This window comes from Electrophorus electricus, chromosome 13 (genome assembly GCF_013358815.1).
Source record: "Electrophorus electricus isolate fEleEle1 chromosome 13, fEleEle1.pri, whole genome shotgun sequence".
Taxonomy (NCBI): Eukaryota; Metazoa; Chordata; class Actinopteri; order Gymnotiformes; family Gymnotidae; genus Electrophorus; species Electrophorus electricus.
In genome coordinates, this window is record NC_049547.1 from 9,970,393 (window position 1) to 10,038,685 (window position 68,293).

General features: G+C 42.3%; 8 protein-coding genes across 13 annotated transcripts; 2 read left to right on the forward strand and 6 right to left on the reverse strand.

Moving 5' to 3' along the window:
- Positions 1-523: 523 nt before the first annotated feature.
- eapp (e2f-associated phosphoprotein) lies at positions 524-2,617 on the reverse strand. The gene is made up of 6 exons (XM_027013199.2): positions 2,437-2,617; positions 1,814-1,998; positions 1,602-1,718; positions 1,380-1,494; positions 1,115-1,246; positions 524-977 (listed from the first exon to the last, which is right to left on the reverse strand). The coding sequence occupies exons 1-6, from the start codon at positions 2,505-2,507 to the stop codon at positions 683-685; spliced, it is 915 nt and encodes a 304-aa protein (XP_026869000.2). The 5' UTR covers positions 2,508-2,617; the 3' UTR covers positions 524-682.
- Positions 2,618-2,894: 277 nt separating this feature from the next.
- On the reverse strand, positions 2,895-9,388 carry snx6 (sorting nexin 6). Of its 2 annotated transcripts, none has more exons than XM_027013195.2 (14): positions 9,335-9,388; positions 9,111-9,161; positions 8,192-8,296; positions 7,788-7,898; positions 6,811-6,932; positions 6,566-6,689; positions 6,348-6,443; positions 6,001-6,106; positions 5,111-5,186; positions 4,918-4,957; positions 4,530-4,616; positions 4,183-4,342; positions 3,909-3,994; positions 2,895-3,754 (listed from the first exon to the last, which is right to left on the reverse strand). In XM_027013195.2, exons 1-14 carry the CDS (start codon positions 9,338-9,340, stop codon positions 3,701-3,703), a joined length of 1,224 nt encoding a protein of 407 aa, XP_026868996.1. In that variant the 5' UTR covers positions 9,341-9,388; the 3' UTR covers positions 2,895-3,700. The 2 variants fall into 2 exon arrangements, with proteins under 2 accessions (XP_026868996.1, XP_026868995.1); XM_027013194.2 differs by having other exon boundaries at positions 8,192-8,317; positions 9,335-9,381.
- Positions 9,389-14,701: 5,313 nt separating this feature from the next.
- cfl2 (cofilin 2 (muscle)) lies at positions 14,702-17,810 on the reverse strand. Its single transcript, XM_027013205.2, has 4 exons — positions 17,699-17,810; positions 16,039-16,346; positions 15,809-15,885; positions 14,702-15,655 (listed from the first exon to the last, which is right to left on the reverse strand). Exons 1-4 carry the CDS (start codon positions 17,699-17,701, stop codon positions 15,543-15,545), a joined length of 501 nt encoding a protein of 166 aa, XP_026869006.1. The 5' UTR covers positions 17,702-17,810; the 3' UTR covers positions 14,702-15,542.
- Positions 17,811-18,202: 392 nt separating this feature from the next.
- baz1a (bromodomain adjacent to zinc finger domain, 1A) lies at positions 18,203-34,362 on the reverse strand. 4 transcript variants are annotated; one of them, XM_027013177.2, is made up of 28 exons: positions 34,266-34,362; positions 33,780-33,930; positions 32,421-32,699; positions 30,545-30,703; positions 30,349-30,447; positions 30,101-30,188; positions 29,862-29,996; positions 28,930-29,017; positions 28,622-28,788; positions 28,384-28,479; positions 28,158-28,296; positions 27,842-27,988; positions 27,100-27,195; positions 26,674-26,898; positions 25,926-26,091; positions 25,505-25,618; positions 25,305-25,402; positions 24,225-24,764; positions 22,630-22,793; positions 22,225-22,367; positions 21,483-21,631; positions 21,265-21,345; positions 20,765-21,012; positions 20,487-20,683; positions 20,048-20,376; positions 19,663-19,838; positions 19,278-19,365; positions 18,203-19,151 (listed from the first exon to the last, which is right to left on the reverse strand). In XM_027013177.2, exons 2-28 carry the CDS (start codon positions 33,890-33,892, stop codon positions 18,979-18,981), a joined length of 4,497 nt encoding a protein of 1,498 aa, XP_026868978.2. In that variant the 5' UTR covers positions 33,893-33,930; positions 34,266-34,362; the 3' UTR covers positions 18,203-18,978. The 4 variants fall into 4 exon arrangements, with proteins under 4 accessions (XP_026868978.2, XP_026868979.2, XP_026868980.2 ...); XM_027013178.2 differs by having other exon boundaries at positions 34,151-34,362; XM_027013179.2 differs by having other exon boundaries at positions 19,663-19,835; positions 33,780-34,362.
- A 624-nt stretch (positions 34,363-34,986) lies between these two features.
- zgc:109986 (uncharacterized protein LOC553566 homolog) lies at positions 34,987-37,242 on the reverse strand. The gene is made up of 8 exons (XM_035532614.1): positions 37,090-37,242; positions 36,676-36,797; positions 36,454-36,592; positions 36,234-36,355; positions 35,930-36,040; positions 35,706-35,812; positions 35,441-35,540; positions 34,987-35,238 (listed from the first exon to the last, which is right to left on the reverse strand). Exons 1-8 carry the CDS (start codon positions 37,184-37,186, stop codon positions 35,122-35,124), a joined length of 915 nt encoding a protein of 304 aa, XP_035388507.1. The 5' UTR covers positions 37,187-37,242; the 3' UTR covers positions 34,987-35,121.
- A 438-nt stretch (positions 37,243-37,680) lies between these two features.
- Positions 37,681-43,196, forward strand: srp54 (signal recognition particle 54). Its single transcript, XM_027013190.2, has 17 exons — positions 37,681-37,852; positions 38,311-38,419; positions 38,531-38,632; positions 38,744-38,835; positions 38,942-39,026; positions 39,355-39,459; positions 39,668-39,734; positions 39,811-39,868; positions 39,974-40,124; positions 40,228-40,376; positions 40,463-40,563; positions 40,651-40,737; positions 40,968-41,041; positions 41,192-41,300; positions 41,447-41,617; positions 41,759-41,854; positions 42,057-43,196. The coding sequence occupies exons 3-17, from the start codon at positions 38,555-38,557 to the stop codon at positions 42,146-42,148; spliced, it is 1,515 nt and encodes a 504-aa protein (XP_026868991.1). The 5' UTR covers positions 37,681-37,852; positions 38,311-38,419; positions 38,531-38,554; the 3' UTR covers positions 42,149-43,196.
- A 276-nt stretch (positions 43,197-43,472) lies between these two features.
- On the forward strand, positions 43,473-58,244 carry sec23a (Sec23 homolog A, coat complex II component). 2 transcript variants are annotated; one of them, XM_027013184.2, is made up of 20 exons: positions 43,473-43,600; positions 44,504-44,739; positions 44,946-45,003; positions 45,130-45,216; positions 45,402-45,638; positions 46,100-46,185; positions 47,111-47,255; positions 47,450-47,608; positions 48,631-48,746; positions 48,913-49,036; positions 49,128-49,208; positions 49,346-49,435; positions 53,129-53,235; positions 53,725-53,878; positions 54,039-54,116; positions 54,245-54,406; positions 56,441-56,527; positions 56,760-56,915; positions 57,225-57,290; positions 57,446-58,244. In XM_027013184.2, the coding sequence occupies exons 2-20, from the start codon at positions 44,519-44,521 to the stop codon at positions 57,533-57,535; spliced, it is 2,304 nt and encodes a 767-aa protein (XP_026868985.1). In that variant the 5' UTR covers positions 43,473-43,600; positions 44,504-44,518; the 3' UTR covers positions 57,536-58,244. The 2 variants fall into 2 exon arrangements, with proteins under 2 accessions (XP_026868985.1, XP_026868983.1); XM_027013182.2 differs by having other exon boundaries at positions 43,473-43,596.
- On the reverse strand, positions 49,446-53,120 carry LOC113579347 (adenosine receptor A3). The gene has a single exon (XM_027013202.2). The coding sequence runs from the start codon at positions 52,291-52,293 to the stop codon at positions 51,490-51,492; it is 804 nt and encodes a 267-aa protein (XP_026869003.2). The 5' UTR covers positions 52,294-53,120; the 3' UTR covers positions 49,446-51,489.
- Positions 58,245-68,293: the final 10,049 nt, after the last annotated feature.

Here is a 68,293-nt window from a genome sequence, read left to right on the forward strand (position 1 = left end):
ATTCACTGCTAGAGCCATCATTTGGTGTCCTGTCATAGAAGCACACTATATAAGTGGATATACTATTTCCACAAACACCAACTTATACCAGCAAGCATTTTGAGTTTAGCAATTAATTTAACTATAGCTGGAACCGTGGCCATGGTTAGAAGATTCAGCTGTCATATATGGACATAAAGCAACTTTTCTGCTGTAAGGGAGTGCAGAGACAAGGTATGGTTTGTATGGGCCAGGTTACAGAAGTGACTGTTTAGTAGCTTGCCAGATAGGCAATGAGACAGAAAACATAAGCATGAGAAGATAGTAGTATTTTTCTTTATAGAACATGGCCATCCTGGATGTTATTAGCAACTATGTAAATCACTCTGGAGAGTTTGAGTTTAAAAAACAGCAGTCAAAAAGGTTATTCAAGAAATTTTCTGTTTTCCATTTTTAATGTAAAGGTGTAATCCTATTTTTCCATTCAAGATTAGATATCAAATGTCTGTTCTGCATATCAGTAAAAATAAAAAGGACACATTTATTAAAACATGAAACGTTTATACACATTTTTACATTTTGTGTACATGAGTAAAAATGTAAGAAACAAAGTAAATCCTTTTCCAGCACACCTCCCTACACCCCTCTCTCATGTCTTATTATCAAGCTCTATACATTGATTTCAGCCTCAACAGCTATGTGCTTAGCTATAGCTTGCTAGGATGTTGAAGAAATGGTAGACCTCATCTTTATCAAACACAGCCACTTCAGTAGAACACTCTGTGCATTTGACTGGGTGATATATCTCTTCCTCATCCATTCCAGCCAACCTGGAGTCAGTTGTGCCGGCCTCTGTGGACGTGTCTGTGGAGTCGTGACGACCTTTCTTACCACGCCGGTTCTTCTTTTTACCTGCTTTATACTTCAGCACTTCATCCTTACTGACTGTACAGTTCATCACAAACATGGCTCGGTACTGCGTCCTATACTTCTCATGTCTGTGTGTGCAAAAAAGAACTCTTTAAGTAAAGTCTACACTCAGGGTAAGAAGACAGAAAAGTCAACACACAAACAGAAACAGAATACGACAAAGCAAAGTGAAGGTATCGGCAGGCTGATGTGATCATGACCTCACCTTTGGCAGTCCAGACAAAGTGTGGTCATGCAAGCAGGACAGTTTAGAACAGCATCACTGCTTGGGAGAGGCTTGGATTTTTTTCTGTTCTGCACAGATGATGTTGGTCTTCTCTGGCACCTGTACCTATACCTAACCAAAGTTATATGCCAAAAGAGAAAGAGAGAGAGATTTGCACTGTTATCGGTTCAGTTCTGGATTGCCTATCTGATTAGCTGTGGCTTGCTGGGATGTTGAGGAAATTGTAGACAAGTACAAGACTCACTCTTTTCTCTTGGCATCTACCCAAGCCTGATCTCGATCATCTTCATCTGGGTCATATAATAACTCATCATTTGTAGGTATAATGCGCTGCTTTCTTCTCTGATTCTTGGAGATACCTGAAAACAGAAAAGAACCACCACAAACCAATAATCAATACCAGCATGTGTACGTAAACAGCTAATATGTAGACCTGTTGCATTTGTTATATTCCTGGATGCATTACCAGCTGAGCTGTCTTCATCTGAATCTGAGTCAAAGTATATACTGTCATATTGCTGAGAATTTTGTGTTCTTTCTGTGTTCTGCGTTGAAGTGTCTGCGCCAATCCCAGAGGTTTCACCTACAACCAAAAGTGACGCTCTCCAATTACAGTATATACAGACGAACACAAATACGATCAAGTTCCCACACAGGTATGTCTGTTGTAATGGTAACCTTGAGTTGATGGAATGGACCAGCCACACTCCATAGATTTAAGAGTGCTACTCAGTTCTGCCTCCATCTCTTTCTCAAACTCATCCCCGCTCGATGACTCGCTTTCCCCTGTCAAGTATTCTCGGATGAGCTTCTTCTTCTGTTCTGGTGTTCCATTGAGAAGAACGTCGAGCTCATCTTCGGAACTAAAGGCCAGCGTACCACAATTAAAGCAATTAATTAAATTAATAGACAAGCCAGCGCAAGTTCGACTACAGCTATGGGCTAAAGAGAGTATATATTGAAACAAGGCATGAATTTGATTAAGAAACGATTATCGTTATTAATCTAACGCTAACCTTCCAACCTCAGACTAGTTTAACTATCCTAGTTAGCTAGCGAACAAACAAAAGCTGGCTAGGGGACAGAATTGGTTTTACAAGTTCGTTTTACAAAAGTATTTAGATTTCATTTCGGGCTGCTGGTCTATATTTAATTGTTTGAATAGTGTGTAGACCACAACATCTGCAAAACAACTTAAATTCACATCAAATGTACAGCGGTTCTGTTTTAACCAGATCAGAAACATCTAACTACCTAGCACGTTGATATGTTTGGCTCAGGTTTTTTCAGCTAGACGTTACCTGCTGTTTGCTCTTTCTTCATCACTTGGTTCTTCAATCTCATAGGAATCATAATCTTCTTTTCGGTTCATTGCGTCTTTAGTCCAGAGGGGGGGGAAAAATAATATATATATATTATTGCAACCTCAACCTTTTCCTTCACACCGAATACCAAAATAATACAAGAAAAGCAAGAAAATGAAATACTTCCGGGTGAGATGTTCCCTTCAAATGCCAAAATAAAAGTTGGTTGATGATTCGGCAGAGTATTTACAGGTACAGCTTCACCCACTCCAACTCTAAATATTACACTGCTATTTCCTTGTTCATATGCCTCATTCACATGGGCAGTTGCAGTATCAAAAATGTTTTTACAGAACTAGTTGTGCATTTCAGAAAACTATTTAGAAACTGAAGGAACTTTTAACCTTTGATTTCTTCATGCTGAACATTTTTAACTCACATGAAAAACTCTAACATATGGTAAACAGTATTATTTATTTGCGTTATGTCCATTGTCATTTTATCATCATGATTACTGTTTATGTCAGCATTCCTCCATCTGAATAAATGGACACTTTGGTCACATACTTAAGTCACATATTGAAAACACACACTCATATGCAGTGCACTTAAGAAGCCTGGAGAAAAACAAAAAAGTATTCATTTATGATTTACAATATCAGATTAGTCTATATATTAAGGCAAACAATGATGCATTACTTGTCAGGAATGAAAAACTGATGTAACTAATGTAATAAATTTCCTAAAGAGTAATACAAAACCTATTAGTTTGATTAAGATAATATAGCAATACAATGAAAACTAATACAACTTGTACAAGGCTTTGAGTGACCATACACTTCAATCATGGAAACAAACAAACAATCAGCTCAATTTCAACAAGACTTCTGAGCAGCATCCATACAAAAGGATCACCCAAAGCATCACAATAAGCCAAAATAAACACACAAAAAAAGAAGACAATTAGAAAGAAATCACAAGAGATGTAAGTGTGTCGATGGAGCAACTCCCATGAAAAAGGACAATTAACAATCAAAAGTTACACGATGTGATTAAATGAAGTTGCAGGTTGTTGTGCTGTGTGCACTTGTGAAATCTTCCAGTGAGCCACATCACTTTCAGGGGGTACTGGAGGAAAAGTGGTGTCTCTGCTAGTGATACATACAGATGTTTGTTGACAAACAGACCCCGTACTCCATACTCCAGATAAAGACGATACCCAAGCAGGAAAAGCCCTAGACAGTGAACCTGGAGTTTGGCTCTAAGTGTCCCCTTTTAGAACCGCCAGACAGCTTTGCAACAGTTGTAAATTACCCTTAAAAGAGATGAATAAACAGTGAAAACCATGGCAATTCATTCTGAGACTTTCCCCCTTCTCACATGAAAGACATTAAATATGGTTAACTACACGAACCATTAAAACATCTCTAATGTTTTTACATCACACACATGAACAAGTGAACAAGTACCTTAGCATGTTTGAGCTCAAGCTCAGCTAGTTCCACCAAGTTCTTTCTGAATGCTGCTACTCTTCTTGTTTTGAAATCTATCAGTTCTGTGCCGGTAAAAAGGGGGGGGATAAAACGTCTACACATGCAGTAGTATCATCATAAGTAAAGCACACACTGCTACTCTTCTACAACCTCTGGAAAGCACAACAGAAATGTTTTGTTGACTCAAATCATTTTGAAATCAAATGAAAATGTACAATGGAAGAGAAAACAGCAAAACTGGAAGAAGTACCTTGTTTCGCTGATTCTGAGATTTTTTCAAACTTCTGACAGCACACCTGCTGTGTGGTTTCTGCTTGAAGGACATCTTTGTTTTTAGCTCTGGCTTTGTCCAGAGCTTTGTTGGCATTTTCGTAATCAACTAACGCCCTTCCTCGTCTGTACAGGAGGTCCTGAAGGGCAGATAACACATTTCCCTGAACTCAGTTGGTGAGCTGCAACTCAAAACTAACACCTTTGACCACTAATATTACTGTACACACTGCAGTGGAGGAGCAGATTTGAAGTAAGCACTCCCATAAATAAGGTATATACGGCCCACGGGTGTGATGAGCAGAGAGCACAAGGCTGGCAGCACACCTTGGCAGCTTGTGACTCTCTGAGGTAATACTTCAACAAGTCAGCAAGCTTTAGGTCCTCATCAGCAGCAACTCGGGCCTCAATTTTCTACACAGGAAACACACAGATGGTATGAGCTGGACACTCAGGAAGAGACGGGCCACCTTGTGATCCCTGACGTCCCATGCTGCTCTATAACAGCCATGTGTTAGGGTAAAACTACTTAGCATGACTGTGCTACAACTCACTTCAGAGAAAGCTCCAAGACTCCCATTAAAAAAACTACCTTCTAATCTCCTAAAATATCAGAAGGCTTAATTTAATCAAATACAATTCCCATGGAGAAAGTGTCACTGTAAAATATCAATTCTGAAAAGATGATTTTATAAATATTGAAAAAGTTACATACCCGTGTTTTTTCGAAAAGTTCTGAGACCTTCAAGAAAAATCTTTTTAAAAAAATGAGATGCAAAAAGAAAAAGATTTAAAATTTACTATAACAAGAGGCTTACTGAAATCAAACCCACACATGTTTTCAAGAGACAGACATATAGAGCATAGGATCAAAAAAAAAAGAAAAAGAAAAAAAGAAAGAGCCATACTTGCACACGTCTGTTGAGTCCTGGGTCCCTAAAGTATAGAGCGTTGAAGCAATTCTGTTGATGTCGTCTGCAGCACCTGAAAAAGAGCTTCTGTTACACCACCAGACAAAGCCCACAGCTATGGCTGTAGTGCCAAATCCAATGTCAGTGTACTGTTCTTTTACACAATGACTGTCTTCCACTCCCCCAGTTGTATAAAACTCAACACTCGGTTTTCAGTTCTCCACATCGTTATGTGCTGTATAACTTCAGATCCATATAGCAAAAAGGAGAAATCATTTACAAATGAAACTGCACTGAGAAAATTATACACAGTACAGTACATATGTATGCAGTACCCATAATGAACAGCATGTCAACAGGTAGATGATTCCATGAGGAGAACCAATTCAATCAGGATATGATTCACTCTCCTGACATTGTGTCCCAGGCAGTATATGAGATATAAAACCTGTTTGATCTTCACAGATAAACGGGGAAAACCACACTTTCTTAATAAGAAAAATGATGCAACTGTAGTAGACATAGAATATACAGTTCATAACGGAACTGAATCAGACACACCATCTGTGGAGAATTTACTTTGAGTTGGCCCTCAGTTCAATCAGTCAGTGAAGGACAACATGTTGCCAGGAGACAAAGAGAGATCATTCCGAGTGTGTATTCACAAAACTAGAAACGCAGACGTCCTGTGACACAATTGAAACTTCATCATCTCTGGATTTGTTTTGCAATTCACAATGTTTGCACCATGTTATTTTAAACACATGACTGTTGTTCTGTTGCGATTACAGCTGTAGAAGTGAAACAGTGACACCTTACAAACAGGTGTGGAAACAGGTGTGGAAACAGGTGTGGAAACAGGTGTGGAAAGGGAATGTGCAACTTACTCTTGTGAGATCTGATCATTCGGTCGGATTTGATAGAGGCATCTTTAACACGGTTATGGTACTCCAAAAGGAATGTCTTCTCATGTTCAAAGAAGTCATCTACATCCTTTATTCAAACCGGAGAGTATAAGGGGAAAATATTTGAGCACCAAAAATTTCATTTGATTATGTTTCACAAATGTACAACATTTTGTGTCAAGATATTCAGTGCATCACCCATTACATCTGTTCGAGTATTTAAAACAATTGCCAAGACAATATTCAAAGAAAAAACATTTTACATTTCCCCACCACACCCCATCATGCTTCCTAGATCATGTGACCTAGGTAGAACAGTGCAGGCTCACTTTCACTCCGGCCACAATGACTCCGTCTGCAGACTTCACCACGTTCTTGAAGAAATCCTCCAGTTTCTCTTTCTTGTTTTTGCCTCGTACACTCAGCTGTCATTGTCAGGAACCAGCAAAAAAGGTGCAAAGAAAATAACCAAATTCAGAGTTTCCATACAAATTATTTTCTTTTTTCCCTCATGGAATGAGATTTGCACTAAAAAAGGCAGACTCACATCCTGGTTGTACTCCAAGAACACATGAAAGTTTAAGTCTTTCCTCAGAACGGGATGTGCTGCAACGCGGCAGAGAAACACTTCGTGCATCGCCACAGTCTTCTTGAAGATGGCCAAGTATTCACTACGACACAAACACGCGTTACCTGTAGTGATGCAGAAACAAACGCAGGGCAAAGCGACTCCACTAAACATGGCAAACTGTGCTCGGCACGATGCCACACCTCTAAGTGAAAGTGACTCACGCCTCGAGCTCCTGTTTCATCTTGGTGAACTCTTCCTTGGTCATGGAGCCTTCACCTTCACCCAGCTTCTGCAGCTTCTCCCGCGACGCGTCAAAGTCCGGCCTTGGGGGGGCAGGCGGGATCTGAGAATAAAGCAGTCACCCTCATCAGGTGCCACACCATCATGTCCCACTTGCCAAAGCCTAAAACCAACAGGGCGGGTGCTGAGGGAGCACTTGCACTAATGATGTTAAATGTTTGCTGCTTTGGTCTGGACATGCACAAAGCACACAGCTGCATTTAATGTAAAGGAACGTAAATAATTAATTTGGGTTGTGATGGAACTGTATGCCTTTGTTGCCAGTAACTCTGGGTCCAAAGTATATTCCAAATGAAAGGGCAATACATCACACAGCAACAGAACAAGCCATGCTATAGAGCATGAACCCGTTCTGTGTAAAAGAATAAACCAAATTCCTGGTGCCACCACAAACACATTATGTTGTATTAGAAGCAGACGTTGATCTACATTTGTTAGCTATAAGTAATGCTAAATCATCGTTTTGTTGGCTGTTTCTATATGTAATCACCAGGTAAAATGTCCATTTTTCCAAATTTTATTCTTTATCCAACATAGCTGGTATCTTTCCATAATAAATCCTAAGCCTCTACAGAAATTATAACAACTGTGTAGCTATGAGTAATATATAATGGCCTTCCAAAAAGAGTCTTCAGAGTGATAAATCCCCATTCTTTACAGTGGTCACTGTACTGCAATTTCAAAAACTGTCAGTGTCATTATGAAATTTCCCAGCATGCACTGGACCTTAATATTAGGGAAATTCAGCTGTGTGGTTGGGAACTGAGTTGATGCATTAGCTTGTGTTTTTCCCCTTATGAATAATGAACAAAAGGTTTTAAAGGAGAAATAGGATGTTCAACCCGTCAGCTCTGAGGTCATATACATCTTAGACAAATGTGAAGACTGACAAACGTACGATAAATCCAGCATAGTCTTCATTTTCCACAAAGGAGTCATGGAGCCAGATGAACTCTTCATGTTGTCTCACCACAGAGAACTCATTCTGCTTGAAGTTAGGTAGAGTACTCTGGAGAAGCATCAAAGACATACATATATAAAATATACATATATACCCCCCCACACACACACATACATATGCACACACACACACACACACACACACATACATACATACATACATACATACATACATACATACATACATACATACATACATACACACACACACAATACTTTCAGCCAAATGTTCAAATGTAATTTAAAGGGAAGTAAGAGCAGGTTAATCAGACAATCTCAAGCCAATTTTCCAGTGTTCTTACAGACTAGAATAATATCTCTACAGAGCTCTACAGAGCTTACCTTTGTATGGACGGTGAACTTCACTTTGTCTCTCTCACTCAGAGCATCTGAAATGTCCACTTGTAGTGTAGCATCAGTCTGAAGATCCACATTAACGGCTCTGGGCTGTGAACCATTTGAATCAGACTTCACAAGAAGTCAAATTTTTTTCATTGTGAATCATGAGGACTATTTAAAATGAATCATGCTTATATAACTTAGCACATAGCTGTAGATTTGATTTCATGCAATTCTGTTTAATTCACACTTATTAAACATGTAAGCAGTCTTTGTTACACTCATGTAGGTTACATTGTTGTTCCAGCACATATGTTCTGCAACATTTCAATAATTTGGTCTATATAAATATCCAAAGAACAAAGGGAAAACTAAAGCAAGCTAGATTTTGTAATACCAAATTCGAAAATCAAACCACGAAAATCAATCAAGGTAAGAGAATTCAGTAACATTATTGTGCCAGTGGTCACTGCCATTGTTTGACAGGTTGGAGGGCTGACTGGCTCATTTCCCCCCCCCCCCAACTTTCTTTTCTGGCATAAGATTCCACACAGTCTTGTGTACAGCCACAAGAGCACAAAGACCCAGAGATCTACAGCACAGCAGGACGGCCTCCTTCTAAAGAGCCGCGGCCGGGTAAACCTACTGTCAGCTGGTCACATTCGCTAATCATTATGCATACTTGTGTTTCCTACAGAATCTGGAAAGCTAACGTCTATCCAGTAGGGAGTCAACGGACTATCAGGACCTTACTAACAGCTTTTAACACTCAAGCGACATTGAACGTGACTGTCACGGCTAATGCAGCTGTGGACCTCACACCGCGGCTGACTGGAGTAATCTGTACAAAATACACATTAGGAACTGATTCGCTATGGCGAATGGGGTAGTCAGAAGGAGGGAAAACGAAAAAAAAACTTACTCCTCTGTCCTCCTCCGAGAGAAAATCGGGACCATCGTCCAGCCCTTCTTGCTGTAAAGAGAAAGTACATAAGGCACACAGCGCATTGTTTAGACATTAAATCTGCAGATTGGCTCTGATGAAATCGACACGGCAACCCTGCGCAATTGTTGATTTTTTTTGTTTGTTTGTTTGTTAAAGAGAAGAAGCCCTTAGCAGGTTAGAGCAAATCTAGAAAAACCCACCATCATGGCTGCCGCGGGTGGAGTGCGAAGCTAGCGGTGTCGTGTGACGCGAGGCGGCTTCGGCAGGGCGGAGCCTCGGTCAGCGCGCACGACGGCTCAGCCACGGAGCCGTGCACTTAAAAAGGGCAAAGCAACACGTAAACAGACGAGCCAGTTATGCAGAGAAAGTGCCAAATGCTTGCATGAGAGACGCTGTGCTGGGAAGGAATCCGTACTTTGGGAAATTTGGTGCTTTAAAATGCTTGTAAAGATATTTAGAGCACACTGAGAATAAGACTCTTTATTTTCATTATATGTGAGTATAACCACGTTTAATTCACAGCCTTCCCGACGCAGCAAAATATACATATACACATTTACAGCAGAAATGTGACGGCAGAATGGGCAGAAAGTAACTAGATTACAGTCTTTCACTGTCGATTACTACAATATAAATTAATTTGATATAAATGGCAGGGTGGTCAGTGATTCGAGATTTGTGAATAACCGTGTGAATAACAACTTACATAAACAGCCGTTTGAGAGTGGATTGACTATATTTACAGGGGGCAGTATGAGCAGCAGAATAGATAAATAGATGTGAATAGATAAACAACAATGGCTTTAAAGTGGCAGTGCAGTTACACAAAAGGTGTTATAGACAGACAGTCTTGTAACAGTTACATATCCCTGCATAAGTAAATAGATTGCCTATTGAATGTGCAAAAGGAGCAGAGTAACGTTAAAAGGGGATGTGGTGTGGTGTTGTAGTCAATGATGTTACTGAAGCCACAGCTTTTGGAAAGTAGCTGTGCCTCAGCCTGTTGCTCCGTGTGCGGATAGCCACGTTCCACTTTCCAGATGGCAGCATACTGAAGAGGCAGAGACCAGGGTGTGTTGTATTCATGCTGATGCAGCCAGCCTTCTTTTGTCGGCTGCCATAGACACTGTCCAGGTTAGGAAGGTCAGTCCAAATGATCAGTTCTGACACCCTGACCAGGCAATACAGCTCTTTCCTCTCTGTGGCTGTGCAGGTGGAGTACCACACAATCACGCCTTGGTACAGGAGACTCTCGTGGGGCTGTGGTAGAAGTTAACCAGGAGCTTTTGTGGAGGTTGCACCATTTTTAGCTTCCTTAAGAAGTACAGCCATTGTTGTGCCGTCTTTATCAGCCACGTGGTGTCTGTTTATGTGGATACAGAAAACCTTCACACTCTCCACATTCTGCTGCTTCCCCAGATATGTGGAGTGGGAGATGGTCTGGTTTTCTTCTTCTCCTATGTCCCAGATGATCTCCTTTATCTTGGAGGTGTTAAATACTAAGTCATTGACTTTACACCAGTCACCCAGACCTTCCACCTCATTTCCGTAGGCACTCACATCACCCTCTGAAATAAGCCCCACTATTGTGGTATTATTTGCAAATTTTATGTGGTTGTTTGAGGAGTGAATGGGGGTGCAGACATGTTTAAACAGGGTGCAGAGCATGGGGCCCAGTACACAACCCTGTGGGCTCGCAGTGTTCAGGATGAGAGTGGAGGAGGTGTGATTCCTAATCCTGAACTTCTGTGGTTTTGTCAGACAGGAAGTGCATGACGCAGGAGCCAATGGGGCTGCTTGGACCTTAAGATCCTCAGTTTGCTGATCAGTTTGTGAGGGATAATGGTGTTAAAAGCAGAGCCAAAATGCTGTATTGCTTTGGGAGTAGCGCGTAAGAACGAGTTGAAACAGCCTTGTCAAAGGCCAAGACAACCAAAAACACTTCTACTGGCACATGAAAAAGCGAAGTGACGCAAATATTAGGAGTTTGAGTGTGTTGAGAAGTCTGTTACCTGCTGTTACATCTTAACTCACAAATACTTGGCAGGTTCTGTGCTATTTATAGAAAAGAAAGCTTATACATTATATGAATTGAAGTGTGTTCCCTTATGACAGTTTTACTGTATTATGATGAGAATTCTATTACATATTGATCCGTTATGCTTGCATGAAACATTTGGTAGGCATGCTAAAAGAATGAATGTTTGAATAAATGAATCTAACAGTTCAAGTTGATGGTGTTGTTCTCATACTGATTTATGTATTAGGAAATGTCAAGTCTTATGAATATCTAAAACGTTTCTTCACAAATTATTTTTGCTGGCTTAATTCATACTTAGTTCATAGCCTCTCATACAATTTAATGTTTACTCACTATTGCTGAGTACAGTGAAACAATTGCAGCATGACCATTCTCTATCTGTATTTGATTTTTCTCATCATATCGTACTGTCTGGATGTTTCTTTGAAGAGTACATTTATCCACTATTTCTCTTCAACAGTTTCTATGTACTGTGTCCCGTACTACTGTAGAGTAAATTTAAGGTAAAACTCGTGAGAAACATTCACAATTTCTCAATAAGGGCTAGAACTAGGTGATCTCTATTAATACTACGATAGCAGGGAGAATATTAAGCCAAACGTTGCGAACTATTGTGAACTTTTTTTAAACTTTCGTCCATGAGCCCTTTACTAAGGATCAAGCGTATTTGCATCATGAAGCATTTTCGGTCTTGAACACCAGGTGGCGTATTAAGCGTTACATTTTCGACTGCCAGGCTTTTGTTAACGCAACGGTGTTTTGCCAATAATAAAGCAACACCCATGTTGGCTAATATCATTTGCCGGATTATTTTCATAACACTGATATTCGGATTTCATCAGCACAATTCGTTGTTTTCCCATTAGGGCTGCAAGATCACAACAAGAAGAAAATTACAGCCTACGCAACCCGTAATACGCACTGCAGTTCAGAAATCAAAAACAAAATAATAACCCGATTTAATGTTTCTTTCTGAGTAGACAAAAGCAACGATCGTGTCTTGAACGCTTAAATCTAACGGCAAATATCCCTGAACCTCCTCACCCGCACCTCCATATACTTGTTGCTACATTAAGTATATCTTCGCCAGTTGATACACTCAACTCCCTCCTGTTTTGCAGTCCATGTATTCGCGTGCTTTTACAGCAAGGATTCTCATCGGTCAGTAGTCTGCTGATGGAGTCGATTCGGTGTTCATATTTTGCCCATTATGTCCAGCTTCAATGTCAGTGACAAAATACTGATCAGTAAGAATCCTCGTCATACAAAAACGACATTGTCTACCATAGCTCTTGCCAGCTGACATTCTCTATACAACATACTGAGTAACTTTGTACTGAGGATTCAGTCTTGTGACCCTGCACCATGCAATAACATCTATATTCTCAGAATGGGTCGTATTTCCTCTGAAAATAAACATTATCACGTTACTTATGCCCTGAATGAGGAATTAAAACAGTGACATGCAGTAGTGGACATCAGCAGCTGGAGCAGTGCCTCATGGTATGCTTAACTAAGCACCAGAAACTGGTAAGAGCTACTGGAAAAGAGAGCGGAACCCAGCTCAGTGACTTTGTGCTTTACACAAACTCCAGTAACTTGGAAACTGTGTTTTGAGCAGCATGGAGTGTTGCACCATCTCTCATCATCTCAGATACCAGCATCACTGCAGCAAAACAAAGATTGTTTCTTACTGCCCCTCTTAGTCAGTCTGTTTAAATGAGATAGAATTTCAGGAATTGGTTGGCAGTGTTGGCACATAAACTCTCATATGACCAGCATACATACTTCACAGTGGCAATCTCCTAGTACTCCCCATACTACATACCCTTCCAAAGTACAGAACCTCATGGAGAGGAACAAGAGGTCACTAGTTTATTTTCAGCTCCCTTGTCCAGACCCAGAGATTCAGACTAACATAAAAGGGCTTTTGTTCCAGGCAATAGTATGCACAAAGCCTCTGACAAACCAACTTGACGTTTCAAATGTTTATATGCACTGGCAACCATGCCCCTGCACTCTCACAGTAGTCTGGAGGCAACAGAGGTATAGAGCAGTATAGAAGTAGCTTTTCAGATCTTTATTTAAAATAATCTTGTTACCCTAATATTATTGAATTTCAAATATTTAATGCTGAATTTTTCTTGTCAATTTTGCTGTGCAGATTGTCTCTAATAATAGGGGATGGATAACAGTGCAGCTGTTATTTCTGCATGAAATATAAACAAACTACAGAAGACCACCTTGGTCTGACATAGAATGGCCATTATGTTCATTTAAATTTTCTTCAAATTAAAGGAAATACTAGCTGAAAGCTTATAAACAAAGTGCTGATAAGTTTTGTGATACATTTTTACAAAGATGTTGGTCAAAGCTGTAGTTCACCTCTGCCCTGCAGTATGTACCTGCCTGTGCCTAAAGTCTGGGACGTGAGGTCAGTTTCAATTCCACAACTAGAACGTTCCTAAAGACACCAGTAGAGACTAGTGGTCAGAAGTCTTATAAACTGTACAGACTGAACTTCATATTTCCCTCTTCACAGGATTGCATTTTTAAAATGTTTTTGAGAAATGCAACCTTCATGATATACATTTTAAAAATGATACTAGATGTAGAAAGTCTGTGTAAGTAACCGTGGAGGTCTGGGTATGAAGACGTTCCCTTTAAATGTGCCGCTTCGGTTGCTTCCCACATTCCCTGGTGTGAAAAGTGCTCTTTGTAACGGCCGCCCCAGACACTTGGCTAGGCTTCCCTTTCGCAGCTCTTTGGAGACATGTTCAGTTTTGCCATCTGTGGACAACGATGACAGGACACAAAAGCATGTTGTCCATAAATAGCACTGAGCAGCAGAGGACTACTCACTGCTGGTGGATCAAATTCTCCAGTGGGAGCAGGAGCCCCTGGCCCCGAGCCTGACTCCTTTGCAAGAAACACCACCCCCCCCCCCCCACTTGCACAGAAACTCCTGCTCTATGCAAAATGCTGCACATGGTCCAGCAAAGCTTTCGAAATGTCAGGAAAGATACTGAGATTCTGACACAGATCAGAGCAGCTTCTCTGTGTGGCAACATGAAGCAGGTCAAGTAGGAAACAAAAAGTGATAAAAACAAAAAACAAGATGAACATACTTTGTTCATATCTAACCAAAACTATTACAGAAGTAGTGGGAGCTTTGTAGTGACCACTTGACATAAGCCTATGTACTTATATATGGCACAGGCTAAATGTATTATATATTTTTTTGATCATTTGTGTTCCACTTGCTGATGCTGAACTACCAAAATAGCTGAAGAAAAATACACAAAAGTACTAAACATAAATGAAACAAAAAAAAAAGCACAGAACGTATATCTTCAAAGTTTAAAAGACAGTTGTCTCATACCAGAGCACAGCTGAGCAGGTAAATGTTAAGATTATGTTGGAGCAAAGACTGGGTAACCCTGAAGAAGAAAGGGCATGAACAAGCCTGAATGTGCCCCAATGAAAAGCAGTACCATGAAACGTTGCCAAATGAGACAAGGCCATGTTGTATGCCACAAGGTTTTATTGCAAAGTGGCAACTTGGATCGATCTCAAAAAATGATGTTCCATTTAAGGCTACAAATGCAGATATTGCCATCTTTACACATACTTGCATTCTTTTTAGTGTTAAAAAAGAAAACAATAACCAAGCAGCACCCCCTTCTGCTTATTCAGTCCTGTACTGTACATCCAAATAGAAGCAAACCTCCAACAGAACAGTTAATATTGATCTGTCGTTGTCCATATGCATTACAGGAATGAAAACTGTGGAACTTCAATCCAGTGACAAACACAGGAATTCCATAGTCCCCTTGCCAGTTTTGTCTCAAATTGTAGTGTACAAACAAAAGTGCTTTTAAATCTGCATAGTATTAAATATGTGTTTGCCATGTTTAAGAAGCCAGATTAGGTAGAACAGTTCAAATAAATATTTCAAAACTCTGAGTGCAAAGTGCTTGCTATTGGTTAATGCATCCCTTTGAAGCATTACCAGAAAGCATTCTCACATCTGTTAAGGTAGAATACATCACCTTGGCAATAAATCATATAACGAGAAACTTTGAACATCTTATGCTTGCGCAGGGAGTACTGATAAATTATAATATTGATGCTTTTTGTTGTTTTTTGGCAAACCACTCTAGGAGAGAACTTTCCTTGGGACATACAAAAATTACCAGGAAAAAAAAATGTCAGCTGGCAATAAACTTGTAGATTCTTTGTTGATGTTAGCAACATTTCCTTCATATGAAAAAAGTAAAGACAACCTAAAACTATTCCTTCGAGGTCAAAAGATACAGCTGCTAAGAGAGAAAGCGTGTGGAATCCAGATGGCATGTCTTTACAGTTTACAATGGTCGCCCTTCCAGAGATACAACCACATTACCCCCCAGCTTCTCTGCTAGGGTCGAGCGGTCCTGGATGTCATCTAAGCCATTGACCTGCCATTCATGTTTGATACCTAAAAAGAGCCATATTAAAAGTATTAGCCTACCAAAAACCATATGAATTATAATAAAATGTATTTACCCAAACATTTTATAGGATAATACGGTAAACATACAAAAAGGTTTTTTATTTTTGAGATAACAATAAAGTATAGGGGAGGACTTACCTGTAAACTTCTTTTTAATGGCATCTTTAGAGCTAGCATATATCATCTTGCTTTTTAATGGTGCTCCTTCAGGAGCCCTGTATAGATACCACAAACATCATAAACATGCAACCTCCATATATGACAGGAAACCCACTATCATCACATATGACAAAGACATTGACATTAAGACATCAAATTGGTATAGTTTAAATCTTTAAAAAAAAAAAAAAAAAAAAGTGGCCACATACCAAAATATAAATACCAAGTCTTCCTTTTTTGATTCTTTCGTTTCATACGTGGCATCGTACAAGCCATATCTGCAGTCGTCCAGAGGTAGGAGCTTTACAAAGCAGGCATAGGGGTCATCAACTGTCTCTCCAATATCGCCAACTAGGATTTGCTTGCCCTCCTCTACAATAATCTTCTTCTTGTCTTCACTGAGGCAGAAAAGCACAGCTTTTTTGCGCTTTTTTACCTCATCTGAGGTTGAGGACTTTCGCACTTTCATGTCATTGAAGACTTTGATGACTTCATCATTAACAGTGACTCCTGAAGCCTGAAAGGGGTGTAAAATGGAGTCTCAGTGACTCAAAATATTTCATCTTAGATATGGCAAAGCTTAATATATATTAAAAAACTATTAAGATATATATTGTTTCCATTGAACAATGGATACTTACTTGGTATAAGTATCTATTCTTCATAATGTAAAAATAGCAACAATAAACAGAGACACGATGAATGACCTATATTGCAATAGTAAGCAGGTAAATCAGTCACACTCCAGTCTATTATGTCACTGGGACCAGAGCTGCACCATGGCCACTGCTACATACATATATCAGTTCCTCATCTAACTGGCTGACACTGCTCATGGTTAATATTCACGCTGTAAGAAGGATTGCTAACGGCAGTTTTAGTATCGAGTAGAGCCGAGTCATTCTGATTACACAGGACACTGCCTGGAAATCACTGATATGAGGTAGAGGGTACTCTTTGCAACATGCAATGATAATATTTACGAAAATGCTTTTTTCTGCTTGATAGGTCATTAGGGTCAGTATGCACATTCCGGTCAACCTGATAGTTTGGAAACGCACAGAAGTGTTTAATCATGACAACCTCTTTAACCAGTCGACGGTATGCTAGCTGGCTGGGTAGAACTCAGATGCCTGTCACACTCGTGAAAATCCGCATACCGTCCCGGGTGCGAGGCACAGCAGCTCGGAGAACTCGCAGAGCCCACTGTCTGTAGGGCCAGCTAAATCCTGTTCAGTCATGGAAACAAGCACCCTCCTTCAGTTAAAACGTTAACATAACTAGCTATCTAGATTATTGATTTAAACGCGTTAAGGGAATTTTCGGGAGGAATACCCCTGATCTGACAGTTAGTGTTAATTTGGTCAACACTATAGGCTAAACGCTCTGTCGCAACAGATCAGTCAGTGGCCATAGTAACTTACCTGCCTAGCTAATGCTAGCTTTAGCTACCAAATAAAAGAGCTGCTAGCAAGCGGGACAGCTTAAAAGTGATTACCGTTATAAACTAGCGGCTAAAATTAGGCTAAAATGGCCGCCTAGGACTCAAGGCCCTGTCCATGGCTATCCCAAACTGGAACTGATTTAATTAGCTATTGGCGAAACAAATAAGCTTGTACAAAAAAATAATTAATAAATAAATACCGCCACCGTCAATCCACGCAAATGTGTTGTTAGTTGGGTAGCTAGGTACTAATGGCACCGGCTCCCCATTAAGTGACATTCTAGTTGAGTGATTGGCCAAGAGTTGCCGACAAAAGTTAAATTACTCACTTTAGAATTGTTAAAATAACGTTCTGACTATTTATACAATAGTACACGGTGCGCAAACCAAAATGTCGTAATGTATAGTAAAGGCTGACGACTCACCATGCTGTCCGACGGCAGTTTGCGATTGAATGTTAATATTTTCTTGGTACTTCTGAGGGAATGTGAACAGCCGACCGCACGAGAGCGAGAGCGGGAGGGGGAGGGGGAGGGGGAGGGGGTAAGGCGCGTGGCAACCGCCGCACAGTCGCAGTGACGGGCAATGCAGTACTACTGCGCGAGGGAGCGTGCACCACCACCGCGCACAAATGCTGCAAGTGTGCTCCAAGTGTGTAATACATGTCAACGCTGAAGTAATCAGAACTTGCACTTACAAAACACAATGCAATTCAATTAATATACAGAACCTGTGTAAATACGATCGCCAAAGTGTAAAATTAACATTGCTTAACGAACATAACATTCTTAATTGCTATGAAATCAAGATTTGTTGAATTAGTCCTAGTAGTAAAACGGGAAGGCTGCAGGACATCTCTCCAACACCATCAGTAACACTGTGTCTATATGTATATATATATATATAAATATATTTAAACCACAACCAAGTATTAACAAAGGCAATTTATTTATTTATGAAAATGTACACAATAGTTGGAGAAGAGTTTAAAGTGGTGCAAGGGAAACAGCTGGGAAACCATGTTTCTACTGTTTGGAGGGGGGAAAAAACACTGATACTTTACAAAAAGGGAACAGTTTACAAATACAGACTATAAAAACAATCAAACCTTCATAAATAAAGCAAGTTGTCAAGTTCCAAATTATATCCGAAACTAAAATAAATAACCAATTAGTCACATGGAAAAGGAGTGGATTTTGGTTCCTATGTAGTGTTTAACCAAGCTACAGGGACCAGAAAAAAAATGTATTTTACTATTCACAACACAACAGATATGCCATTTGTTCCTTTGAATTCCAAGACTTAATTTATCATCAATGTATCACAGAATTATATGAAAAATCTATACAAACAGTAGTCTAGAAATGCAGTCAAGATACAAAATAAAAATGCACCATTTAGAGAGAATTTTAATAAAAACAAATCCTTTTTTTGTCCTGAGTCAATGTTAATGGAAAGAACTTTTCAAAAAACTCAGTGCAAATATATTTATTTCACAGCACAGGTTTGCCCTGTATCAAACAAAAACCAAAACCAACCAAAAAAAACAAAACAAAACAAAACAAAACAAAAAAACCTAGTTTTGGAAACAGTTCATTTGCATCTTATATGGATGATCAATAAATGGTGCCCTTTAGTAATCTAAAGGCCTCTGGGAAACAGGAGTGCTGGTTTTCATCCTGAGTCATTTCAGTGGGGTGCTGGTTCACATCCTAGGTCGTTTCTGTGGAGGGGTCATGCGGTCAGCCAGGCCAAGCTTCTGCAGCTCCGAGTGGAAGAAGCCCTGAAGCCGGAGGCCTGCCTTGGCCTCATTGGTGCTGCGAGGGTTGTACTCTAGACAGTTGGAAAACATCAGCTCCACATCCTCTATATACTCCGCTGGAAGAGTACAGAATGGCAGACATGAGAACTGACGGACTTCCCACTTGCGCTGGGGGCAGAGGTGAGCAAGTGGCATCCTTTAGCGTGGGAGTATAATCTTAGATATGTAATCAGATAACTTACATGCAGTTTGGTATTCACAGTTGTTGACCTTTTCCCGGATTGTACTCAAAGCAATGGGCTTTTTGATGATGCCATAGTAATCAGGTACCTGTGGATACAAAAACAAAGCCAGTGTGTCAAGTCTGAAACCTAAAAAGTAAAGTAAATCAAGAGAAAAAATACAAATAGTGCAAGGGAAAAAACAAAACAAAAAACAAAAAAAAAACAAGATATTAATTTGCATGATTGTTTCTGAGACATGGATAACCTGATATCCAGATTAGCAGTATCATTTAACTTTTTTCCTGACAAGTGACATTTTCAGGAACTCACTTTCAAGTTTAATACTGGGAGTAAATAAGTTTGACATTTTAAGTGGAGTAAAGCCTTCTTGTGTGCACTACACCTGAGTCCTGGACACCAGTTTCATAAAAGGCCAGCTGTCTTCATGCCTGACCAGGTCCACAGTGAGCTGTTCACAGGCTGAGAGCTCATGGACGCCGAGATTTCTCCCTGAGCTGCGGCGGCTGGAGGAGGAGCTGCCTGGGGCCAAGACCACCTTGACTTTAGGGGAGCCCTCTACTGGTGAGAGTACACACACACACACACACACACACACACAAAAACCAAAAACAAAACAAACACTTCAATGCTGCAAATTTTACCACGCATTCAATATACTTACATAAGCTTAAATATCACAGAATGTGTCCTGGAAACAACCAGTGTAAACATACACCACACAACAATACACAATTCCTTCTTTTTCCTCATATGTTAGCAGAAAATACCAAGGGGTCTTTTCCTGGAGCTGGTCTGGGCTGAAGTGGGGCTGGTGCTGCATTTAGCGGCGCTACCGCTGTTGCTGCTCAGAAGCTCCAGACTGAGGCGGGCACTAGAGCGGCTGCCAGGCCGTGGAGGAGGCTTGCCGTTGGACACTGGAGTGGCCTTCTTCCCTGAGCATCGGGAGCCTCCTCTACCTGCAGAGAGGCTCGGTTTGGGGACACTCTGCTGGCTGCGAGGTGTGGAATGATTCGATTCAGCTTGCTTGGATTTGCCACTCGACCTAGCACCTTTGGTGCCCTGAAGGGGAACTTTCACAGCAGCCTTCTTCATGACACTGCAAAAAGATTGGAAAACACCAAGGAATATTTGCAAGGGTGTCTGATTTCCTTTGTACTGGAGCGAGTGTATGAATTAATCTAAATACATCAAAGCTCAGCAACCAACCTTTCCTTCTCGTCCACTTCTGACGACTCTTCTTCGGACTCCTCCTCTTCCTCCTCAGACTCCTCCTCCTCTTCAGACTCCTCCTCCTGCTCCATATCCTCTTCAGAGTCGACAGAAGACCGCTGGCGGGAGTTCATGCGGCGAGAGCGTTGTTTGGGACGGCACTCTGGACAGTACCAGTCCTCAGTGGGAACAGCCTAGACAGCAAAGCACACAGCCATCAGTCTCTTAACTTCTCCGGAGGGGGGTTGGGGAAGTGCTGAATGGAGGTAGCGTGCCTTCAGCTTAGGCCGCACGCAGTAGATGTGGTGGCCCCGGTCACAGCCGTCACACAGCAGCATGTTCTCGCCGTCGCCCTTCTTGCGGCACACCTTGCAGCGGGCGTTCAGGATAGACTTGGCCCAGACCACGCTGCGCTCCAGGGTGGACAGGTGCAGGAAGAGCTGTGAGAGGCTGGAGCAGGACAGTAGGGACTCCCTCCAGCGCTCCAGCACTGTCCTCACCTGCCGCCCACACTCACTGCCATCTGCAAAGGAGAGGATGCAGACCCAGCCAGCCAGCCCACACACACACACACACACACACACACACACACACACACGAGAGGGTTAGCATTTTACACACCATCACCCAGGAATATGAGAACTCTGTTAGGATTCTGCTTTTTAGTAGAGCCAAGCTTAATCTGTGAATGGTGAAACAGCTCTTTTGCACAATAATCTATACATCTTGGAGACTCCTTAGGGGTCATTTCAGGTTCACAATATTAGTAACACACCATCCTTCTCACTGGACTGGTCTTCATCTTTTTTCTTTTCTTTTCTCTTTGTTTTTGGGTCTTTTTTGCCATCCTCATCACCTGGTATAAGACAGTTAATATTACAATATTTCCACATGTAACAGCAAACAGCACTAGGCATTCCTGACAATGTAATTACGCAAAAACAGGTACTTATGCCATTCCATCCCAGAGAACCAAGTTAAGGCGGGTCTTACCGAGCGGAGCTTTGAGGAACTTGCGCTCGATGCCCTGCTCTATCTGAGAGAGCGCATGTGCGAGGTAGTGCACGGTGGTGTTGACTGGCTGTGGCGTGCTGGCACTCGTGGACGCCACACTCTGGCTCTCGCTCTTCAGCTCCTGCAGCCTTGGGCAACAAAAACGGACACAGCGAGTTCCATGGTCAGAGGAGGCGTGCTGAACACAGCAAACGCCAACAGACCGCATGCCGTGTGGTACACACAGTGGTACAGACAGTGCCGTACTTCAGACACGGCAAGACAAGGGTAATAACATTAATATTACTGAGGAAAAGACTGTAGAAGGTTTACTGTTGCTACAGATATGCTCAGTCTGCATTTTTCACGCACCTTGAACATGCGCTTTCTAATGGTGACCTGACACTACTTTGGCTTTTTTCTGCTGCGGGCTGAACAGTTCTAAGCAGAGTGTAACCATTTCCTTGTGGATGAAATGCTTACAAAGCATTCTCAGCCTTGTTGCCTCAGCATGCCACAAGGTTTCAGACTGCTTTTTTTGTTGTTGTTTTTTTTAGTGCATTTAAGTTTCCAAAGTGCTACGGCACATTTAGTGCTACATTTAAGAGTCCAGGGGACGTTCTAGAGGTCTACGTCACATTTACCATTATGAGTGTTGTTTACTGTTGCATTTAAATGTTCCAGTGCGTTACAGCACATTTGTTGCTACACTGAAGATTCCAGAGCGCTACAGCACAGTTACCTGTCCTTCACTCTGATGTGGCTCTCGTCTATTTCCATGGCCTCTTCCTCACTGTTGAGGTCTCCGTTCTGCTTGGCCTCAGGACTCAGAAGGTCATAGGTGCTGTGCTCCAGCGCCGCCCGCCAGGTGCTCCTCTCCATCACCTACTCATTAGTGCAGAGAGCAGAACTGAGTATCTCTCATTCGCTCCTTTTCTCATGTCACACTCCAAACCAGCAGGAACAAACTCTCAAACGGCAAACTGTAGACCACTCAGACACTGAGCAATGGGCCAATCCACTTAGGATTTATATATGGAGCAATTCATCCTCTCAAACCACACCACGCTAACTCAAAAGGTCTTTGTTCATAATGAGAGTGGGCAGCGAGAGGAACTGGCTACCTCCAGGCAGCAGGCCAGCGTACCTTCACCACGCCAAGAGTTCCCTGATAGATGCGGTCCTCGATGTCCAGCAGCAGGTCCCTGAGCCGGGTCTCCATGTGCTTCTCGGCAGGTACTGTGGTGTCTGGAGCAGTGGGGCCATTCTTGGACTTCAGAGTGCTGCCTTTGGTCTCTGACAGTGCTTTAACTGAAAACAATTACATCGCCAATACTGAATGAGAGGGCATTCATATGAGTATTCACATGTAATTTATTTTATATCTTGCATCCTATACTGAGATGACCTCATTAATCACCACAAAACTAGAACGGGTAGCCACTGTTGTTTATTTTTGTCCAGGCTTCAACAACAATTGCCTGAATGCCCGGCGCAAGTAAAATATGACGTCGGGAGTGCAGCACGAAATATCACTTGCCCGGTTGGGCCAGTTCATGTTAGGGTGGAGGTCGCAAACTGTTAACGATGTAACTGATGACAAACTGAATATTTAATCCCTTGTCATGCAAAAAATAGTATCACCCATTCATGCATCCAGTCAAAACAAACCAATGGCTTTATCTGTTGATAAACAACCTCAGAGTGGTGTGTGCAGGAAAATGGTGAAGCACAAATTCGAAACAAAGCGAGTCCACAGCTTCATTTGCTCATGGGTCGATTTTGACCCCTCTATGCCTGATATGTACTGCAATGTTTGTAGGGAACAACAAGGCAGATAAAGTCGACACATCTGTCAATGCGTACGGCAGTGTGAAAAAAAACTAAAACGCTAGTGCGCCTGGGCCACTGGACATGTGCAAACAACAAATAAATAATGAAGCTCATTCCAAGTTAATTAAAACATCATATCGCAGGGTTAAAAGAGAAAGGTGTTTAATATGAAAAAAAGAAAATAAGTGAAAGTATATTGTGAGAATGGACACTTATTTCAAGAATAAATAAACTTTAAACAAATTTGTTCATGTTTGCTTATTTATATGTGAATAATGTTTTAAAGTAAAAAAAAAAAAAAGATTTGTTTGGGATAGTAGAAATGTGGTTTGGGACAATGAATTTTCTGGTCACTTGGAAAAAATGTAATGTTGAAAAGTTAAATGTCGTTGCCTTTCACTGGAAGGGGTGGAACTGGATAAATTTCTGATCAATCAACACAGACAAACAGATTGTGGCCAGCCAGGCTGGAGCCCTGGTGACGTGCTACCTACTCCACCTAGTGGTAATGAATGGCAGCGTTTCTTTGTGATTCCAGAAGATGAGAAGACCAAAATATCTTGTTTCCTAATCAGCTCTGATTTTGCCTCTATATTCAACACCACAGAACACAACAGACCAAAATAGCCAATGTTCCTGCATCAGATGCATATCTGTGCATGTCTGAACACAAATCTTTTCAAATCCATTTATTCCTGTCTGATAATGGGGAAAGGGAAGCTATCCTTCATGCCCTGTCCTGTGAAACACTGTGTGACGGTGTTTGGAGAAACACTGCTACTATAACCCTCAGTTTATTACACCACCTGACTGTTTTTATCTCAGCATGGGTGAGCAACTGTGTCCCCTTCATTTGTCCTGAAGTACTGATGTGTGATTTTGTGCAGTGGCTTCTTGATTCAAGCTCACCCGAGTGGTTGTAGCGTTCGGCCACACAGCTGCTGAGCAGCAGTGAGATTCTCTGCTTGTCCTGCTGCAGGGCTTCTTTGAGTGCACTCTCGCGGCGGCCTCGCGCGTTCAACGCCTCGATCAACTGTTCCAGCTCCGCCGGCGTGCTGTACAACGCCCAGTGGTTGGGCCTGTTCACCGGGGGCGAGGTGTTCGGGTGCAGGCTAGGCTCCCCCGCCAGCTCGTCGCTCTTCACTGGACTCTGGAGCAAGGCGAGCTCCTCCTGCTTGGGCTCGGCAGCAGGCCGCGGCTCCAACATGTCCTCGGTGAGGCCGAAGAAGTCCTCCTCCACGAAAAGGGCCCCAGCAGAGGGAAAGATCCAGTAGCGGCGGTAGAAGCGATCGCGGCCCAGCGGCAGGATGTAGGTGCAGGCTGCCGCCTTGTGGATGCGCTCCTGGAGCTCCTTCTCCTTCAGCTGCTGGTGCTGGAGCTCCTCCAAACTCAGACCCTCCTTCACCTCCTCCTCACCCGCTGCTTTCTCTTTGGGACTGCTGCTTTTAGCTGCAGAGTGAAACATCCGAGCCATGTGTCTTCAACCGGAACCTTAATGCTCTGATTACAGTTTATGTTTCATTGACAGAATGAATACTGCTACTGTTTTTCGCACAAAGTTAACCCAAACAGCTAAGGCGTACTAATCCACACAATCTACTGTTATTCAGGAAGTGGAAAAACAGACAGTAGAACTACAGGTAGGCGAAGTATTTTGCAGCTATCTGAGGAAATTATTTATAGATTTCAGTCTAGCCCCAGTTGTGTACAAAACTATTCTAGAAAATCAGTGCATTCAAATGTGACCAGAATTAGACACAAAACCCATACGTTTTGGTAGCCTTGACAGAATGAGGAAATGGGATAAAACAAAGGTGACCTTTGAGGAGAGGGGAAAAACAAACAAAAAAAAAGCTCCCACAAAAACACCACCCTCCACCTCCCCATACAGGCATTAAGGAATACTTGATGGGCATCATCAGTACTGTGGTGGTGGTATGCAGAAAAAGGGTTAATATTCCACACTGACTCTTCTTAAAGGAACAGTACCTATCTTAGATTTGCCATGCTGCGCATGCTCCCCTTCGTCCTCTGCCTGCTGATCAGCATGACTCTCCTGACTTTCCGTACTCGTGTCCATTTCCTCTCTGCAAAGGACGAACATTGCAATGCTCAGGTGTTGAGTGTGAAGTTCTTGATTGAGCTGCTCTGTTCTGTGGTGGAGGGAGATCACTCCACTCTGGTCTTACCCTGCTACATCTATGCCATTCCTACTCAGTCCTTCCTCCTCTCTGAGTTTTTCATGTTTCTCTTTGAGTTTCAGTTCCTGTTCTCTCAGCTTCTCTTCCTTTCTTTTACGAACCCTGACAGTACGAGAAAAATGAGTAATGAGAAAAATATCACACATTCACACATGCCCCTTTTCAATGTGATTACTACCCAAGGCAGGTTTTCCATGTTTCCATGAAGTGTGAATGTACATACATGTCTGAGAAATGTATGGGGGTGGGTTGGGTTTGAGGAATATCCAATGGCAGTTTCCGCTCATCACTGTAGTGATGTTCAGCTGTGTCGGTGTAGATCTGTGATAGTGTGTTGGCAATTTCCTCCTGCAATCTCTGTAGTGCTGTTTATCAGTGAGTGTGTACGCACACATGCATGTGTATGCACCTGTTAGCAGCCTCCTCTCGCTCCCTGCGGTGCCGTTCAGCTTTGATTTCCCGGAGCTCCATTCTGGCCGCTCTCTGCTCGTCTGCACTGTCTTCAATGAAGTCTCGCGTAGAGACCAGTGTGAGAAGCTTCCCACAAAGAGCATGCAGGATCTTTAGTTTCTCCCCTACCATCACAGACACATCCGTTACCAGCCAGTCACGGCAAACTGGCCATCCAGATTACAGACACATCCGTTACCAGCCAGTCACAGCAAACTGGCCATCCAGATTACAGACAAATCCGTTACCAACCAGTCACTACAAACTGGCCATCTAGATTACAAACAAGCACATCAATTACCAACCAGTCACTGCAAACTGGTGATCAAGATTACAAACACCTTGAGTGAGTGCAGCCAGAGAAGGGATTTGAGGCTCCAAGTGACAGGTGACACTGCAACCTCACAAACACTGCTGGTAGAGCTCCAACAGCTATGGACTGATTCTCTGCTGCATTAGTAATACAGCTCAACCCGCAACCATGACCTGTTGAAAGCTGCCACTAATGGCCTGCATTCTCCTGCTTCTGCCCGTTTCTATGTAAGCAACATCCTTAGCGGCACATTTTCTGCTGAGCAAGGCTGGAAAGGTTTTACCAACACAGGCTGCCATTACTGCCCTCTCAGAGAAGTAGGGCACCAATATACTGCAGGCCATCCAAACTATCCTGCCACAGTTTCTTATTATACCCTCACAGAAGAACCTACCAGGCTGGAGATCATAGACCGCAGTGCAGGAGAGCTTCTTGAGCAAGCTGGGCTGTGAGAGGCGGAGCTCCACGCAGGGGTCGTCTGTCGAGCCGAAGCCGCCCTGCTTCTGATAGCGGAACTTGGCGTTGGCGGAGCTGCATTCGGCCCCCGAGGCCAGGATGTGCAGCCGCAGGATCTCGGACAGAGTGCAGCTGTCCAGATCCAGCTGCTTCAGACTGCAGCCTGGAGAGGGGAATGGGAGAGAGGCACGCCACACATGTCAAAACCCAGCCTTGTAAACTTTCACTTTAAAAGAGAGATTCTGTCCATAAATAAAAAGGGAAATCTTTTGAATCTGTATGGAGGCCTAAGCTGAAAACCAAACAAGCGCTCAGACACACAGATGCAGAGAGGCAGCATGCACACACACAGACACAGCCTCACCCTGATGGAGCTGGGGCCAAGCAGCAGCCAGGGAGGCCACTGCAGTGATGGCTGACTGTGTAGGGTCCACATCCTCATCCAGAGCCTCGCTCAGATCTAACATACACAGACAATCATAATGAAGAAGAAGAAGAAGAAGAAGAAGAAGAAGAAGAAGAAGAAGAAGAAGGAGGAGGAGGAGGAGGAGTCATGCCCTCTGCAGATGTAAAGTGGAATGACTGGAACTGCCCCGACTTAGTGTTCAAAGGCAAAGTCAACACAGACATTCCTTCCCACTCACGTGCTACAATTTATATAAAACAACAGTGCAAGCAGACAATACAACGTACAGTAATAACAGAGCCCAGTAGAGTATATGTTAAACTGTGGGAAACAGGGTGGGTGGATTACTAACGCACATTATTCAGGGATAGAACTATAGCCAAATACATGTGTTGCATGAGCCCAATAAGGGTGGCCTCTTCACAGGCCTGTGGAGCCTTTCAGACAGCATCTCAAAGTCAGTGCTAGTTTCACCAGTCTATAAATGTGTTATGACACTGGCACAGTGCAACAAATCACCTGGGCCTACTGTGTTTTGAAAGGCCAGCATATCAGTCAGGTAGACCCCCCCCCCCCCACCCCATTTATTAATATTCCAGGGCTCTTATTACATTCAAGCATTCAACAATCATCAAGTTTAAAGGAAGCAGAGAATCCCAAAGCTTTCAATGTCTAGCAGTGCCAGGTGGTGAACTCTGACCTTTGGTGTCGGCTTCAGCCACCTGCTCCCGGGCCACCTCTTCTTGTTCCTCGGCCTGTGCCTGGAAAATGGCGGACAGGAAGAAGAAGAGCAGCTCGCAGAGTGGCCCCTCTGGGTCACAGCCCACCAGCGCCTCCTCCAGGACTTCTGTTAACGTAAACAAACAACAAGCCTTCCCATCACTACTGCAGGGAAAGGTCTGCAGCCTGCACACACTAGTCAGTGTCAGCGCTTTTATAGTTGCAATGTTTCAGCTCCAGCTGAGCTCTTCAGCCAACGGCTCTGCACACACAGATAGTGGTAATAGGTCCCTCACCTAATGTGATGCCATCAGGAAATTCATCCTTCAGGTCAAAGAGTTCTCCGAATGCCTTCAGGAACTCTAGCACCATCAGGGCATCTCCAAACAGCTCTGGAGGCAAACGGGTCTTCACTGGCAGTGGTTGCGGTAGCTCCTACACAAACACACCCCCAGTTTCTTCCCTTGCAGACACAAGGATAGTAATATGTGGTAATCTGTGAAGGAGAGAGCACACTCCTACCTTCAGGTCATCACACTCCATGTCCTCGCGAGGTTTACTCCACAACTTCAGCCGTTCAGCATATTTTTTCTTCTCCTCCTTCAGCTTTTCTCGCTCCTGAATATAAACATAATATAAACCCTAAATGCTTACCGATCACAGAATAACACTTAAGAACATTAATGAGTATGATTACTATATTAATTTATTTCCCGATCACTGAATCATCCATGTCTTTTTTTAAAGCTGTTCAACTCACTCTTTCCTTCTCCACCTTCATCCGTTCTTTCTCTTCTTTCCGTTTCTGTTTCTCTTCTTCCACCTGTCTCTTAAGCTCTTCTTTCCGTCTTTCTCTGTCCTCTCGTTCCTTTTTCTTGGCTTCCAGTAAATCTTCTCTCTCTCTCTTTAATTTTGCCTTTTCATGCACTGAATGAAGGTGAAAATATTCATGACTCATCTCTATAGACCACAGTGCACCAAAGTTCTGATAACCCAATATGCAACTTTAATGATAGATCATTTAAATTTTAAGCGAGTAATGATGAGAATGTATTATTTAAGGCTTACACATAGCCATCATTTCTTCTTTTTGTTGCAACAGTCTTAACTTCTCTTCAGAAGCTCGCATTACGCTTGGTCCCTCGCTGTAATTCACCTGAACAAAAATAAATGTGACTTCCATTTAGCACACAAAGAAACCCAGGCTTCCGTTAACTTGCCTCCGTCAACCAAATTTCTAAAAACACAAACAATCAGCAGCAGTGTTTGCTTCATATTTTTATACTGAAGTTGAAACTGCACTCCACATTACAGACCTCTTGTGGTTGATAACTGACATAACTGCTCTAAAGAGGAACCAAACCAGTTTGGCATGATCTTTCCAGACACATCCTCAACCTTGCCAGCTTCTCTCTGCAAGCTATCCAGGCTCTAAACCAAGTGAGCAATTAAGACTACCTCCCTCACACACACACACACACACACACACACACACACACACACACACACACACACACACACACACACACACACACACACACACACACACACACACACACACACACACACACACACACGACTTTCCTTGAGCACCAACTACTGATATTTATCTTCCCCTGCTCTAAAGCTCAGCAGTACGTTACATATTCACTTTACACGTTTTGGACTCTGCACTTTACTCTCAACTATGCTCATCCCCACACTGCACACTACTGAAAATTCTATGCATTTCTATTGTTTATATTAAGTATATACTGTAATTATAAAAATAGAGTGGAATGTAGATATATCTACCCTTTTATACTTTAGATATTCCATCCTTAATTTTTTATTAGCGTTTCATGGGAGCAGGCAGTTGCCGAAGCATTTCACTGCTAGTTGTACCGGGCTTGACTATGCATGTGACAACCTCTGATTTGACATCCTTATGCTGAGACCATAGCCTCCTCAGACACATCCTTGTGCTGATACTTGTAGGACTGAATTGCAGGTCCACCCACCTCCCTTGGAGACTTGGCGTTCGGGTGACGACCTCTGGCTTTTCCAGTATGGCTGAAGTCAAAAACCGGGGGTTCATCCGGGAAGAAGTTAGAGAAACTTTGCTCTGACATCTTATGTTTTGCAACTGTTGCTGGCTAAAAGTAAAAAAAAACAAAAAACTACTGAACACACTGTTCATAAGAGTAAGGATGTGATCAAATCAAATTAAACCACACAGCATAGGACTATAAAGGCATACTTTAATTCTGATGGTCCCATTCATTGGTTCACAATGTTGTTTAAGGAGCAGCTTCAGCCTTTCTCGAGTAAATACATTCTTCTTACGACTACAGTGAAGAGCCAATGAGAGAGAGCTGCATTAGTGGCAGTTAGTAGCATTAAAAGATAATAATTCAATAGCAAAACTAACTTTGGGCTACACAGACACAATTTTTCCTAAGTTTAAAAAAAGTAGTCTTTAACCAAATTAGAATCATGTATACTCACGTAATCTGAGAAGCTTTCAAGAGTATGGGTTCACAACCCTCTGGGTACACAGGTCGAACCTTATACTTAAACAAGGATGGGCTAATGGCCTTCCGTTTCCTGTTTCAGCAAACAAGGACAAGAAGCCCAGCTCAGTAACAAGCGCACAACCAACTTACACAGACCTTCCAGAGAGACAGAACTCCCGTGCACTCACCCACTGGGTGTCATTTTGGGGGATTTGGGGGAAGTGATAATGCATTCGTCATCGCTGTCACTGATGACGATTGAGTCGCCCTCCATGTGGTGTTTGACATACCCATTCACTGTCCCATTAGTATGGGGAGGAATAACCTCCAAGATTTGGCAGTGTTGCCTGTGGAACAGGACAAACATAAAAAAATATGCATCAAACATATGAAGAACTCAAAAAGGTTTTAGTACATGTTTCTAGCAAATTGCCATTTTGATTGCTTATATCTTGTGACATGTTTTGATTAAGTGAATAACAGCTAAATAAACAAAGCAATAAGACATAACCAATACATATTGTTTTCACTGAGGACAAATAAACTTTACCTCTTTTTAACATTTCAGTACAACTGCACTCCCAATAATTATGTGTGGAAATTGATTAACCCACGGCCTGCACCAGCAAATCCAAAATAACAGAACTCAAAAGTCTTGCTGGTCTATGCTGTTAAGTGCAGATGCATGTAAGCAATGGCCTAGCCTATCAGCAAGCAAAGCCACAGAGCTCCAGCTACAGACATGTCACTGTGTCCCAAACTGCCTCTCAAAAAGCAGAGGTAGCCTATCAGAATGCCTCTTTTAGCTCCGCCCACACACTTCTATTATCTCCAAATGGCAGCTTATGATGGCTGTCTGGGATCTGCTCTCACAGAACAAGTGAGCTCTCCAATACTGACACAGATCTCTGATACTCATCAGTTCAGAAATAATTCTCTGATGTTAACTAACTCTTCAGGCCAAGAGTAGGCTTACTGTTCCGTGTGTGCGATTAGAACAGGAGTGGGGAGTTTTGGCAATTCTACCATACTTGTTTTTTCCCCCCAAGGCCTGACAACAGAAACTGTTTAAAGGATTCACAGATTCATAACTACAAAAGAGAGGGTTTCTATTTTTGCAGAACAAAGCAATAGGGCCAACACACTCCCTCATATGAACTCACTTCTGGGAATGTTTAGAACTACTCTAAAATCAAATTTTCCAGTGCAAGGAATTCTGCCCTGTTTTTTTCCCTTTCTTGAGTTGTTCATCTCAACATGAACAAAATGTTTCCCCACCTTCTAATGTACATTTTATCAGTTTAATTAAAAGTGCATGTTCAGTCAGAAGTGACAATCTAACAATCTTATGATGACTATTCACCATTTGGTACTTAATTTCTTCCTTTTTTTAACTGTAAAATGTGGAAACTATTATTACTCAGTATATTAGTAATTCAGTGCCCAAAACACCCCATTGCAATTGGCACATTAAACTTTATCATAAAAGTCATATAAAAATTTAGTTTAAAGAAAAATCTATCAGTGTTGTAAATATTAAATAAAATAATCTGACAATTGATTTCTAGCAATGCTATGAACACTGCACCAACTTGATACAAAAAACAAACAAACAGTTGAGCTACACAGTCAAAAACTGTCTGAGAAAATGTCAGTTTAACAACCTCTGGAAGCAAAACACTAATTTCTTGTTTATTCCTACACAACGTTCTTGTAAGCAATACAGATATGGAACCAGACTTAGTGATAAGAAGTGAAGGCCAACAAAAGATTGTGACATCTTTTCTACAGTAGCTAGCTGCACTGGTGTTTTTTTCCCTAATTGTGTCATTACAAACCATGTGAACAGTAACACCACTAGCAATGAACCACAATGAAGCATCTTAGAAGACAAAAAAAAAGAAAAAGCTGAAAACACACAAAACCACACACACTTTAAAAGAAAATTGGCTATGTGCTAGATCTTTTGGGACAAGGAAAACAAACAGCTGTCAATGTATGAGTTTATATATACATTATATTAATAAACCAGTACAGTGAGCAAATGAAAAACAGGTACATTACCTTGCACCAGCGCGACCTACAATAATCACCCTCTCCCCGGGAAAGAAGCGCTCTTTGACGAAGGAGTACACATCATCACATATCTCATGCAGCCTCGTGCGGTGTGTAAGAGCAGCCAGGTGCAGGAGTGGCAGCACCAGGGATGTTGGGAAGCTCTGGAGGTTGAGCTTGGCTTTCTTCTCGCTCTCCAATGCCTCCTGGTAGGTGAGACCAGGCTTACCTGTGACAGCACAACTCCACACCAAACTGTTACAGAGGATTGTCCTCTCAAAGAATTCCCTGTTGGAAACAGTACATCACCAAGAATTAGCTATTAACTCTGGCAAGGTTGACATAGAGCATGGGTGTGAACAGGTGAATTAGTGTACTACACAGAACTTAAATGATTATGACATTTAAAAAGTAGGTCTGAAATTCAGACAGTGTCAATTCATGGAGGACTATATTTTGAGGTCACCACACTGTGAGAAAGTCGTGGACATTGCTTGTATTTGCAATTGGCAAAAAAAAAGATCAGTCTGTGATCAAAACATTTATCTTAACATACGAAAGTCACAAAAAACACCTCTTACATTCAAACTAGCCGATCATGAGTGGCAATGACGTCCACATAAACATACTAGATAGCTATGTTGTTTTCTCGTTTTGCAGTAATTGCATTTGTTAACATGTACTGGTCTCGTTTAGTTCCGTCACTTTAACAAGCGTAGGAACCGTCCTGCCGTTAAAAGGGCTGCATCCCATAGCTGGCTCATGGCCTCCCAACAATACCTGCTACCACGTTTCTAGCTTACTTAGCTAAACACCCCGTGAGTGGCGAGAAGTTGTCGAGCCTCGCTAATTACACACACCGCATCCCTGCCAACCGAGACAGGCGCTCCTAAACTTCGTCGACTCCCCAAGGAAGCTCGCCATACGCAGGTTTTCACTTTTAAAGCTCAAGCGTCCACTTTATGCCAAAACAAGAAAACTTACAACCCGTAGTAGCTCTGAGAGCTATAAAGCTAGCGAGCAGCACTCCACCCGCTGTGTCAAGGGCCTGTGGAGGATGAGTAACTAGGACTAGCGAGCTATGCTAACTTACACCTGCCCGTTCATTATTAGCGACGGATTTAATCCTTACCCAAAATAAACCAAGTGAATTCTAGGTTATGGCAGAGGCGACAAACAGGGTAGCTGTAAAATCAATAAGAATGACTAGTTGACCGGTCGACTAGATGAAACAAACTTTCCAGGTCGCCTTCGACTGTCACTCTTGTCCCACTTCATAACAGTTTGATGCGCTTAGCCTGCTAGCTAGATGCTAGTTAACTTAGCTCGTACGCCGAGAAGTTACACTGAGGCAGAAGCATCACTCACTCGTAGGTCCTGAAGATTTCGTGTGTTACTTTACAAAGGAAAACTTCTTCGTCTGGCTTTAGATCAGCGGGAGGTTTCTGCCTCGCGAACGGCTTTTTGTGAAGAAGCGGCATCTTTCTTTATCTCGGCGTCTTTGCTGTTGGTGGAGTGCCTTACATATTTTTTTTTAAAAAAAGGAGGGAAATAGAAAGTGAGAAATCTTTAATCCTGAGTTGACGGGGTTTAAACAAAAACTCCTTTATGTCGTCAAACGAACTATCCAACGATTATGACGTGGGAACTATTTAAAAGAACAGCGATAAACTACGACGATGTTGAAGAGGAAACCCAGCCTTTGTTAATGACACGGCTCCCAGTCACACTCAGCCTACATGGAAATGTGCTTCTCAATGACTTCGGCTGTAGCCAACCTCAAATGTAAAAAAAAAAAAAAAAAAAATCTGTAGGAGAAAGTAATATCCAAAAATACTAAAGAAAAAAATATACCTTTACCAACTGTGTAACGCGGAAAACAATCCGCACCGGAAACAAATAAGAAAACTGGATTTGCCCTAGTTACTTCTTCGAGCAGGCTGAGCGTGTTGACGACAAGTTTTGATCCGCTCTAGTTCAGTTACGGACAAGGAAGAAGTGGGTGGAGCTTAACAGAATTCTGTTATCCGATTGGTTATTTCTGACGCCATTCGCATGACCACGCCCAATGTTTAGGAAGGGAAATGGGAATAAGGGATTTCATAACAAAGCTGCACCTACTGTGTAATTACTTTTTTCAGTGTTACATTAAATATTTATTCATGTTTAAATAAACGAGGAAAGAAATTACGCCTTGATCGCATACAACAAAAACAGATTCCATTTAAAACTGTTTGCATTTGTACTGGAGTTGAGAAGTCTTCAGACTTTGAGAAGTAAGATGTTGTTATTTGAACCCAGAGTTAAGGAATTAACAGGTCTGGATTTTAAAATAATAAGCATTATGTCTACAAACGAAACCATAATGATCAAGCAGTGAAAATTTAAAGATCTTAAGATCTTTGCTCCACTCAGAATGTGGAGCTGAAAAACAAAAATATCTGTTCAGGGTCAATATTAAATTGTTTTAAATATTTACAGGAGAGACTTGTTTCACTTTTAAACACCCACTACATAAATTGCCTGTTGGTTATTTTAAACAAATGTTTCTCCATATTGTCAAATGCTCAAAAGATATAGAACTCATATTTATTTGTTGATAGCTCTTATTCAAACATGAAAATGTAGTAACAACATTATAAGTCACAGTCTGTTTCCAAGAAATCATACTCTTCCTAGGAGTCCTCACTGAATGTTTTCTTTGTTTAGATCATAGTACCATGTAGAGATGTATTTGTTTGATAGAATCTGGGTCTGCATCACCTTGCAGATATGCACTATAATTAAGTGACACTTCCTGCAACCAGTAGCCAATGGTTGATGCTGCCTGAAAAACAAAGGAAATTATTCAAGAGAAAACATGTCTACATATTTTACACTTTGTGTAAGTCAATCAGTTCTTAGCATAATTGCATCCCCATTAAAACTTTGTAGTTCAAACATTAAAATCAGTGACATTTCCTACAGTTGGGGTAATGATGCTAATATGGGGATGTGTTATTACAGACTTAAACATTCATGCTACTCACACTGGTTTCTTGCAGTGACATGAGAGATTCCTGAATGCTGGGAACAGTTACCAACAGTGCACCTTTCTTCCTAAAATTTTGGCTGATAAACTGCCAGGCTCTAAAAAAAAATCATAAAATGTAGCCTGATTTTTAATTGATAATTAATTAATTATAGTGGATATTTGAGTATATAATGTAAATTTTGAATATGCTCAAATTTAAACTAGAGACATTTTCAAGAATAATGCTGCATTTAAGGCCTAATTATTTTATCGTGTCTTACCTTACTTGGTCTTTGGGCTCAATAAAGTACTCAAAGACATTGTTCATTATCAACACATCTGAGTTTTGCACTAAGGCTGCCTGTGAGCAAATATTGGCATGGATCACCTGTAAAAGGCATGGATCAAAAAAAAAAAAAAAAAAAAAAAAAAAAAAAAAAAAAAAAAGATCAAGGCATGTCAATGGTAGCACTGATGATCACATGACCAGTGAACGGTCTTATACCTGAACTCTGTCACTAAAGCCATACTTCTCCACAGTCATTGTCTGAAGCTTGACAAACTCTTCATTTATTTCAACCCCAACAAGTTGTGCTGCTGCACTGTAGAGGAAGCCCTGTTGCATAAAAAGATCATCAATACAGGTTGCATGGTTCATGGACAGTGAAACAATCATAATGACTCAATACATAATAATGTTCATATAGTCTGTTTGTTGTCTACTCTAACATCATGTAATCTATATAGAAACCAAAATGAACATTCTGACATTTACAATAATTAATTCCTTGAACATGCCAGTACATTACCCCATAGAGCACTGTTCCTAACCGGGAACCCACATCCACTACCAACTTTCCTGTCAGGTCTGGGAGAACGTGATAAAATAGGAACTGGAGTTCCGGGATAGAGAAGGAATGCGAGATGAACTCTGCAGGACATGTTAGACTGAGCCTGAAAAACTGCTACAACATTCAATAAATTGAAAAAGCACATAATGACTTTGAGTTTATAAGTGTTTGTATTTACCCAGAGGAGCTGTTCTATGCGATCCACAACTGACACAGTAGTTGCGACTCATCTTACCCTCCTCACAGAGGGAATCTACTGTGTCCTCATCATACAAAAATGCATCCACATGCACAGTAGGGTTAGGGTTCTTCTGGGTCTGCGATTATAAAATTTAATTCATAATCTCCAGTATGAAGATGAAACAACCATTACTCAAACTAAGGGAAGGAAAACACAGACCTTCTGAATGGCCAAGGTCTCTGAAGGAAACACAGCATCCACTGGAAGACAAGATCTGAGGTCCTCTGCAATACTGTGGAGTATAGCTCTTTGATTGTCAACTAAGAAGTCATCAATATCACCTGTAAGAATAAATAACAGCTACAACCAAAATCTGAAACACAACAAGACTGAGGGTGAATATTTAAGCTAATGTGCTTCCTACTATAAAGAATGAAGGCTACACTGTGGGAACGAAAGCGATAAGAGCCACTGACATAATATTTAATCAGGAGTCATTTAGACAATTTAGCTAGTTAACTAGCTACAATACAAGCAACTATCTAGCTCTCCTATCTAGGACAGCTAACCTAACGCTAGCTAGCTAACCTACTAAGTACTCTTGAATAAAACATTAAGGCGTTGATGAATTACCAGAATGTTTCAGCCAGTCTATCAACTTAGCCAGGTCTCGTGATTCAGTTCTGCGCAATATCTGCAGCATTTCATTTTTAGCGTCGTCAAAGTGCATTTTATATTATCTCACATATGTATATTTTTTTGCCTGAAGTTATTGAAACAGTTGCAGGGACGCATGTGTAGTTCGTAGTTCTTTAAAGGGAGGAGTCGAATTTGCTCTTAAGTTTTTAAGGTGTAAGGTGTTTTTTTTTTTAATTTATATTTGTTTGGACATTTTTTGTCATATACATGAAATAACAATTTCGTCCGATTGTTAAAAGGAGCTGCGTTTGTTAGCGTACTGATGTATAATTGATGTGGCAGACCACGGTGTATATTAAACCTGTAATAATGTCTCCTACGTTAGCGCCACCTTAACAACGCGTGCGCATGTGTCGTGGTTCTGACGCTAAAGATTTCCCAAATAAAAACGCAGGCAACGCGAGTGAAAGTGAAATAAACTCATCACATTATTCGCGTTGTATTATGAGTCGGTGAGAAAGAAATATTAGAAAATAGGCTAAACGTTTGCTTGAACTGGTGCGTCAGGTGACTCTAAAATGCCATTTAAGATGATATTGGCCAATGTTCAGTACCGGACTGAACGATGAGGAACAACTGGTCCCAGATCAGTATTAATGTCAAATTCGGCGATATAACCGGAAGTACAATGGTTTTATGGGAGTTTTCTGTGTTCGATGACGTTTTGTTTCTTAGTACCGAAACAGCTGGGTCGAAGGTAAGAAAATTCAAGTGAAATAAATTCCAGAAAACGTTCATTTTTCTATTCGTTAGCAGAGTTGCGTAGTAGCGTATATGTAAGTACAAGAATAGTATTAGTTCGGATCAGCTTCTTTATTCCAACGAGCAAATAGGTAATCCTAGCTAGCTAGCTAGCTAGCTAGCTAGTTTACCCTGAATGGTCATAGGTTAGCTAGGTTAGCTAGCTAAATGTGTGTATAGGTAGTTAACTCTGGTCATCTAGATCCAGTACCGCTGCCCTGCAACGCTTAATGTAAGTTACACTTTAATAATGTACGCTGTCTAGATATCTAGATAAATCGTTTTGTTAACTCGGGGATTTGCAGGTTTTCTTTTTAAACTCCTATCTAGTGGGTCCCAATCAGCCTTAGCTAGCGTGCTGTCTAGTTAAAAGAGCATGTAATGTGTTAATTATTAAATTATTCTTTGTGTTAGGTCAGTTGGCATCATCGTGAATTATTCGCCGTCTTAACTGGGACATTTACACCTAGCCGTTTTCGGGGGGAACCCCCACCTTACTGAAGAGGTCGCATTTACCGAATACGTATGGAAACAGTTCCTTTACTTATATTGTAATCACGTTGTTGTTGTTGTTGTTGTTGTGGTGTATTTAAACCGCTGTGCAGGATATAAATACACTTTCTTCATGTCACAGGTCGCCACCTCTTAAAACGCAAAAATGGTGTTAGCCGACCTGGGGAGGAAAATAACCTCGGCCCTGCGATCTCTCAGCAATGCCACAATTATCAACGAGGAGGTAACGAGCATGATTCATCTTTGTCTGCCACTGTAATTCACAATCTCAGTGCGGCTCCTAGTCTAGGATAATTCAGCAATGTCATTATGAAGGAAACTTGCTCTTCCATAGGTTTTAAATGCTATGCTAAAGGAGGTTTGTGCCGCCTTGCTTGAAGCAGATGTCAACATCAAATTGGTAAAGCAACTCCGAGAGAATGTCAAGTAAGTGTGACTGGGGTCTTCTTTCTGGGGACTGGTTTCAGTGGTAATGGTGGCTGAGTTCTTAATCAATTAAGCTATTTAATCAGCACTATTTAACTGTTCTTAGGGCAGCTATTGATCTGGAGGAGATGGCTTCTGGGCTAAATAAGAGGAGAATGATCCAACACGCTGTTTTCAAGGAGCTTGTCAAGGTTTGTGCTCTTGAGAATAGGGAAGCTAATGTTTTCTGCAATTTATGTCTCACAGTCTAGTATGTTGCCCTATAAGATGTAAACCTTTAAGATGGTCACACTCTCAATTTTACTCCCTTTCTTCAGAGGAAAAACTAAAAGGGCACTTCTTCTTTACTCTTAGCTGTGTTTATGAAATGGTTCAAATTACATGCAATGTGTATATCTGCATTGTTGTTGGCTGTATTTGTTTTTTTTTCAACGTCTATGGGCCTTTGATAGTTTTTATTTTAAGACAACCATATGGAGTAAATGGTCAAAGTTGTCAAACTGAATTTTGTGTTCTTAGCTGGTGGACCCTGGTGTAAAAGCATGGACACCCACAAAAGGAAAAAATAATGTCATCATGTTTGTGGGCCTTCAGGGCAGTGGGAAAACCACAACATGTTCTAAGGTGAGCCAATTCCTTCAGCAACTCATTCCAGTGATTTTTTTTTTATTTTTATTTTTTTATTTATATTGATGATACATTTCAGCAAATTTACTTCCTTTATTTTTAGCACACAGTTTATAGTGTAGCTTTTATGCAAGTAAGAATGAAAAATGACATCATCTAAGTCTGTATGTGAACAACAAACAAACATTTTCTCTGATTTTCTCAGTTGGCATACTACTACCAAAGAAAAGGATGGAAAACATGTTTGATATGTGCTGACACGTTCAGAGCAGGTATGGTTTGTTTCCTTTGCAAGTTTCTGTACAGCAGAACTGCAGTGAAACTAAAAAATACTTTTTCTTTTATTAGGTGCCTTTGATCAACTGAAGCAAAATGCCACAAAAGCCAGAATTCCCTTTTATGGAAGGTAATGCTGTTTTTAGGATTCCATGTTTAGGCATGATGGGGTTTTCCAAGGTAAAATGGTGTCAGTGTCAGCATTATAATGATTTTTAATTGTGTGACCCAATAGTTACACAGAGATGGATCCAGTCATCATTGCTTCTGAGGGTGTTGAAAAATTCAAGTCAGAAAACTTTGAAATAATTATAGTTGACACTAGTGGTCGGCATAAACAAGAAGACTCCCTGTTTGAAGAAATGCTTCAGGTTTCAAATGCTGTGGTAAGTGCATGATGCAGTTGACTTGTTTTCCCAAAGTCTTGTTACATTTTGCAGGTTGGAAGTAATACTGTGTGTTTAATTTGTGCTTTTACTGTTCCCACAGCAACCTGACAACATTGTGTACGTAATGGATGCCTCCATTGGCCAGGCTTGTGAAGCTCAGGCTAAGGCCTTCAAGGATAAGGTAGATGTGGCTTCTGTCATTGTTACCAAGCTTGACGGCCATGCCAAAGGTGGCGGTGCTCTCAGTGCGTAAGTGCATCACTGATCTTTTTGATTAAAATTTGAAATGACCCATTTTAGTATACAAATCCCAATGTATGCTTTAAAATTCCCAGAGTTGCTGCCACAAAGAGCCCTATCATTTTCATCGGCACAGGGGAGCACATTGATGACTTTGAACCTTTTAAAACCCAGCCATTCATAAGCAAACTGCTAGGTATGTATGTTTGTATTTTAATCCTGTTTCTAATAATGTGTGATATTCTTAGATTGTTTTATTATTATTTGGCCCTTGAAATTACAGGTATGGGAGACATCGAGGGATTGATTGACAAGGTGAATGAACTCAAGCTTGATGATAATGAGGAGCTGATTGATAAGCTGAAACATGGTAATTATGGTTATTTTCATCAGTATGTTTTGGGCATGAGATTTCTAGTAAGTGTGTGTGTGTGTGTGTGTGTGTGTGTGTGTGTGTGTGTTTTTTCCCCTCCTCTTCTCTTCAATAGCTAACCTTTTGTTTACACTTATGGAGGGTCCTTTAAAAAAAATCCAATTTGGATTCCACATGCTTGTTGAAGTGTGAATAAATGATCACCATTTTGTCTTCTTGTCTATCAGGCCAGTTCACACTCAGAGACATGTATGAACAGTTTCAGAACATCATGAAAATGGGACCTTTTGGGCAAATCATGGTACGATTAACCTATCCTTTATCCATTTTATATAAAACATTATTGCTTTATAAAGTTGTTTTAAAATATGACTGCTTAATGTTATGCTCTTTCATGTCACTTGTCTGGGCTTGAACATGTTCCTGTTGGGGCTGTTTATGTTGACACTAGGGTATGATCCCAGGCTTTGGAACAGACTTCATGAGCAAAGGCAATGAGCAGGAGTCCATGGCCAGGCTAAAGAAACTCATGACAATAATGGACAGTATGAATGACCAAGGTATGATGAGACAGACACATGCACATATAATGCTCTAAATGGGTTGAAAAGGTTATAAAGTGATTGTTGAACCAGACATCTATCTTGTTTTTAAGCATTTGGGCATCTTTGCATTGTTAATGTGTTTCATTGTTTATACAATGCAGAACTGGACAGCAAAGATGGTGCTAAGCTCTTCAGTAAGCAGCCTAACCGTGTTCAGAGGGTGGCACGGGGCTCTGGCGTAGCCACCAGGGACGTGCAGGAGCTGCTCGCCCAGTACACAAAGTTTGCTCAGATGGTCAAGAAAATGGGTGGAATAAAAGGCTTGTTCAAAGGTGGGCTTTTGAGCTATTATGTTGATTTCTCATGATCACTCATGTGATTTTGAAGGGGACATGCCTTGCTCAGTTAAGTCTGACAGCCATGGACATTTAAATGTATTGTATGCTGATGGATGGCACTGATTTGGTTTGCAGGAGGGGACATGTCCAAAAATGTCAACCCGTCACAGATGGCAAAGTTGAACCAGCAGATGGCGAAGATGATGGACCCAAGAGTGCTTCACCACATGGGTATGCACCACCTCCATACTGAGCATAAATAACAGTACTGATCTGTAGTAATAATGCTGTTTTTTGGGGGGTTTTTTGGTTTTTTTTGGAAAGAAGTCAGCTTTAACATTTCAAAAAAAAATTAAATTATATACTTTATAAATGTTATTTGAATTATGTTGAATTATGGTTGGGTGATTTAGTCTGATTTTTCTTCTCACAGGTGGCATGGCTGGACTACAGTCCATGATGCGGCAGTTTCAGCAAGGAGCCACTGGCAACATGAAGGGAATGATGGGATTCAACAACATGTGACCCTCCAAGCCTTAAACATGAAAAACTGTTTGATGGCTTTAAAGAACGAAAATACCTGAGCAGAGGAAGATTGTGTTCTGCCTCAAAATAATACAGTAATTGATTAAACCATGTAAAATATTCAGAGGCTTATGTATTTATAAAGCCTAGTTTGTTTTTTTTCTGTAGAAGACATTGGCTAATCAGACTGTTTAACTGGAACGTTTGATCAGTGGGAAATGTCATTTTAAAATGTTAGGCTACATTTAAAGCCAACAGTTTTTGTTGTGTAAATCAGGATTTTTTTTTTCCCCAGTTATTGTGCTTGAAAGCAAGCTGTCAGCACGCAGCAGTTTGCTAAATGGAAGCATTTGTATGTTAATGTGGTCTAAATTTTAATTGGCAAAATTTAGTTCCCTGTCATTTTTAGGCTTTGAGAAGGTGAAATGTGTGTAGGAGGTTGTTCTAATTTTAACAGCTTGGTTGTCTAATCAAGCATTGGTTTGTCCTGTACAGGCATGGAGAGAAAGTCAAATCAAGCTGAAGAACTCAAAACTTAATTTCAACCAGGGTGTTTTGGCCCACAGACCTTCATTGGGACATCATGAGCTCCAATGAAGGCCAGTGTGCCGAAATGCATTGGTGGAGATAAAATTTTGATTTCTCCTGTTAACAAGTGTTGCTGGTTTGACTAATTTCAATTTTTCTGCAAGCACTTTGTTGAACAAGCACCTTGTGGGACAGTGAAGGTGCATCAGACCAACTACTAATACTACATGTCATCCTTTTGCAAAACATTGCCAGCCATTGGCAAGTTGCTTTCACCAAATACTAATCCAATGTGAGGAATACAGACAGGCCCGCTGATCTTTTACCTCGGTTGTGATGATGCTTACAGTTAGGAAAGCTACATGGTCATGGTTTGTCCGTTTCCTTTTTTTTCCCCTCAGTTTGCCATAGAAAAAAAAGCTTTGGCTTTGTAGCTGAGACAAAAAGACAGTAGTGGCAGATTAGTATGTGGCAATATTTTTGTCATAATATTATAATAAATTTATATAGCAAGATTTTACCACCTGTTGTTCATTTGTCCAGTTCGTTTGATATCGAGATGTTAATGAGCAAAACAGAGCGCATGAAATTGCTCATAAATAACTGAACAATTTCAGGCTCCAGTAATAATAGCTATATAACATGCAGAAGATTTAGATCACATTTCTCCGTCTTCTGGGTCATTGTGATGGACTATGGCAGTGGTGTCCCTAATCATCTAAAGATGTTTACGTAGTCGGATAAGCACATTAAAGCAATCTGCGGGGGCGTGGTCAGGGGCTGTGTACTCTTTCGACACTGCGTCCTGACGTGGCAGTGCCGCTACGGCCATGTTGAGCGCTACGTCAGCGATCTAATGGGTTCCCTGAGCTTGTGAACAGACCTAGAAAACCCCGTTGAGAAAATCGAAGAGGCTTTAGGTGGGTATGTCAGTTTGGCTTTTAATTATTAGTGTTTTGGCACGACATAAATGCTTGATTAAATGTAACGTCCGTGACGCACCAGGCTGTTTGTCTCAGGGAAATATACTCAGTGGGCGTTTGCCGGCTAGCTAGCTAGTTAGACGCAATCAAAACGAATTCTGCCTTTGCTAGCCGAGTTGGCTTGTTGGCGAAAAAGATGCACAAAACCTGCGGTTAGTGCAAGTCAGCTAACCGGCCATGGGAGTGGTGCTGATGTTAGTAATATGACGTTCTCTCCACAAACTAATTTAAATATCTTACTTCCTACCTAACCTACTTGTTTAGGTAGCCAAGTGAGCCAGCTATACCCCACTTATATTGAGGCAAGTAGTAGCTAGCTAGCAAGTTATTAAACCTTTAATGTAGTGGTAGCGTAGCCACCAAAGAAAAAGACCAATATGAAAATACAAACTTGGACTTTGATGGCCATTGTTTGTCCAGGGTTTTAGGTGGCTAACAAGCTAGTTGGCTATCTGTCTATTTAGGTTCGAGACAAACACTTAATGAGTTGACTGTGTGCTTTTAAAGGTATGGCTAAGGTACTTATGTTATGCTTTTACATAATTAAATCTGTAATGGATCATGCATCATCGAGGAAGGAAATCTCGCTATGCAGCATGTAACTTCATGTTGAGCTTTTTCCTGGCGTCTCTCCAGCTAGCTGCTCTGTGTGCGTGGCATAAGCAATAAATCCAATACATGACTGCTAGCTGTTGATATTTATTACATGTATTTAACAGAAATGGCTTATCTGGTAGCCTTGCACAAATATATTAACTAGATTTAGCTAGCCAGTTGTGTGTAATTGGTGCACAGGGATTCCCAAGATTTCTGAGTTTTCTTTGTACTCTTTCTCACCTCCCAGTTGTTGAAGGGTGCCATGACAACCTTCCCAGAGTTCATTCAGCAGAATGAGGACCGTGATGGGGTGCGCTTCAGCTGGAACGTCTGGCCCTCCAGTCGACTGGAAGCCACGCGTATGGTGGTGCCAGTCGCTTCTCTCTTCACCCCGCTGAAAGAGCGCCCAGATCTTCCCCCAATCCAGTATGAACCAGTGCTGTGCAGCAGAGCCACGTGCCGTGCCGTACTGAATCCTCTATGGTGAGTCGCTTGTCCCAGGGAAATCCTCCTTTATCTGTTCTGTTATATGTTCTCTGTTCTCTCACTTTGTTTTCCATAAATGCTGTGCAGGATGGGTTGGTTTATCAGCAGTGTTATTGTCGTTCAGAGTACAGCTGTGATCACAGCATGTTTGTCTGTAAAATGAACAAGGTGTCTCTTTGTCTTTTTTTTTCTCCCTTAATCAGCCAAGTGGATTACAGAGCCAAACTGTGGGCTTGTAACTTCTGTTATCAGAGAAACCAGGTAAGGACTGTCATAACGAGCACTAATGAAGTTAAACAGCTTTTACAAACCTTTGTGTTTTGTTTTTTTTTGGTTTGTTTTTTTAATACCCCAGTATAATGTATTTTACATTTCAATTTTGACTAGTTCCCATCTACTTATGCTGGAATATCAGAGGTGAATCAACCAGCTGAACTGCTCCCACAGTTTTCCACTATCGAATATGTAGTCCAGGTAAAGCTGTGAAATTGCAAAATCACTAAATATATCTAAAACTAAAAAAACATCAAACATTTATTTAAGAGTACAAGTGTAATGGCTAGTTGGTTTGCACTAAGTTTAGGTTAAAAAAAAAATGTATTTGTAAATAAAATAAAAAAATTGCATTAAAATTGGGTGTACATCTTTTGTGTCCACAGCGAGGTCATCAGATGCCCCTGAACTTCCTGTATGTGGTGGACACGTGTATGGAGGATGAGGACCTGCAGGCTCTGAAAGAGTCTCTGCAGATGTCTTTGAGTCTGCTGCCCCCCACTGCCCTGGTGGGCCTCATCACCTTTGGTCGCATGGTCCAGGTCCATGAGCTGGGCTGTGAGGGCATCTCCAAGAGCTACGTCTTCAGAGGAACCAAAGACCTCAGTGCCAAGCAGCTACAGGTGAGGGCCTTTATCTTGGACAAGGACAGAGTTTGATTGTGTCCAATGGCCTAAATGAAAATGGCACCTCATTTGTTTACTGATAAGGTTTTAATTTCTCAACTGTTTGCTCTTTCTTGTTTATGAACCTTTTACTGGTAAAATGCTATTGGAGTGCACTTTAATTAAATGAATTTTAATGTGGTCTAATGGCAAAGAAGCTGATGTGATTCAAAAAGGTATACGCTAAATACAAGCTAATAGAAGTATCCAGTTTGGAAATGTATATGAACTGGACCAACCGTGCGATTGCTTTTTGGACTTGGGCAGGATTAGGACAAGGCAGAACACAGCAGATTAGCAGTGAATTTGTCAACTTGTGTATTTACTCCTCACTGACATGGCATACGGACGGCCCTGCTGAAATGTCCACGTTGTTGGCTAGAGCAGTCCTAAATGCTTTGAATCCCTGTGGTGTGCAGGAGATGCTTGGGTTGACCAAACCCACTGCAGCCCAGGCAGGTCGGGGCCAGCAGCAGCAGCAGCAGCCTGCTCTGCCCTCAAACAGGTACGTTTTCTTGTTTGTGTTTGTTTCTCATTATCTATTGGATTTTGCTGACAGTCACTGAGGTCTTCATTCAGTTCTCTGGTCATTTGAGGCCAAAGCTTTGTAAGATTTGGCCAGTATTAGATTGTGTCCATCACTATTGTTGAACTTGCAAGCACTGTTTTTCGTGATGCACAGTTTGTGTTTGGTTTATGCTGTCATGATTGTTAGCACTGATCTCTTCGATACATTAAATAGTTTTGCAGTTTTTGTGAGATGCAAAAACTGCACCTGCAACCATGCAGTTTGCTGCATGCTGTTTTGGTAAAGTCACATACCAAAGTGCTGCCTTACACCTCTTACAGCTGCAGCAGGCTGATCATTGGCATTTAGCCTAGTTCGACGCAAATGCATAGCAACTTTTTGTAACTGGTGGTTATTCTTCACTTGTTTCCATGACTGGGTCCACCACTGGGTTATTCAGAGTGGCTTATTGAAAGTCTAGACAGTAGGTGACACTGTTGTGCCGGCATACAATTGTTCTATGCATCATAATGGCAGCATGTTATGCAGAGTAAGTGATGGGCTTAAGGTTTATATCTCAGTAGTAATGGTTGCAATTATGTAAGACATACATGTACACCAATTATTTAACACTGTTCAAAACTGTGTGTGTGTGAGTTGAAGAGAGCAGATATCTGCATTGTCTCTTAAAATTGATGTTTCTTCCACCGTGGACATTTTTGTGTGTTGGGTCGACAGATTTGAAGTTTTCTGAAAGCCCAGGCATTGGAGAACAAACAGTTCTGCATTTGGTGCAGGCTAAAGCTAATCACTAGTTCATCTGCGCTTGTTCCCAAATATTTAGCCGTGTGTTTCCGTAGAATGTTTCTTTGCTTACAGCTTGGTGAAATCTAAATGAAAATATATTGTTACATTTTCCCAGATTCCTACAACCCGTGCAGAAGATTGATATGAACCTGACTGATCTCTTGGGAGAGCTGCAGAGGGACCCCTGGCCCGTCACCCAGGGCAAACGTTCGCTCCGATCACTAGGCGTCGCTATGTCCATAGCTGTCGGATTGCTGGAGGTACAAAGGGCTGCTGGCTTTATATGGCCTCCACAGTACCTAACCCTACATTAGATACTACAAAAACAGTAGTGATGTGTGGATTACTTTTTTACCTGTACTTTATATAGCCTTTACAGTGTTTATGGTGGTGGTTTCACACCTGCATTTGTTTTTTGATCATTCATACAAGCGTACCTCCTCTCTCTTGATAGTGCACCTTCCCTAACACGGGGGCGCGGATCATGACCTTCATCGGTGGTCCAGCCACCCAGGGCCCTGGCATGGTGGTGGGGGACGAGCTGAAGACACCTATCCGTTCTTGGCACGACATAGAGAAAGACAACGCAAAGTTCATGAAGAAAGCCACTAAAGTAGGTGAACTGCTGACTGGTGTGTGTTTTTCTGTATGTCACTTGCAGTATAAAAGCACTGAATGTAAATGGATTAACAGCAGCATTTAGGATTATAAATGAGCTTCAGGTCCCTTGGTATAATTTTACTATTAAAATGATCAACTTGGTTAAGGTTAAACATATTATATCTAGCCTGTAGACAAGGCAATTTGCAAACTTAAATCTAAATGTATTACAGTGGGTTTTGAAAAATGCAAATTTGGGTACTTGAAACTAGTTTGTTGAACTGGAATACTTGTTAACTCCACAACCTTCTAATGTTATATTTAGGTTTGGTTTAAACCTAAATAGAATTTGTTTTTTATATGCTTTGCCAAGACTGGAAAAGCTTTGACTCTCAAATGCATGGCAGTGCCATGTTTCTTAGTGTTATAGGCTGTCTAATTTGGTGGACAATTCTTCAAAAGTGAATTGTAATGGCTTGATCCATTTAAAGTGGCTCACTCTTGAGTATACTCTGGGTCAATAGTTATTTCCCTCAGAGCTTTCTAGAGCTTTAGAGTTTTTAAAATGCTCAAAGTACCAGTTAAGGATGATTTTTAAGAAATCAGTTGATGTCTATATGTACCTTGGCTTTAGTGGTATGTTGGCCAGTGTTTATTTAGATTTTTAAAATTTTTTATTATTATTGGGTGATTTAATTTGGTTCATTGATTTTTATTAATTTTTTTGGGGGGGGGGGGGGTGTATTTCAGTGGTGGTCTTTTGATAACTCTCTGATAGTTATAAAAGTTCAGATTTGAAAAGTAAAACCCCCACCACATTTTGTACCACTAATAATTTCACCTGCTGCCTTGAGAGAATGACCAAGTCAGGCCAATTAGACAAAAGTGTTGGAAGGCTTTTCTACTGTCTGAACCTGAGCTGTCCACTTCTGACCTACAAGAGGATTAACAGCTTGAGAGCAAGTATTTCATCTACAAGACAATGTGAAGTGTTGATGCCTGTGAGCTTAAAGAAATGCCATTGTTGCTTTTTAGCATTACGAGGCTTTGGCCGGCCGAGCTGCAGCCAACGGGCACATCATTGACATCTACGCCTGTGCGCTGGACCAGACAGGACTAGCAGAAATGAAGTGCTGCACCAACCACACAGGGTGAGGAACTCGGTGTATACATCTGCATTGCCGGTGTTAACATCATGTCAGGCTCCAGCAGGAGCTGGTCTTGTTGACTTGGACTGCAAGTATCACCTCTGCAGTGGTGGTGGTGATCTGAATGTAAAAAAAAAACCACCTCTCTGTTCTGGCTGGGCACTGCAAGGGGTTACATGGTGATGGCAGACTCCTTCAACACGTCCCTGTTCAAACAGACCTTCCAGAGGGTTTTCACGAAGGATGTGCAGGGTGCTTTCAAGATGGCTTTTGCTGGAACTCTAGAGATTAAGGTGGCGCTTTACACTTTAATTTCAGCCACTCTATGCTTTACCCAGGTAAACGAGACCGTACAAATAAGACCTTTTGTTGTTGATGTTTCAGACGTCAAGAGAGATTAAGATATCTGGAGCCATTGGCCCGTGTGTCTCCCTAAATGCCAAGGGACCTTCTGTATCAGAAAATGTGAGTTACACTTCAGTCATGCATTTGACATGCCGGTTGTTTTAAATGTGATCTTGCTCCCTCCCAGATGTCTGATACTAGATCTTTGCTGAAACATGCATAATCATCATATACTCCCCTGTGGCCACTTATTTCAGGAAATAGGAACAGGTGGTACCTGTCAGTGGAAGATCTGTGGCCTGGACCCCAACACCACGCTGGCTGTTTACTTTGAGGTGGTTAATCAGGTATGAATGTGTGGGCAACACTTCTGACTCAGAGATGCCTCACTAGACCATGGGCTTCCGTCATTGCGTTTGATGTGATGTGTCATAACCGGCCTCACTGGAAATTGAGGAGCTGCTGACAGCTTCTTGCCATGATTGCTTGCCATTTCGGAATGCCTAAGTAAAGCTTTAAACGGAATGCTGAGGGGGACAAATCAAAGGCAGTGCTGGCATATTTCAGATGTTGGGTATGATATTAACCAGCAAATTCACTAGAGGGCACTTTTCCTTTGTGAAATAGGCATTTGATTAAAGCTGCAACGTGAAGTGGTAGCAATCGCTATTTTATTTTTGGGATATTCTATATCTAGTCTCAGGTTGCATGTATCTTTTTCATTTATACCCTTCATAATTTGAAAGTGGCATGTATACACACACACACATGGTTTCTTTCTTTGTAATCTTTGCCCAGTTCATTCTGGTTGGGTCATCAGTAATGCTGTAATGATTTAGTTTTATTCTTGGTAACATTTGGTACGTACCTAGGTTTGCTCATGAAAGTTAAAGTGTCAGAAATGCTTCATTCTACAAAAAAATCCGTTCAGTAATGGCTTTGAAAATGTTTGTCAGCAAGGCACCAATTAGTGTGACGTATAAAACTCCGAAAATGTATTTGACTAACTTTAAAAAAAAAAAAAAGTGTGGAAAGAAAAGTTTGCCATGCAGTGTTCTTTTACAACACATTGATGTATTTGTGAAGGAAACGACTGCAACATGTTCCTGGAAATGCTCAGTATGGGATCCACTCCAGAAAGGCTTCTTGTATGTGTTCATCACAACATCTGAAATCCATTTCCATCCGGAGTGAGCCAAAGGAGGCACGTTTACTCTCGTCAGTCCCCCAAGGCCCGGCTGCTTCCTGCTGTTGCCATGGGCGGCTGTTGCGTGCATCTCTGTGGCATGTCTCCCCATGCTCTTCATATCATTCCTGCACCGGGCAGAGGTGAGAGGGGCCTCGTGTTTCAGCTCCTCTGCGGCTCTTGCAGGGCCTCTGTGTGCGTGTGGGGTGCTGGCGCAGCACCGGCCTCTGAGGAGGGGCGGCCAGGAGTCCCGCCGGCCGCCTGCGCCGCCGCGTGCTTGGGGAGGGAGCTCTGGCGCACGCGCTCAAACGTCTGGCGGAGTTTGCTCGCGCTCCTGCGTAGAGCAGCTCTGTACCTCCTGCCAGAATCAAACAAGGTCATGATTAAACACCTACCCGCCCACGCGTATACACACTCGCTCAGCCTGTTCTCTCGTCCCTCGACTGCTTAGCAACAGCAGGGTTTCCTCTGCACTGTCGTCTGCTTAGCTATGGCATCTCTCTTTCTCTCTGTCCTTGTATACCGCCCTCTCTCTGGTTGTGTTTGACTGCAAACGGTCGCGGTTGCTTACGTCTGGGTCATGGAGATGATCCACGGGTTGAGTGCGGCGGTGAACAGTACCAGCCAGGTGGCCAGGGCACAGGCAGACGGAGGACTCTCTCTCCCAGTCAAGGTCTCATAGAAGCAGATGGTGATGTATGGAAGCCAACAGATCAGCAGACACACTGTAGAGAGAGACACATGCATGCACAGTCATCTGATTTGCTAATGATTAAAGGCAGGACATATTTGATTAGATGTGGGAGGATATTATGTTACTCTCACAAATGCTGCCTGACTTGGTATTATTAGTTACCATGTGAGATATCCCTGCCTTTGTTAGCTTTCCCCTGTGGTCTCTGGAAGATGTATTCACAGGTAGCTGGCTTATAAATTTGTTTTCAAGCTTCCAGAATAGAAGAAGAATGGACCAATCCATTTTTGGAGAACGTATTTAACTTTCCCATTTAATTATTTCTAGGGTCTTATCAGCTTTGACAGGCAACAGCGAGTTAGGGGGAACATTACATTTGCTATTGAATTGCTAATGTCATTTTTCAAAGCAACACGCACACCCCCATTTGTCAGGACTGAATGTGGATGTTCTTGTAGGCAAGAGATAATGTCACTGAGGTAATCAACATGAAGCAGCAATGCAAAGCACTTTGGTAATGATCAAACCGCTCCAATAAAGCAGCCTTGCCCTGTAATCTGGCCTCGCTTTCCACCCGGCTTACCTATGGTCGTCACCATGACGATGGAGCTCCTGAAGTAGTTACTGGCAGGCACATAAAAACAGTGATTCTCGTTGCAAACAAAAGTTCCACGCCGTACCTGGTTCCTGGCCACGTACACTATATATCCGTACATGGCGCACATTGCCAGGATGGGCACGATGATTCCCACCACCATGAAGAGCATGTTGAAGGCAGTGGTGGCAGGCTTGAAGCTGGGTGCACACAGGAACCTGCTGCCACTGTAGGTGTAGCTGCCGAAGCCCAGCAGAGGCAGCGCTGCGTTGAGGAGGGCGTAGAGCCACACCGCAGCCAGGATCACCCTGGTCCTGGGGGCCGTGAAGGCGCTGGCATAGCTGAGAGCGAAACAGATCTCGGCAAACTTGTCGATGGTGGCCCAGGCGAGCGAGTGCACGGAGGCGAGCTGCAGCAGCAGGAATAGGAAGGCGCTGCCCTGGCACAGGGCACTGGCACTGGCATAGCCCACCGGCTGGAACAGGCTGTTGTGGGCCGCGAAGGGGATGGTGGAGAGGCCGAGGGCCAGGTCGCACAGGCTGAAGCTCACTGTCAACAGCCACGTCTCCGTCTGCAGGCCGCGGTTGAGCAGCAGCACCGAGAGCAGCAGGACGTTGCCGCACACGGAGCAGACGCTGGACGCGATCATCAGCGCGGCATAAGCCACCGCCGTGCCCTGCATCCTGTGCTCCCTCTTCCCGGGCTTGCGGCCACCACTGAGCGCAGGCATTCAAAGCAGCCGGTCTGCTGTGCTCGCAGCCGGGGTGCACGGGCTCAGACGCAGCCGGCCTGTGGAAGGGAGCGTGTGCCAGGGCTCCAAAGAGCTGCAGGCTGTTCTTCAGGTGCGCACCTCCTGCGGTGCCTTCCAAGTGCCTGCTTCAATACAGACACTCGCCTTTACTCCATGCTAATCTCTCCTGGGAGCAGCAGCTTGAGGCTCCTCCCCCTACCTGCCTTCCCAAACACAAACAAAGCCAGACTGAGGAACAAAACTATGTGATCAGCAGTCACTTTTAGTGGAGTAAATAAAGTGCCTAACCTTTTATAGAGGACAGATGCTGTACCCACAGCCTGTGGATAACACCTGTAACTGGGCAGGTCTGTAAACAAGAACCTGGAGATTTAATATCCTCTCTTGTAGTTGCTGCAGGCTGCTGAGTTAATGAGCCATTCTGAACTGCAGTGCTGTTGGGGTAATTGGCAAGTAGCATGACTCCTAAAGCACCTTAAGCCTTAATCGTTAATTATGACTTCACTAAGCCTAAGCCTCCTTTCCAATTATATTCTGTTTTTTTCCCTTCTTGTACCCTGCAATGTGCCTCCTTTCTTTTTAAGGGTGGATTTGCAAAACCTTGCTGACAGACAATGAAACAGCTACTTCAGCACCACATCAACGGAGTTCACACACTATAATCGAAAGCTGCCGTTGCCATCAGTGTTTCCAGCAGCATCCCAACTAGCAGTTCTGAGCCATGTGGAATGCAGTGCGCCAAGCCCTGCAGCTCTATTGATATTCTAAAAAGCTGGCGGGACTGTTAAGATGACTGTGTGTGTTTCTTCGGCAGCACAATGCTCCGATCCCACAGGGCGGTCGAGGGGCGGTGCAGTACGTGACCCAGTATCAGCACTCCAGTGGACAGAGGCGCATCAGGGTCACCACCGTCGCCCGGAAGTCAGTTCTTCCTGCATTCGTAAATTCCGCAAACCAGCCTTGGTCTTTCTGCCTCGCCATCTAAAACGCATGCTCCAGTTAATTTTAAGCTACTTGCAAGCATGAGTAGAATTAACTTTGAAACAACATAATTTACCTTTGAGAGCATTCCAGAAAAATGTTGTGTAAAACTGTGTTTTAGATGAATGGAGAGAATGTATGGAGATCTCTGTTGTTGACGTGTGGCATTTGTTTGAGTCTGGAAAGCTTTGCATAACCAAACTTTTGGCTTCTATTTAAAAGATGCTCCCTAAGCAGTGGTTTCTGCTACCATCATTTACATTATCCCCCTGTTGTTGTTTACATGTTCAGCGTGCAGACAGAGGTATATACGGATCGATAGACTTTGACTGATGGGGTGTGTATGTGTGTGCAGGTGCATGTTCATCTGTGTATGTGTGTGTGAAGATCGGTGAGTTTTGACGTGCTGGTTCTCCTCCTCTTCCTCAGCTGGGCGGATGCTCAGACGCAGATCCAGAACATTGCTGCGTCCTTCGACCAGGAGGCTGCTGCCATTCTCATGGCCCGCCTGGCGGTGCACAGAGCTGAATCTGAGGAGGGGCCCGATGTCCTGCGCTGGCTCGACAGACAGCTTATCCGCCTGGTGAGGACAGACTGCCCTCTCTCATTGCCACTGGCACAGTCAGCGAAGCATTCGGAGATGTTCTTCTCATAACCTCACATCACTGCTCATCCTTAAGCCCTGGTTTCCCACAGCTATTTCAAGATCTGTCACAGAATATATTGTATTTTTTGTTTTTCAGTGCCAGAAATTTGGAGATTATCACAAAGACGACCCCAACTCGTTCCGCTTCTCTGAGACTTTCTCCCTGTATCCACAGGTTAGAACACATACCATCACACTGAGTGCCTGTCAAATGCTGCAAATATCTGACCAGCACATCACTGCTAAGGCTGCATACGGCTGACTTTTGTGGTTGGTTGTTTTTTTTTTTTTGTTTATTGATAGTTCATGTTTCATCTGAGGAGATCACCATTCCTCCAAGTGTTCAACAACAGTCCAGATGAGAGCTCCTACTACAGACACCATTTTATGAGACAGGACCTGACTCAGTCCCTCATCATGATTCAGCCCATCCTGTATGCCTACTCCTTCAACGGGCCACCAGAGGTAAACCTGCCCTCGCTCCACACCGTTCATGGAGCTATCTGTATACCTGCCCTCGCTCCACACCGTTCATGGAGCTATCTGTATACCTGCCCTCGCCCCACACCGTTCATGGAGCTATCTGTACACCCGCCCTCGCTCCACACCGTTCATGGAGCTATCTGTATACCTGCCCTCGCCCCACACCGTTCATGGAGCTATCTGTATACCTGCCCTCGCCCCACACCGTTCATGGAGCTATCTGTACACCTGCCCTCGCCCCACACCGTTCATGGAGCTATCTGTATACCTGCCCTCGCCCCACACCGTTCATGGAGCTATCTGTACACCTGCCCTCGCCCCACACCGTTCATGGAGCTATCTGTATACCTGCCCTCGCCCCACACCGTTCATGGAGCTATCTGTACACCTGCCCTCAACCCACACTGTATGTAGCTATTTATACAACTTGCATTTTAAGATCATGCCTTTATGTTGTTGTAATATTTAAAGTTGTTTACAGAAATTGTGCATGTGCATGTGTACATGCGCCCCTTCCAGCAGTGAAAAGCTCTAAGATATTGTGTTTATTTGACCACTATATTTGAGGTGTGATTTTTATTGTTTTTTTTTAATTATTATTTATTTATTTATTTTTAAATTTCCTTAGCACACTGCAGTAATTGCCTACCTTATGAGTCTTTATGTGAGTTGGACACACTGATGCCTATATTGGCCTGTAGCTGGTGAGTTAGTATCTGCATGTAGCTGAGAACTGCAGTGCAACAGTCACATGTGCCCCACTGAAGGGCCTAATAAAGCAGTTTTTAAATAGATTTTGTATGGCAGCCCTGCATATAGTAAAGGTTATTCATTATCTCTGTTGTGATACTGCAGTCTGTTCCAAAAGTCATGTGGTGTGTTCTGATGTAAAACGTGAAATGCAGTGTCATGGTGATAATAGATCTTAAATCCCCTGCCCTATGTCCCATGACAGATTATTGACCTATGTGTCTCTTAACAAATGATAGTGAGCTGTACTTGTATTTAATTAGCTGAGAGTGTGTGTGCGTGCGTGTGTGCACGAGCGCGCGGTCATAATTGCAATCCCCATGTCCTATTCTTGCTGAAGGGTGTAATCTTCCCAGTTGAGGCTGGCAGCAGGACCTCTAAATAATGGCTGCTTGAGGTCTCCCGTGTGACACGTGAAAGCAGTGGGTATGATGCAGACGGGTGTCCTATGGCTGGCATCTTCCCAGCTGTGCTGCACATTGTGCTTTTGCCACAGGGGAAGAAGCAGGTGGCAGGAAGACAGTGATGTAGTCATGCCGCCCAGGCTGAATACAGTGCAGGAAGAGTGGGCCACTACACACTACCCGGGCAGAACACAGGGCAGGAAGAGTGGGCCACTACACACTACCCGGGCAGAACACAGGGCAGGAAGAGTGGGCCACTACACACTACCCGGGCAGAACACAGGGCAGGAAGAGTGGGCCACTACACACTACCCGGGCAGAACACAGGGCAGGAAGAGTGGGCCACTACACACTACCCGGGCAGAACACAGGGCAGGAAGAGTGGGCCACTACACACTACCCGGGCAGAACACAGGGCAGGAAGAGTGGGCCACTACACACTACCCGGGCAGAACACAGGGCAGGAAGAGTGGGCCACTACACACTGCCGCTTGGTCGCGGGGATGGGTGGGAGGTGACGCTGAAGCCTAGCAAACACACATTCAGAAATGGTTACAGGATGGCGACTGGTTTAATGGCCCATGTTTATAGGACATGTGAGGAGACGTGGGAGCCCTGCCTGCACATTTACCTGTGCATTAGCACTGGTACGGGTCTACGCCATCATGACTTTTGATGTGAGGAGGATTGGAACTGCAGGCGTTTGAGCCTAAAGTACTTTTAATGGAGGGTTTTGTCTGTCAGCTCTGGCTCTCTCTTGAGGCCACCGTATGAAAGTGTGAAAAAGTCAGTCACAGCCACAGCACGTTGGCGTGCGGAAGGGAACTACCGAGTCACAGCACTGCTCTCCTCCCCCGCACAGCCCGTCCTGCTGGACAGCAGCAGTATCCTGCCTGACCGCATCCTGCTGATGGACACATTCTTCCAAATCCTCATCTACCACGGAGAGGTGAGCGGAACTCCCCACGCCTGGCCTGGAGCTGCACTCCAGTACAGGTGGAATGGAGTCTGCACCCCTGCACAGACAAATGGGAGGAATCCTTTCACAAGCAAACACTCAAGTGTTTGTTGATGTTTCTTAATGTGGTGTTACCATATTTCATTTTGCATACCAAAAACTGCTGAGAAGTTTCCTTACACTCATGCTTATGTGGAGTCTCAGATTGCTGTCTTTGCTGTAGACGGTGGCCCAGTGGCGGAAGGCTGGCTACCAGGACATGCCTGAGTATGAGAACTTCCGGCACCTGCTGCAGGCTCCGGTGGATGACGCACAGGAGATACTGCACACACGCTTCCCCATGCCACGCTACATCGACACTGAGCACGGCGGCAGCCAGGTAAACCCACGCTCACCCCCTCTCCTCAGCCAGGTAAACCTGCTCTCGGCCATGAGAGAAGCAGATGGACTAAACCGAACTGAGAGCAGATTGGAGTAACTGCTTCTCTGGGAGTTGACGAACAGGCTGTAAATCATTAAATAGAGATTCTCTTTAATCAGGCCAGAGGTTAACGGCTCATGCAGTGGACTGAGCTGTTCTGCATCTGTTCACTGTACTCTCTGTTGAAATACCACCTCATCCTGAGGTCTGCTGATTGGTTGATGGTTTTTTTTGTCTTCCCCTCCCCCCACCCACTCTCCACACTAGGCTCGCTTCCTGCTGTCCAAAGTCAACCCCTCTCAGACCCACAATAACATGTATGCCTGGGGCCAGGTGAGTGTATCGGGCACAGTTTCATTCATTGTACCTGTGCCTACATAGGTGTGTTGCCTAAAAACACATTTAATCACTAGACCTTTTGGTGGTCTTGTATCTAGGTCTTGTCTTCTCATGCTTCTTGTATTCTAAATGTCTGTGTTTGTGTGCAGGAGTCTGGCGCGCCCATTCTAACAGATGATGTGAGTCTGCAGGTGTTTATGGATCATCTGAAAAAGCTAGCTGTGTCTAGTGCTGCCTAGGTGCTTCTTTAGGCCCCTCCACCCCTCCACCCAGTATCCTTCGCCCCTCCTACATCAGCCAAGTAATGTTGGGCAACCCTCAGAGAACCACAGCAGGACTGGCTTCTGGCCTGTCCACTTTTATACGACATTTCTGCTGCACCCAGGTCCGTTGTACAAGACCGTTTCTGTGCTGAGACTAATGTAAGAATGTCTCTGCCCAGACACTGAATCAGTCCTCATGAGTGAACTCAGTTGATTAAATATAACAGGTGCGTCTCCTTTTCATAACACTAAGCGTGAATTTTGTCGCAGGTATTCAGTAAGACACTAATGGCAGTAGAGATATGTTTGATATATTTATGCTGGCAAGTTTCATTTGACATCAGTAATAAGATCCATATTAAACAATGAGGGGGTGTTCAGTATTAAAGTTTCCCTCCAACTGAGCTAGATTGTTTTGCTAAATATAGTAATGCTTTCGGGAGCTTCATGGCTGCCTCATGCCCCCATCTCAAGATCCCTCTAATTCTGTGAAATAGTCTTCCATTCTGGTCCATACCATGGTCTCCATGTGATGCAGGAATGAAAAGTTCTGGCTGTGAACATGCAGGCCTGCGGAATATTAAATCTGCCTTAGTCGCTGATGTTCTGCTAGTTGTGTCTCATTTCTAACAGTATTATAGAATAATGTACCCCATATTTCTAATAAAACTGATCCATCACCACATCTACTCTTGTGTATTTATTTAATCAAACAGAATATGCCCCACTAGCCAGTATAGAGGTTACAGCAACATGGTTTTTGTCTAATTATCTCACTATCCATATGCACACACATTTCCGCAGATGTTTCACATTTTCACTTTTCTTTCACTCACCTACTGATTTTAAAAAGTTCTTAAGTGGTTTTCCTTTTTTTTGGTTTTTTTTTTGGCAAATGAACAACTTGGCATTAGAAATAATCTTATCAGTATGCTGCCAGGTTACCCATCTGTAGATTTGACTTTGAGTAAGGAAGTAAACACATGGTATGAACAGAACAGCACCGTGCTTCCTGTAGTAGGATTCACAGTGATCCAGTGGTGACACGACCCTCTGTTTTTCCACTTGTAGTGGGAGAACCCCCGGAACGCCAAGTCCTTTGTGAGGTGTAGTTCAGGACTTGGGAGAGTTTTTCCACACAAGTTGGCTACAGTGTTCTGATATGGTTTGAAGCTGTGGGCCCAAAAGTCTCATTCATGCCTCATTTTTCCATGGCCTGATGAGTTCCTTTTTCTAGAAGACTTTTATTAAAGATGATGAAGCAGCAGCACAGAAGTACCTCCTTGAACTACATCAAATCTTATTCAGCATGACGGACATTTTCAAGGGAGTTGGTTCCAGAAATAGTCACAGTGACATCAATAGCCCCACATATTGAAGCCCTTTACTATATAAATGTAACGTCATGGTCCACCTTTTAAACATGACTATATGTGAGCAGTAAATTACTGATGTATCTATTAATCTAAAGCAAAAAATATATATTTACAAACATGCCAGATTTATAAACCTAGTGTAGAATAATCAGATTTTGTACATTTATTTATAAGTCATGTTTTGATACCAAATGAGTGTTTGTGCTTCATGGCAGCACAGTGCCCACATTGTTCTTCTAGTGTCCATTATTTCAAATCCACGCCTCCCTAAATGCCACAGTGTGCTTGCTATGGAGCGGGATGCTTTTGCTTCCCAGCTGTGTTTACAGTAGAGCAGACACATCATGGCTCATGCCTCTGAACGGAAGCTGCCTTGACAGAAGATGTTGATTTCCACTAAAAATTAGTCCAAGATGAAATTTTTGGACTGATATTTTTTTGCCACGTGGACCGAAACAATTTATAACCGCTACCTTATGATTGATGCGTTAAGATTTTATTGGACCCTGGCCACCTACACGAATATCCGAATGTTTGCCTAGATGCAGATTAGCTCATTTATTCCTCCTCGCCCTCCGCTTGGCAAATCTTTTAAAGTTGGTCCTCCCCCAGCAGTATGTCGTTCTATCTGCTTGAGCAGAGCAGTGGCAGAAAGATCAGTCACTGCAGCAGTGTGTTGCCGTGGAGACAGCAGCGTCAAGTGCACATAAGAGTGTTGATGTCGTGAAGAAGCATATGTTGCGAGTATTGTTACGGGCGTTGAGATGAACTCCTCAGATAAAAGTAAGCAAGCCGCACCTAAAGTAAAATACCCTATCACTGCGCTGACAGGAGTAAAGGCTTTACTAAGATGACTGTCATAACCTGAATATGGAAGATGGAGCAGATCATTCCAAGTAGCTGCAGTACTGCAATGTGCTAGCATGACATCACATCTAGACAGACTGTGACTACAGTGCAGAAAATAGACATCTGCTCACAGGGAGAAATGGAGGGAGCGCTTCCTGGCTCCAAAGGTCCAATGCCTGACTTCCATCAGTCCTACACGTTCTTGGACTGATGTTACTGTTGAATGTTTCACTGTAATGACTGTCGCAGGCATGGTGTAGAAATACCATGTTGAAAGGGTCTGATTTCTGCGAGCTCGGCTAAAATGAATGGTGAATTTGTGAAAAACGCTGAAGTTGAAATAACCTCTGAAATTGGGTAGCAGTCCTTTACTGAGCTATAGAGTTTAAACATTCATCCCCCTTTTGTCAGTCATTTAAAGAGTTTTCTTTAAAAGGGCTTGTAGATTTTCCTTGAATGCGAACATTCTCTGCTCAGAAAAAAACCTTCCCACCTGTGCTAAGTTGCACAGTTCATACATTCTTTGGATAATTCTGAAAACAGATGTTATATTTACATCATTGTGATATCTGTATGTCTGTGTGATACAGGTCTTAATATTTATTCTCAGATTTTAAGAGTGTGTAATGATATTTCTTGATGCCATGCTGCATATTGAGGTACCAACTGTCCACCACCAGCAGAGGGAATCTACCTCTTACTTGGAATTGTGGAATATAGTACATTCTCCACTATTTCTACCAAATACACATATAAGAACAGGAGACATGGAGAGGAGCACTTGTTCTACCTGAGCTCTATCTAAATTTATCTTGATCTCCTTGGAATGATATTGTCCAATGAATGGTTTTGCCCAATTAATTAACCAGTACTAGTCATTTTGATCCAATCCTGGAAGAGTTCTGAGAATTATTTCTGGCATGAATGTACTGGATTCTTTTTTCAACCCAAACTATAAAAAACAACTAAATGAATCCTGCTAGAGGACTGAAACAGCAAATAGCATGAATGAATGCCCGCTCTGTCCCGTGTTCCCTGTAAACAAGACAGAGATTACATTTTTATTATATATATAATCAGATCCTTGAGAGAAGCGACTGTAAATAAAGACGTATTTTTGCCTTTTTTGGAGATTTTGCTGTCACTTGTGTGTAAGAGGAAGGTAACCTGAAATGACTGCAGAGTTTTTCATCTGTCTAAACTCTGGCACTTGTGATGCATCAGTAAAGGAGAAGCCCACAGTGAGCCCAATGTATAAGAAGAAAAGTCAGATGAAATGTGGTTTTTATAGTGTTACTGGAGCTAGCAAAAGGACGGAGAAAGGTAGGCTCATGTCACCGAGGCAGCGGTGGGAGTGTATTAAAATGTAATGTTAGCTACTTGTCAGTCTTTGATTTTAAAGAGAAACCATTTTAACTCTTCAGCACAAATTTATAAATAGTTTTCTATCTTGAGTTGGGTCGATAGAGGCTGAAGAGTGCCAGGTTAACCTCAGAAAGGTTATCTTGGTATTCTTGAATGATCTAAATCAATTCAATTTACCACGAATGAGATCAGAATTAAATTGTGTTCCACATTTAGCAGCATCACTACACAGGAGGTCTTCAAGGGTCTTTTTGATGATGATGGCAAATTATTCAGGATATGTTGGTGGTCCTCTTGAACATTATGACTGCAGTATGTAATCATAACATTCTAACATAACTAACTATTAATAAATGTTTGGGTAGGCCCATTAGTTGAGACCATTTGCATAAATCTGAATAGGCTCACTATAGCTTTAATTGGTATTTAGTAACTCTGGCATTCCAGAGGGAAATATTGCTTTAAATTGTGTAGCCTTCTGCAATATGACTACACTGAAACAATTTCCATAAACTGGGGCAGTGATAAACTGCAGTTAAGGTTCCCATGGCAACTCTGCATCTTAGGTTATTTTTTCACACTGTAATGCAGCTCTGGCATAATAACAATACAAAAGTCTTTGATATCATTCAGGTTCATGGTTCTTTTGTGAGTTTTGTGCATGAATCATGCTGGAGGACACAAAACAGCTGGTGTATGAAAATGTACCTCCACACAAGCACCTTGATAAAAAATGAATGAGTTTTGTGTTGCCTGAATTAATGCACTGTGTCTAGTTAAGGCTCAAGAATACCTGCATGATGGTTTATCAAAAAAACACCTGCTCCAGCAATATGAGTCTTAGGATCAGAATACCTGCATGTTTATGTTGAGGGTTTGGGATTGGAAGGCCCTCATCGTCATACAAAGGGTATAGTGCTCTTCCGGTTCTTCTTGACAGTCAAGGCTTTCTGATGAAAAAGCACTGATTATTCGTTCTGCATCAGAGAGTATTGTGGAATTATGGATGGTACAGTCGGCAACGCTGACATACAGTAGCTCTTACTTCAGTGCTCACCTCCTATGTAAAGCCCATGGAGCAGCTCCCAGAGAAGGGCAGAAACTCTCATGCCTCAGAAAGCAGTTGCTCTAGCAGTGTAACCTTGGTTTGTGCCCAGAGAAATGTGTGACATTTGCTCTTTAGAAATTAAATGATTTCTGTTAAAATCACTCCATATATAAATAAAATAAACAACAAAAACTAAAGTGACTAAAAAACACCTTGACTGTTTTTCTTTTTGAATTTATAATATCTAATGTCTGAAGCGCAGAAACTCTAAGTTTACTGATATGTTACTTGGATTTTGAATATGACGAGGTAAATATTCAGACTATGAAAGCCCATAATCTTATATTTGGAAGCAGTTATTGTCACTTAAACGTCCAGCTAACCCATAGGATAGGGTAGGATAGACATGAGGGTCTGGCTTTAAATGATGTCAGATGTTACCCGTGCTTGAAACTATTAGAAGTTTACACCCTTACAACCACTGGTGTATTTTGGGACTTAAGTTCTTGCGGGCCCACCCTTACAACCACTGGTACATTCACTCATTGGCAAAAACGGTGGGGAAACTCATCCCACATGGTTTCGGCAGTGTGCCGTGCCACACTGCCAAAATACTGGATCAAGGGTTGACTTTCAATGGATTGCAGCGACGTAGCTGCTCTGCCACTCATGAGACCCTGGCCCAGAATCAGGTCGTTTACAAGGCATTTAGCACCAAGTTCTCCACGAAAATGAGGTGCGGTGATCGGAGAGAGTGCAGGCCCCTTGTAGCTGCATCCCTTACCTGTTCACATGTGGCTTTGCTCACCGGCCAGAATAAACATAAAGACAGCACTCCAGACATTATAAGGTGTAAAGCAGATTTTAGGGCTTCAGAGAGTAACTAATAGAAGGACTACTGGATTCTTGATATTATATATATCTTATTTCATCTCTCTCAGAACAGCAAGAGGATGTGCCTATGGCCTCCACTCTAAAGTATGAAACCACAGGTTACATGCTCTGTGAGAGACGTTTCCTGCCCTTACACACCCCTGCCAAAGATAAACCTATTATAAGTACTGTAACAGTTTTGGGGGCAATGTGATATTAAATTCACAACATCAACAATAACAACAATAATAAAAATAATATGGTTTTTTTTTTATATGCATATTACAAGGTTTCCAGGGAACACTGTACAAATACATACAATATTATATAAATACACAAAAGGAAGATAAAAATATAATAAGCAAAAACAAGTAGGTATTGATGTATCTGCTATATTTACAGAGTGCAGTCAGACTATGACAAGAAAGCTGCAAAAGATGTGCTGAACTATTTTTGAATGAGGAGAGGGAAAAGCAATCAGAGATGTAGAGAAAGAGTGTTGCAGGGGTTTGGGATAGCATCACTAAAAGCTCCAACAGTGCAGCATCTGGAGAGAGGAACAGAGCATGAAGGAGAATACATATGAAGAAGGGTAGATGGGTACAGAAGGGCTAGAACATGAAGGGGAAGAAAGAAAAACAAAAACAAACTTTATCTGGAAGCGAACAGGAAGCCATAACAAATGTCTGTGTGTGGGAGTTATATGTTCCCACAAACTGGTATTCATCAAATGAGAAAGTGAAATCTAAAATGACATGAAAATTCCTAACCTGGGCTACAGAGGATTTCATTCTGGGATAATCAGTGTGGGGCGGATGATTTTCTTCAAGGTGATAGGGGATGCGATTATTATGATTTCAGATTTAGCAATTTGTAATTTCAGCGAATTATTATCTACATCTTTATATTAGTCAGGCAGCTAAGATAGCCACCTGTTTGACGGTTTGGTGTGTACATTTCTGTATAATCAGTGTAGCAATGGAACTGGAGGCCATTCTGTCTAATACCAAATTCTGTCTATTACCAAAGGGCAAATATATCTAATAAAAGCCAAGCCAAGAATTGTACCCTGCGGAACACTATGGAAGAGGTGAGATGGGTCAGACCTATACTTACCAAGAGAGGAAATCTTCTGTCTGTAGTACAAGGTCTAAACCACATGGGTACAGTGCCAATGATCCCAGTCAGTTTCTATAATCTGTACAGCACTATATGATGACTCAAGGCAGTCCTATAGCACAGCATGTCAGGAGCAGCAGTAACCAGAGCTGTTTCAGTACTAAACCCAGACTGACTCTATTCACACAAGTTATTGGAAGCTAGATGATCTTTCAGCTGGGTGGCTACTGCGCACTCAAGTAACATGCCAAGAAAGAGAAGAAACTGTTGGGTAATATTTAAAATCCACAGAGTTACGTCCTTGCATCTTCGGATCTAGAGTGATTTTTGAACGAACAGAGCCAGTACTAAAAAAAAAACAAAACAAACCCCCCCCCCCCCCCCCCCCCACTGATTACCCTTGTTAGAATAGAACAGAAAATGAGGACACAAAATGATGAGAGCCGTGGTGAAGGGACCGAGGGTACACGTAGTATGTCTAATAGCAGTGGTGTAAAAGTCAGACAGGGTTTCCTTATAACATATGAAATGGTCTTGATAAGTGCGTGTGTGTACTGTCAAATATTTTTTCCTTGTAAGGAGCTGGTTCTCACTCTAGCTGGTTCTCTCCAGGTGTCATATGCTGCAGCTCAGGGTTGTACCAAGGGATAGGATGAGAGAATACAGCAGCTCATGATCTGGGAGGAGCATGCCGGTTTAAGGCAGCTGAGACAATATCGTCATAGTCAGTGACCAGGGCCTTAGGGGATGACACTAGACCCAGAGAGACGGAAAACCGATCAAGCTTGTTCATTAAAATAGGGCAGCTGGTATCTCAGCTGGTATCTCAGCTGGTATCCAAGAATACTGCAACACTGTGAACGATGGCGTTGTGCGTAATGGAAAATGGACAGGTCAAAAAAGGGCAACTATACGATCCTAAATTAAAGAGATCAATGTAACACAGAGAGAGAAGGGTACAAAACGAAGTGCAGATAACATGAAGAAAGTGCCCTTTGGTGTGAGTTAGACAGTTCACCTGCTGAGTGAGGTCAAAACAGTGAAGCAGATAAAGAAAATGATGAAGTACAATTACCTGTGTGAATGCAAATCATTCCAACAATGTTACTTGATGAATGGGGTCAGTTTTTACACTATAGTTGAATTCTAAAGAACCCACTACCTCTACTATTGTGAGGTTCATCAACAAATTCATATCCTGCTGGGATAGCTGCAGTAGGTATAAAATATTGGCAAAAACACTGTTGCCTTGTTTCAAAAGTCTAAAACCAAAGCTCTGGTTCAATATAATGTGAGAGATAAACAATGGCTTATTATTGAGAGAACAAACGTCAAGAATATAAGGTATAGCTTTGAATTAGACATACAAGCAATAAGTTGTATGCTTGATATGTGCAATGTAGAGCCTTTTAGTCCCTGCAAGGAAAATCTATATAATGACTGACAAAAACCTAAAAAGAACAGAGAGAAACCAGGAAGTACAGCTGTGGTGGTTCCTTATTACTCCCTTTGGAAGGCAATGCAGGAAAATGGACCCATAATAAATGCAGTCACAGTCTGCTAGAGCTGAGTACTGTCAGCCTTCTTCGACATCAGCAGCCTCCTAGCAGGGAGAAAATCACAACATAACAACTGAACAGTTAACAACCATCTCCTGATCTCCATTAGGGTCCCACTGACCAGCCTCTCCTACCAGTCTCCTGGCCGGAGCCGCCTAGTGTATAACTTGCTTAGAGTTTATTTATGTGCATGAATACTAAACATTTAAAGCAACCCATTTCACGCAAGATTAAGCTGTACAATAACAACACCAACTGCCTGGATCAGGCCGTCCTTTGAACTTAACTACTGGTCAGTGAGGGCACTAAAGAAGCTGCTGAGAGACCAGCTCTGACTCTAGATGTGTTATGAGAGTCAGTGGCATGAATAACACCTAATACCAAAGCCCTTACCATTCAATTACTTTTTTTTCAAAGTATAATCAGAATGTGCTCCCTTTTTTATTAGAGCAATGAATCATTGTTATACAGAGAATAAATCTCAGAAATGCAACTCTCATTCTTATAGTATTGCTCACCATTCATGAGACCCAATATCCTCCGTACAGATTATTAACCTATATCTGTCCTTTGCTTTTTCCTCCTTGAGTGTGTGTATGTGCAAATGATTAATTGAATTGTGCTAGAAGCTCTCAGCCGAAACGTGGTTTCATCCTGCTTATCTGTGTGTCTATCTGGGGCTGTGAGTGCTGGGTCTAGGTGAGCCAGTAAATCTCTTGGCCAAGAGCAGGGCTCTGGGGGGAGGGCTAGCCGCAGGAGAGGCACTCGGTGACTTTATACCAGCTTCACAAAAGATAAGACACTGCCAGTAATTTGCCGATGTGTCTGCTTCCATCCTCCTGACACCACACACACACTCAAAAAGGGAAAGAAAGAAGTGTGTGGGGACTGCTTATCACTGTGAATCCTGCACTTCAGCCACAGAGTTGTCACTTGCCAAGAGGCAAGATTAATCAGAAACTGCTTTCCTTTTCTAAACCATTTTTAAATGAATGTAGAATAGCTCACACTCAAAAGCCAAATGCAGGCAATGTACATATTTATTGTGTGTAGTGTGGTAATTCCACATTGGAAAACATTTAGTATGTTTATCTTTTATGTCATTTTAATATTTACACATCTTTCCACAGTACAGATCATGTCATTTCATATGGCTTGCTCATATTATGCTATTTTTGCCTATTATATTTCTGTGCAAAAAAGGAAAAATCAGCAAAACACATAAACCTATTTATATATACTCCACAAATGTTTACCAAAGACAACTGTTAATGAAGTCATGTTTTTGGAGAAAGCATACTTTCCTCAGTAAAAGGAAAACATTAATTGTAATTCAAGTTTAAAATGAAAAGACTGTGCAGATTATTCATATATTTGCTTCAAAGCTTCAAATAATAAAACCCAAGAACTAAAGATAACACATTTACGGCAACCACCAAAGAAGACTTCTTTTTGCTCTAAAGGAAATGGGTGCACAAATCAGCCTGCACGTACGTCCAGTGACCTTCCGCTAGTACTACAGGCCCTGCAATTACTTTGCTTTCTCTGCTGATTGGTTCATTTGAGCACTCCCTACACAAGTCCCTGAAGAGTTTTTGTGTTGCAATATAATCACGCATGCTGTTATTTATCTCCAGCTGGATCGACCGCTGTAATGGGCTCCTAACTGGACTTTCCAAAATAGACCATTCAACACCTACGGCTTATTCAGAATGCTGGGACAACAAGAATAGGGATAGCCATTAGACACCGCCAGAAGAGGAAGTCCCTTGCCCCCTCCTGTAGCTCCGCCTCCCTGGACCAACTTTGCCTTCTCTAGACAGCACTAACAGAACTCTGCATGCAGCTCTCACATCAGCTTTGAATCACACCTGATCTCATAGACGCTTAAAAATCAGACCTTGAAAATAATTATCGTTGCTGTTCAGTCCAGTTCCCCACTTCCTGAAAATTGCCATATATGCACCTTTGTTTTGTCACTGCATGCAGGACTGCTGCGTGGTGTTCCCAGAGGTGATGCCGAAGAATTCATCGTTTTACACCCACAATGAGGGGGAGCATATGGCAACAGAACAGCTTCAGCTGAGACAGGAATCAGGGCTTTGGTGGCCTGGAATGACCAAGGATAAGCAGCACTTCTGGGAGGCCTGTTCAGTGTGTGCTCAAATGAAACAATCAGCAGCAAAAATAACCCCCCCAAAAAGTCTGTGCAGCTAGCAAAAAGCCCCTCTGGTTTTAATGTGTGAGGCAAATGTTTGGCCTGCGACCTTCAGCGCACCATTAAATCTTTTTTTTTTTAAAAAGGAGTCAACAAGGTCGATCATCTAACTTCTTCTGCCCTGAGAGCTTTGGAACATTGTGCAACTGGATTCAGACCTCACAAGCTCATGACAGGACACCACATGTAGCTACCAGATCACCTATTGGGTAAGATTTTGCCCCTCGTGTGATGGAGTGGACACAGCAGGAGTGGTTTCAAAAACAGCAGGCTTTCCTGAGCAAAATGCAGGCTTCCCTGAGAGGGGTAAAGTGGTTAGTCGGGGAG

Excerpts from the sequence above, each read along its gene's own strand:
- eapp (XM_027013199.2), bottom strand. The coding sequence starts at position 2,507 with ATGAACCGAAAAGAAGATTATGATTCCTATGAGATTGAAGAACCAAGT. Across the intron at positions 1,999-2,436 it reads GAAGAAAGAGCAAACAGCAG|TTCCGAAGATGAGCTCGACG; the intron begins GTAACGTCTAGC and ends GCTGGCCTTTAG. Across the intron at positions 1,495-1,601 it reads AGATGAAGACAGCTCAGCTG|GTATCTCCAAGAATCAGAGA; the intron begins GTAATGCATCCA and ends TTCTGTTTTCAG.
- baz1a (XM_027013177.2), bottom strand. The coding sequence starts at position 33,892 with ATGCCGCTTCTTCACAAAAAGCCGTTCGCGAGGCAGAAACCTCCCGCT. Across the intron at positions 30,704-32,420 it reads GTAGGTCGCGCTGGTGCAAG|GCAACACTGCCAAATCTTGG; the intron begins GTAATGTACCTG and ends CCTGTTCCACAG. Across the intron at positions 27,196-27,841 it reads GGCTGAAGCCGACACCAAAG|ATCTGAGCGAGGCTCTGGAT; the intron begins GTCAGAGTTCAC and ends TGTGTATGTTAG.
- LOC113579347 (XM_027013202.2), bottom strand. The coding sequence starts at position 52,293 with ATGCCTGCGCTCAGTGGTGGCCGCAAGCCCGGGAAGAGGGAGCACAGG.
- zgc:109986 (XM_035532614.1), bottom strand. The coding sequence starts at position 37,186 with ATGCACTTTGACGACGCTAAAAATGAAATGCTGCAGATATTGCGCAGA. Across the intron at positions 36,356-36,453 it reads GCATAGAACAGCTCCTCTGG|AGTTCATCTCGCATTCCTTC; the intron begins GTAAATACAAAC and ends CATGTCCTGCAG. Across the intron at positions 35,813-35,929 it reads GCTTTAGTGACAGAGTTCAG|GTGATCCATGCCAATATTTG; the intron begins GTATAAGACCGT and ends TGCCTTTTACAG.
- srp54 (XM_027013190.2), top strand. The coding sequence starts at position 38,555 with ATGGTGTTAGCCGACCTGGGGAGGAAAATAACCTCGGCCCTGCGATCT. Across the intron at positions 39,027-39,354 it reads TTTTCAAGGAGCTTGTCAAG|CTGGTGGACCCTGGTGTAAA; the intron begins GTTTGTGCTCTT and ends TTGTGTTCTTAG. Across the intron at positions 40,125-40,227 it reads TTCAGGTTTCAAATGCTGTG|CAACCTGACAACATTGTGTA; the intron begins GTAAGTGCATGA and ends CTGTTCCCACAG.
- snx6 (XM_027013194.2), bottom strand. Across the intron at positions 6,444-6,565 it reads TCTTGGAGTACAACCAGGAT|CTGAGTGTACGAGGCAAAAA; the intron begins GTGAGTCTGCCT and ends TGACAATGACAG. Across the intron at positions 4,617-4,917 it reads AACTTTTCGAAAAAACACGG|AAAATTGAGGCCCGAGTTGC; the intron begins GTATGTAACTTT and ends TTTCCTGTGTAG.
- sec23a (XM_027013184.2), top strand. The coding sequence starts at position 44,519 with ATGACAACCTTCCCAGAGTTCATTCAGCAGAATGAGGACCGTGATGGG. Across the intron at positions 45,004-45,129 it reads TCTGTTATCAGAGAAACCAG|TTCCCATCTACTTATGCTGG; the intron begins GTAAGGACTGTC and ends AATTTTGACTAG. Across the intron at positions 54,117-54,244 it reads CTTTCTCCCTGTATCCACAG|TTCATGTTTCATCTGAGGAG; the intron begins GTTAGAACACAT and ends GTTTATTGATAG.
- cfl2 (XM_027013205.2), bottom strand. Across the intron at positions 15,886-16,038 it reads GACTTGGTATTTATATTTTG|GGCTCCTGAAGGAGCACCAT; the intron begins GTATGTGGCCAC and ends GTATCTATACAG. Across the intron at positions 15,656-15,808 it reads CATTAAAAAGAAGTTTACAG|GTATCAAACATGAATGGCAG; the intron begins GTAAGTCCTCCC and ends GGCTCTTTTTAG.